The following is a 72,089-nucleotide window of genomic DNA, read 5'->3' on the forward strand; positions in this document are numbered from 1 at the left end:
CAGGGATGAACCAGAAGAGAGAAGGAGAATGAGCGCAAAGGAAAGGAGCATGAGAAATTGAGCTTTGGGAACTTCAGCAAGGGCGCGTGCGCGTACTTGGCGCGCCCGCGTGGATTGTGCAGCTAGAAGTCAAAGCCAAAAGCCAAGCCACGAGCCAGCATGTGTAGCGGCTAGGCCATAATCCCCATGGGCGCGCACGCGTACGTTGCGCCTCCGCTCGCATTGCAAGATGCCCTAGTGGCGCGCACGTGTGCTTTGCGCGTGCGCGCCGATGCTCGAATATGATTTTTTAAAAAGAGTCACGTGACTTGGGCGTGGAGACAGTTGGAGATCTCATCTTGGGGAAGTGCCTTGGTGGGAAGAGCTTAAGAAGACCAGGGGTTGAAGGGTTAAGGGACTTTTTTGCTCATTTGAGATTGTTCTAGATTTTTTGCTATTGGTAGTTACACTCTTGGAGAGAGAGAGAGGGAGATTCCAAGCTCTCATTAGGGTTCATCTTCTTTGCTAATGAATTCTCAATCACTCTTTGGTGAGATCCATTGCAATTCTCAATTTAGTTTGTTCATGTTATAGATCTTCTTCTCCAATCTCAATTAGTGCTTGTAATTGCTCAATTCTCATAGATCCTAGATTCAACTTTGTAGTTTTGGATTCTATCAATTTCTTGAGAAGTTTATTTCTATTGTTGTTCTTTGTTAATTGTTGTTAGTTTCTTGTGTTGAAGCACTTTCAATTCTACTTTCTTCTCATTTTTACGATGCCTTTCATCCTTGCTCATCAAGTGTTTGATAAAATGCCAACACTAGTTATGGAGTAAAAGTTTCTTACTTGGCATAGGGTTTGGACCATTAGAAAGAGTTGAACAATTTATGTTAATTGTTGATTTAGAATTAGAAACTGCTAATTGACTTGGAGTGCACTAAAGCTAGATTTCCCTAAGGTAAAACTAGGGCTTGTGACTCAAGTTAGTTACTCTCATTTGACGTTTCTCTATACCTAGGGTTTAACTAAATGAAGCAAGGCCTAATTGTTGTCATCATTGAAGGAACTATAAGGATAGAATTTCTAATGCCAACCCTAGGCCAAGCCTTCTAAAGATTGATTGTTTGTCATCTATTTTGCTAAACCTTCAAAGAATCATAATAAGGCTTCCTAATCAATAAGATGCATTCTCTAGCAATTCCAAGGGAGGACGACTCGGGAGACTAGTACTCTCGGTTATAGATTGTAGGATTGTTTGATGCGAAGTTTGAATGTCGATTAGACTATACTCACGATTATATCCATTATTGAATTCTATATCGGCATGATAAATTTCGGTTATCACATACCAACAATCTCCGTGGGATCGACCCTTACTCACGTAAGGTTTATTACTTAGACGACCCAGTGCACTTGCTGGTTAGTTGTGCGAGGTTGTGAAGAAAGTGCTGAGTTAGTAAATGCGCACACCAAGTTGAATGCCATTATAAGAGATCACAATTTCGTGCACCAGCGCCCTAGGAAGAAAGCAGCTACAACCTTACAGTCACTGATTGTGCTTCCACTGTCACAATCTGCTCCAGGTTCAGAGGTAAGAACCCTATAGTGGAATGTTGTATTATAGGGGCTATTTCGTATTAGTGATATTATGGTTAGGGATTATTCTGTCTTAGTTTGGAAATCATTAAGGACTACCATATCTGATTACTGATATGCCTAGGGACTATTCTGTATTAGTGGTACTATGCTTAGTGACTAATCTGTCTTCATAATACTATTATGTTCACATCTTACATGCATATTTCCAGGATGCATCCAGCAGCCAACCAGGCAGCTCTCCAAACCCCACTGTTGTGGAATCACCTACCACAACCAATCCAACTATGCCACCAGCTCCAACAAGGGTCACAAGATCTACACTTATCATTTCACCTCTAGGGCCAACAGCCACTCAAACCAGGCCACCTGCCCCAACTATAGGCCGTCCATTTCAACCTCCAAGGAAAGCCAATGACACATCTCGCCCACAACAGTCCAGGTTCAGACCAAAGCAGAAGATCTTCAGGCCGCCGACTCCAATCGCTGCATCCATAATCAACATTAATACACAACAGCCAACCCTATCTACCATCCCATCTGCAGCTCCAAATCAAGAAGCTCCACCCCAAAATTTGCCAACTTCTCCAAAAACAAAGGACTCGAAAGAATGAAGACCACTGTCATTAACTGCTTTTTGTGTTAACTTTTTGTCTATGTAATGATTGTTGAAAAGTACTACAAACAATTTAGCTTTTTTTTCCCATACTTTTTGAACACCCTTTGTGGTTCAGATGAACATGGATGTTAACTAAACTACTTTTTCTTATCACTAATGCAATGGTATGTTATGTATTAGGGAACCAACTTTAATTTCCTCCACATCTTACACAACACATACAGGGCAATACAATCATTCATATAAATGACACTGAATTCACCTATAATTGCTGCAACAATGCAACACACTTTTTCATTCCTTTATCAACTCTTACAACTTAGAACAGCAAAAACCAACACAATGACAATGACACAGATACACCATCTTATTGGCTTTCTTTTCATCTCTAGAGCTAATATCCTCTTCTCCAAGCAACTGATCCTCATTTCCATGTCCTGCTGCCTCTAATAATCTTCTACATCTATAAATTCCTTCTCTCCCATATACTTTGTTGCTGTCAATCCAAGTCTAGCAACGTGCTCATCAAGCCACACAAAAAATTTGCAATACGGTTGTCTTACCTGCAGCAAATCAACCCACATAATTCAAACCCTAAAAATTAGTAACCTTAACACATCTTCACCCAAACGTGCATCACATTTCGTTTCCATATCTTGTAAAAGGGACAGCCTAGAAACAATCTGTCCGGATTGCTTCGCGTCTTCGACATGAAAAGGACTGCGTTTTCTCCACAGAAGCACTTTGGAGAGATGCCATCTTTGTTGTCCTTCTCCTTAGGACGCGAGCTCGAGCCCACCTGACCTCCACCTCTTCTCCAGCTGGAAGATACCCCTTCAGATGCCATGGAAGGAAGAATTTTCTTTCTGCCACAACTCCCCACAACACCCACTGCGCCGTCACTGTCCAGACGAGGGATTAGGGAAGACGACTTTCAAAGATTGAGGGAGGAGACGAAACGGCGTCGTTCTCATCTCCAGGGGATTATTTGTCCTCTAACTTTTTGTCCCATGCCACATGGTCTCCGTTACGTGCCACCTCAGCGCCACCTGTGCCACCTCAACGTTTTCCGTCCAGTGCAAACGGCTGAAATCAACGGAGGGACATAAATGTCCACATTTTTCAACGGTCAGGGGCTTTAATGTATTTTCCATTGCTTCAAGACGAAAATGTCCATAAAAAAAAGGTCAAAGATGAAAATGTCCTTTACTCTAAAATTTATTATTTTCATTTAGATTGTGTTTTAAATAGAAAAAGATTGAAAATTCTGATTCATTCTCTTAATTATTCTTCTAACTTTTAAATAAAAAATTATAATTTTTTATTTTTTGATATTTTTACAACGTTACATATATATTTGATTTTTACTCTTTGAAATATATTAATTTTTAGAGAGACTAATTTTATATTTTAAATATAAAAAAGAGAAAATATGAGATATTAAATGTGATCTACTGATGTATTTTTTACATTTATTTAATTTGGTCTTAGTATCTAATAACTAAATGAAGACTGAATTTTATTGGTCATCTAGTCGTATTGGCCGTATTACTACTTAAGAAAAAATTATTTTATATTTATATATCTCCTTCAAACTTTTATGTTTTATTTAATAATAAACGAGATATTAATATTCTTTCAATATGGCATATGAGGCTTATTATTCTTTGAAACCTTTGAAAAATTATACTTTGAAATTTAACAATTAAAGTAGAAGAGTTTAAAATTTTATAAAACTTTTACTTTAAGATGATCTTTTTAATATGGCATATGAGACTACTATTCTCTTTATTAATATATAGCATTATTACATTTCCACTTGATCAACATAATGTTTTAGTAGAGCACACACAAAAAATCTCACTTGGACTATTTGTGTTATTTCAGTTAATACTTGAATATCTTAAAATCATTTAGCAATAATGTACTATTTAACATCGGAATTTTCAAATGTTTGCATGTTAGGTTTATATAGAGGGCGGTGGACCATGATGCATACTTGAATAGATGATATTTGTACATTTTTTTTATTTATGTTCCTTCGATAACGAAATATAACTTATAATTCCATATATTAATCTTGCACAACAAATATATATATATATATATATATATATATATATATATATATATATATATATATATATATATATATATATATAGCAATAAGCCTCCATTATTATGCATAAATTCTTATTCTATGGCAACCATATGAACTTAATTAATTAATAAGAAAGTTAATTACATGTCAAGATCATAGCATGGTACATACTTATCTTTAGTAAGTATTAATTTATTGAGTTGACATAAAGTATATATTATTTATAGAAGAAGAGGAAAGGAACATGCAGGGGAGAGTGGCCACTACTCTTGCCTTGTCCACTTCCAATGGAGGATAGTCTGGAACTCAAAAATGTCTTGTACGGATAAAATTGATGAAGAAAATTGTCCTTAGTTAAATACGCAGAACCTAGGCACTTGGATGAAGGGCAAATTGACGAAGCACCGAAAGATTAAATTAACAAAAAAAGAACGTCCAAAAGTGTGTGTTGCTTGTGGTCGGTCAACTGATAATAGTAGTATAATCAACTTACTTAACCTTAATTAAGTTATGCATCATCCCAAACTGGTTTTTCATAAAAGTAATACTAATCAGCTTATTATCCTTTGGATCACAAAACTACAATCTATTTTCAATTTTGACGAAAATACTTTCTTTTCCCCTTTTATATATAGATAATTGTTCGGCTACTCTTTAAAAATAAATTATTTTTTATTATATATAATTACATGTAAATTAAATTTTACACTTATTTAATGTATAAAATAAATCTCTTGTTTTTTTTTAATTTTATTTCGAGTTAAAAATTTTCCGTGTATATCTATTTGGTAGACGTCTATCATTACCATTGATAATGATATTGGATTTTTTTTTTCTTTAAATACTCGTATAAATAGTTTAATGTGTCAAATATTATGAATGGAATGATATTAAAATTAAAATGAATGGCTCTAATTTTAATTTTAAAATCTAAAATAATACGAAGAATGTTTCGTACCCTTTAAACTATTTAGAAATTGGAGGATGCTACGGTAAAGTTGTCAATTTTATCTTTTTGTAAAGACGTTTCTCATTTTGTGATTGTTATTGACTTAAAAGCGTGTTATTAAAAGTGTTGCTTAAAGAGAAAGTATTACCCTTAATCGTTAACTTGGCTCTGATACCAATTTTTTCAATTTTGACTTTTCTTTTAATTCTTCTTTCGACATTTCTACTGACTCTTCATATTTTGATTTGAATAAGTTTATAATTTCTTAAATCCTTAAAAACTTCTTTTATTTCTACACTTTCTCTTATTTCTAACAGTTTGTAATATGGTTTTCCGGGCATTTATAGATTTCCTAGATTTAATTCTAACTTGTTTATAGTTATTCTCATTTCTATCCTTTTTATTATAAGATCATCAATTTCGATCTGAAGATTGTTTAATTCTCTTTTATACTCCTCTATTTTATTTTTTAATTTTTTCGCTCTTTTCCTTTTTATTTTATTTTTTGATTTTTCAATCTTTTTATACCTCATTAGGTAATTATAATTCTTAAAATAGTTTTGTTTATCATTATTTATTTTAGAATTTCTGCAAACTCTGTCAATGATTCATCACTATTTTTCAGAGATTCTATTAATTTTTCTAGCTCTTCAACTTCTCCTTTTAACTTGTTATATATTATTTTTAGAGCTTTAAATGCTCTTTGATTTATTTCAGAAAACTGCAAATAATTCAAACGATTTTCTCTTTCAAAGAGCTCTTGTTTCTTATCTTGATAAGTTACATATATTTCTTCCTTATTTATTGTCATAATTTAGTATTTAGGGTTTCATTTAACTTTTCGACCTTTTTGTTAATTCTTTTATTTCAGAGTTTTCTTCTTTAATTTTTAATTTAGATAAACTTAAAGGATTATTGATTTTAGATTCTCTTATTTGAAAATTTGATGAAACCGATCTTTTTGATGGTTCTTTTAATAATAGAACTGAATTTTCAATAGCTTTATATTTTGGTATTTCTGTTTTTACAATTTTCTGAAATAATTCATCAACATAAATTCTTTCTCTATTTTTAAATATTATACTATGATGGCTATTTGTTAACGCATAATTTATTGCATATGTAATTAAAAATGGTTCATCATCTTGTTCCATTAAACTTTTTCTATGAAATTTATAAGCTAAACTTATAGAGCTACCAAGATTTTCAGTTGATAAAGGTATGACATATCCAAGATGGGCATTAAATTTAACATTTACATTTGCCAAGTTTCCATGAACAATTCCAATTATTTGATCTATTGGGTCATCAGTAATTCTTTTGTCACAGATTGCTAAACTTATTGGTGAATTAATTCCTTTCATATATGTAGATTTGATTAAAACTTGTATGGTACTAATATGAATCCATCCAATTTTAGATATTTTCTGTTGATCCTTAATTTTTTCAATCTGTTTACTTAATTCTTCATCATTTATCAAAGCTATTTCAAGTTCTCCATTAGCAGATTTTATTTTTACAGGGGCTTCAAGTTGAATTTTTTCATAGTATATTATATTTTTTCTATTAAAAACTTCTTTTAAAAGACTTTGTTTATTAAAATTTTCATTTGATTTGAGATTTAGTTCTGTTTTTAGAACAGCCTATTTTTCATTATCTAATAAAGCAGTTAATCGATAATAATCAGATTCTTCCGTTAATTCTAAGCTTTCTAAATAATTCATAACTAAGAGATTAGGACAAAAACATACCTTTCTGGAGAAAAACTTCCTTTATTTAGTATATTTTACATAAGGTGTTTTTATCTCCAGAGGGGAGATTGTAGATATTAACTCCAGAGGGGAGTTTAAAACTATTTTTTTTCCTAAGGGAATTCTTTTGTCAGACTACAGAATCGCCTCGGTAGCTTCTTCCTTGCTCTCCTAGCATATGAGTACTCTTAGCCTTCTGCTTTCTGTTTTCTAATGCCTTCTACAATTGCCTAAGCAATCTATTTATAATGGTTGGGTCTGATAGACAATTTCCATCCTTACCCTTCTTATGACGTCATTGCTTACGTCATTGTTTATTATCTTGCACCAGTTACATTGTTAGTGCTCTATGACCTAAGCGCTTACGTCATTATGCAATAATGTTGAGGGATGCTTCAGATGCACTGTCCTCTTCTTTTATCATGTGGGTGGATGCACTGTCCTCTTCTTTTATCATGTGGGTAGATTCCATTTCATTATTGCTTCCTTCAGATATTTTCGAGACACATAGCTGGCACTTGTGGTCTTCTCTGTCTTTTATCAAATAGCAGAGATTCCTTTTTATCCCTTCAGGGAGCTTTTCTAAGAGTCCGGATAGATTATAGAATGTAGATTCAAATTCCACCAAAAGTCTCATCTCTCTTTCTTCAATTTCATTTTTTTACTGGACACAAGCAGAGTATTTCTGCTTTTATAATTAATTCTTGTGTGAGATTTTCTTGTTATTTTTTGAGTTTTTTCAAAAATCCTTGCTAATGTGCTGGCTAGTCTTCCTTCATGACTGTAGATTGTTAAATCTTGAATTTGATCAATTAGTTGAAAGTTTCCTGGGAAGACGGACATAAATATTACTTGGTGTGCTGGAACTAAGCATTCTTCTTCTTCATTAAAAATATGTTGACTATTTGTAAATTTTAGGGATATATCCCTTGGATTTACATTGTCAATCATATTTTTAAATCTCTTTACTGCATCAACGAATCCTGCAAGAAACTCACTAATAATTTTTAGATCATTAAAAATTAAAATTGTATCAATTAATCCATACTGGAAAAATTAATAAGTGTCAGATGGGGAAGCCTCTGGAAAAATAACCAGCTTTGTTAGCTGTTCTTTGGCAATAGGATAGTATCCCAAACTTGTCCTTTTTTTTCAGTCCAATTCAGGACTATATTAAGGGTTTCTCTGAGATTTGATCTACAGACCCTTTTCTTTTCCTTGATTTCAGCCCTTATAGGAATGTTTCTCATTATTCCTGTTCTCTGGGCTTGAATCGGAGCTTTATCTGCTCTTTTTAGGGTTTGTTCTGGATGAAGAGTTTCATATTCCCTGAAGAATTTCTTTGCCTCTTCTAGTGTTGAAAATCCTCCTTTATGAACTATCTTTGATTGATGTGTGAATAGTGCTGCTTTTTCCCAGGCATCATATACTCCTTTCATTGGGCCATTATAAATCATATAATATTTTTTGTCTTGTGTGGATTTTTTAATAATTTCAGCAATTGTTTATTTTCTAAAATTTTTTCTTCACCTGGTTTGTCCACCATGCTTAGCTGGCTGAACTCTGATGATTTTGCTTGTTGTGTTGATTTCATTGTTTCAATGGCCTTCTTGAGGGATTGGATCTGTGTCCTTATTTGCTGACAATGCTTGCATTCTTCGAGTTCTTGCTGATATTTTTGAATTTCTTGATTTAATGCGTTGTACACGAACTCCATTCTCTTGTTAATGTATCTGCAATAATATTTTTGTCACCCTTAATATATTCAATTTTTATTGGATATTGTAACAAAAATAATTGCCATCTTACCAATCGCCCATGATTATAATCAACTTTTAAGTTGTATCGAATGAAACCTGTTACGTAACTTGAATCTGTCCTTAATGTAAATTCTTTGGGTAGTAAATCAATTTTCCATTTTTTAAAAGATTTAATTGCTGCTAGAATTTCCTTTTCATGAGTATATCTCTGTTCTATTGGAGTAAAAGTCCCTGAAATATACCTGCAAAGTAATTCCTTTGGGGAATATTTAGAATCTAGTGATTCTTTTTTCTTGTTCCAAACTTTTTATAGTTTTCTTAGCTTTTAGACATCCTGACCAGGTTATGTCTGAAGCATCTGTTTCTACTATTAAGTAGTCGTTTTCTACTGAAATATAAAGTTCCGGAAGCTTTTCGCATAATACTTTGATTCTTTGAATTTGCATACTATCTTTTTCTTCCCATTTCCATTCTTTTTTAGTACTTATTTTTGGAAATAAGTTTTTAGTGTATTCTATTATATTCTTTAAAAATCTTTGATCAGAAATATAATTTATACACCCTAAAAATCTTTATAATTGTTTTCTATCTTGTATTTTATTAGGGAATAAACTTACCTTTTCTAAAATATTTGGTTAAAGTTTTAGTTTTTCTTGAGTGGATAAAATTAACCCAAGAAACTCTATTTCTTGTTTTGCAATTTTTGCTTTCTTTTTGCTAAAAACTAATCTTTTTTCTTTACATCTTTCTAAAACTATTAATAATTTTTGAAGATGATCTTCTTTATCCTGTTTTGTAAAAATTAATATATCATCAATGTAAACTAAAATAAATTCATTTAACTCTTTTAGATTTTCTTCAATAAATCTTTGATAGATACCTGGGGCTTGTTTTAATCCGAATGGTAAAACATTCCATTCATAGAGTAACACACTTGTTGATTTTTTAGTTGGGCAAGTAAAAGCAGTTAATTTCTTTGTTTTTTCGTCTAAACGAAGTTGCTAATATCCTGATTTTGCATCAAGAGATGAAAACCAAGTTGCTCCTTTGATTTTTTCTAAAATAGAATCTTTTCTTGGAAGTTTATGAGCATCACCAACAGTTGCTTCATTCATTTTCTTGGAAGTTTTTCAGCGCAAGTTTCATCCAAAAGTTCTTCTATTTTTATTTCAAGATTATTTTTTGGGATATTTATCTGAAAATATAAATTTAAATAACATGTTTCTAATATAGAAAATATTTTAAATTTTAAAATCTTATCTATGGTAATAGTTGGTATCTTTATACGTTTTAATTTTTGATTTATTGAAGAATCGTGTGGAGTTTTTAAAACTATATATGTTAATTCTTGAATGAATGGATGATATAACTTTAAGAAGTTATTTCCTATGATAAAATCCATCCCAAAATCTATCATATATATGGATGGAACAATAAACCTATAATTTTGAATAAATATTTCAACCATTTCTGCTTTTTGGTCAATTTTATGTATTGATTTGTCAGCTAGTCTAACTCTTAATGGTTTCTTTAATTTTTTTCCAATCAAGTTTTATATTTGTACTAGCAAAGCATTGTGTTGCTCCAGTATTTATAAAAGCATTTATAAACTTTTCTGTTATTTTTATAGTAATAAATGTGGCATTATTGCTCAATCTCTGAGTCTGTTTTGAGACATATTCAAAAATATAGTCTAAGTTATCATCTGATTCTTCTAATGGTTCCATGAAACAAGACTTAGCAATTTCTAATTGTTTGGTAAGGTCTTTTTTATCCTTCTTTTTTGGACATTCATTTGCATAGTGTCCTTCTTCTTGGCGATACCAACACTTACAATTTTCTTTTTTATTTGGACAATAGTCATTTTTTTGTTTTTTGTTTTTATTGTTATTTCTTTTTCTAAAATACCTCTTTTTTCTTCCGTTTGGATAGTATTTTATTTTTCTAAATTGATATTTTCTTTTTCTTTGAAAATTTTTATTAAGAACATATTTTTGAGGTATTTTTTCATTATCCTGACAGCAAATTCTAATTATATTTTCAAATCTTTTTTGAGTTGCTTCTTGCATACAACGTTCTTTTATTTCCTCTCTTATTGCAGAGGTTGCTCCGCCAAAATTATTTTCAATTATTCCTCTATTTATTTCTCTTATAAATCTTCCCATTATAAATTCATTAGCAGGGTATGGAAGTTTTGTTATATACATACTAAGATAATGATTTTTATCTTCCTCTTTTAATTTATAATAATGTATTCTATATTCACATATATAAGATTCCACATTACATAAATCATATATTTGAATATTAGCTAAATAGTTTTTTGCTTCTTGATATTCTTTATTATAGACTTCTTGTCTATGATCTATAATATTTTTTCCAAAAAATTATTTATACAGAATCATCGTTATATGTAATATCTTATCGTAAACTGTTGTTTTTATTGCTAATTCTTCTATTATTTGGTTTTCTATTGATGTCATATAATCTCTTACAGTTCCTTTAGTATGAAACCCTATATAATTTCAGATATCTCCTCCAGACAATTCACTAAGTTTTGAATTAGTAAAGGCTTCTAATAAGAAGGAATTTAACCAGTTTTTGAAGATTTCTTTTTCATTCTTTTTACAGTCTAAATCGAGCATTCTTTCTCCTTCTGTTTCCTGGATTTTAGGAACGTACTTTGATGGTATTTTTGTATACTTTGAATTTTTATTTATAAATTCCTTTTTAAAAGCATAATTTTCAAAATCCGTTCCCATTTGATTATCCTTAGATATTCCAGGTTCATTTTTTACTTGTATTGGAATTGCTGATTCTTCATCACTTGAATAATCTAGAATGTGTTCTTCATTTTCTATATTTTCAGAATTTACTGATTCTTCTTCTATTTGAAATTCTTGTTCTATAATATTATTTTCTTGAGCCATTTTTAATTGTTTAAAAAGCATTGTAACTTCTTCTAATTTTTCTTCAATATTCATAATTTCAATGGTAGTTTTACTTTTAGTTTTGTTATATTGGTTATATTTTGAATTTTTTCTTCTTTGGATTCTCTTTCTGAAAATATCTATTTAATATCTGTTTAATTTCGTTTATATTAGGTTCCTCTTTTTCTTTATTTCTTTGAATTTTATGGATATCAATATTTCTTTAAGCATATCTACTATAGAATTTAATTGTGGATTAAAAGTATAATAAAGATGTGGGGAATCATTTCTATAGTAGTATTTTTTAAAAATTTCATGTGAAATATAAGTTTTTTCAAATTTTAAGCATATCTACTATAATTTAAAAATTTCTTCAAATATATCTATTATGATTTTAAGTGTTATGTAGTTAAAAATGTAATTTTTTAAAATGTATAATTTAAATTTTACCACATAAATATCTTTAAAAAAATTATTTTTGAAATCTTTATTTGAGTGGTGCCTTTAGAAATTATATCTCTGTGAAACATGTAGTAAATGGAATATGCACCTAGAACCATAATTAAGAAAATACAACTAGAATCATGTTTAATCATAAATTCATAATCGTAGGTCTACCGGTTTACTGTGCGTGGATAAACACAAAAAATATACAAATAACATGATTTTATATTTATATACGTACACATACAAAAAATATTAGGTCGGTCACATTTCTTTTGTGAAAAGAAATCCTTTATTTATGCCTAAAGTGCGGTTCTCAAAATCAACCGTTAGACAATCTAAGAGTACTTCGAATTCTACAATTTTCAAATGGCACCGATTTGAAAGTCAAACTTAAAACAACAGTAATTCCTCTGCAAAACAGGATCCCCTTATCGGCCCCACTCTCGTTTTTTTCCTAGTTGCTGATAATAGAGGTAATAAATCTTCTAATTGTTTATGAATGATTAATTAAGTATATATACCTCAAAAAACTGAGTAAAATTTTGAGTTTGTATTAAGAATTCTTTTTTACTCCATGTAACAAAATATATCACAACATGTGCGTGTGTGCGTATATATAGGTATATTATTTTCATTTTGTGTAGGTAATAATCTGTTAACCAAAAACGAATTTTAAATAAAAATTAAATTGATAATAAATTAATTTTTAATCTATTAAATTAAAAATATTATAAAAATAAAAAACATAAATAATTATATATTCTAAAAATTTAACACAATGATAAAGACAGATATAGAAATATTATTATAAAAGGGGCTAATGACATATATAATATTAAAAAATTATGCAAAAATTATATAATATAAGATGTATTATAAAAATATACTGATAGAGAATATATTTTAAAATTCAAAAAATATGTGTATACTTTTTACTAATGAAATAGTCAATTCTTGGCATTATAAAATTTATCGATAATAAAATTTGTGTCAAAATTTTTAGCAATTTTTTTCAATATAATTAAAAGACAATTAACAAGAAATTCATCTTTCATTTTATTTCTGAGTCATTCTTCACAATATTCATAGCTAAAAAAGATTTTTCAATTGTAGTAGTTAAAATAGAGAGAATTAATACCAAATAAATAAAAAAAGACGATCACAAGAAAAAAATATACTTTGTGGGATTTAAAAAATTTTATTTAATTAAAAAATATTAGTAATAATATCTTTTTAATATTTGTTAATATTGTTACTTATTTTTTAGATATTAAAAATTATTAATATTTAGGTTGGACTAGACTATTATTTATAGAATAAAGTATACTTTTTGTTCTTGAAGTTTGACAAAAGTTTCAAAAATACTCCTAAATTTTATTTTGTTTCAATTTTGTTCCAAAATTTTTTAATTTGTTTAAGATCAATCTAACAATAATGTATGAAAATTATGTTTGATTTACTTGTGTTGAAGAGTTGTTCTTATGAATTGTTGCTGAATCGTCTTAATTTTTTTGAAAAATTAACCGTCAGAAATATTTTTTTTGCAAATCGAAAATTTTTTAGACAAAATTAAAACAAAATAAAATTTAAAAATATTTTTAAAATTTTTATTAAATTTCAGAAAAAAAAATATATTTTATCTTTATTTATACTAAATTAAATATTAAATAAATTTTTTAAATAATTAAATCATATTTAATAACTTATTACTATTAATTTTTTTTAAAAAAAGTTGGGATCGAGTCCTCCACTCAACCCCTATGTCCGTCCCTGCACAATGATTAAGGAAAGAGGCATGTGCTATGGTATGCATGCATGTTACAGGTGACATATGCTTTCATTCGTCATGATTGCAGATAATATAAATATATTCTTGTAAATAACTTAAAGTACGTGGACATTTGCCTTTGCGATGAGTTGCTACGTTGCAGTTCCACCGCTTGGGATGGTGAAATATGTCGACAATGCATGCAAATGATGTTCGTGGCATGCAAATAGGCATCCACGTGAATCCATTCTCGCCGAACACCACATGCAATAGTAATGGATATCAAACAAGCTATAAATTATGGTGAGTTATAGCCTACACCGGTCAAGATAAGGAGAATGATGCTCCTAGTACTTCTGACACAGGTAATTCATTCATTGTCTAGTTTTTTATTATTTTAAAAAGAGTATTTGATTAGTCTCAAATTATTTAATGTGCTGTAATAAGAGTAATATTTTCATCATTGCCCCGTTTTGGACAGATGGGCTTTACTAGCCAATAATCTAATCTATTTGCTTCCAACAACAAAAATTAAAAATAAAAAATATTTAACACAAGATAAAAACTAAAAATTAAAATTACAAAAATTAGAAAAATTAAAAGCTAAAAGCTTTAAAATCAATCCACGATCAACATAGGTCAGATTCCAAACTTGCGACTACAATGTATCGAAGACAAGATGTAGAAATAAAAAATATTTAATGAAAACAATTTTTAAAACAATGAAAAAAATTAATAATTTAAAAAAATTATTTTATTTTACATAAATGGCTTTAGATAATTTACATATGGAGTATTTTTTTATTAGTCTCTTTAATTTATGGTTTATTATTTATTTATAAAAATAAAAAAATAATCAATTACAATTATACATGTACAAAATGTTAGTCCTTTTATATATTTTGAGGTTGTTATTTTATTTTATCTTATTGACTAAGATAAAAAAAATATTTGAATTAAAGAAGTGTTATAACTTTTAGTTTAAAATTTCTCACTAATACTTTTAAATTTAAAAAAAATATATATCAATTTCAGATACTGATTAAAAGATATAAATTTTCATTGTATTGCAGTAATTAATAATAATAATAATAATAATAATAATAATAATAATAATAATAATAATAATATCTTGATTTAATAACAATAATATTTTATTTTACACTACCCTCGTCATTATATCCGAATTTAACAATAATAATATCTTTATTTTGCATAACTCCCATTATTATGTTCGATGCAAAGTTAACCCACGAATAACTACTCTATTATTTTGATTATTGTGTTTTTTTTAAGAGTTAATTTATATAAGGAAAAAATCAATAAATCCCTTGAATTTTTTTTACAGTATTTTTTGGTCAAACAGATCAATAATTAATTTGTCGTAAATTTAAACTCTATTTAAAAATTTAAAATATTTTTGCTCAAAATTATTTGTTTCTTAGAATCATATAAGTTAAGTTAATGGATTAAATAGTCTCAAAAACTTATAATAATTTATATGAAATAAATTTTTTTTAATAGTTAAAATAACTTAATTACATTAAGACATAATTATTATGTAATACATCACTTAGTCATTATTAAAATATATTAAAAAATAACATATTTAACTATTCAACCAAAATCTTAATTATCACAAAAATCAAATATAAATCACCTTTATCATATTAAAGCATAAAGCATGGGTTCAAAAACCACAAGCTCTGAAGATTAGTACAACAAAAGATCCAATACAATGCACAGGAAAAAAAAGTATTTTATGTTTTGGCATAACAATATTGCATATTTACAAGATAAACCCAACTAGTATAAAAGTGAAATTTCTATATAAAACCTACACATCCTTGGAATGGTAATAAAGCAACTTTAATTTTGCCAACTCATTAAGACCATTAACACGTGTCAACTATATGAAGGAGACAACAAGACAGAAAATACGAAGTGTATTATTGTCCTTATCTTGACAGGTGTAGACTATAACTCACCATAAATTATATGTCATTTACAACGATGAATGCCTCATCATTTTCCTTTTGGACAAAAATGAGTGTATCATCCATCATATATATGACGGTGCTACGTTCTAGGAATCAGAAAAAAATTAATGGGATAAATCGGTTCAAAAACTGTATTTATGATCTTATATTTTTTTTCCCTAATATTTAGGGTATAGTAGACATTAACTTTAGACTGAATGTATTTAAGTGTAATAAATTTATTATATATTATTAATTTTATAATTAAAATATATTAAAAATTTAAGTGCAGTTAATTTTATATAAAGTTGATAATTGAAAGTCATTAGATAAAAATTTAGTTAAATCAATCAAATCATCTAATGATTCTCAGTTATTAATTTTATGTAAAGTCGACTGCACCTGAGTTTTCACTTTAAAGTATGTTATACATTATTCTTTTATTATTATTAAAATTAAATTTTTAAATTAAATAGTTTTTTTTTATCTCTTTCTCTTTATTTTCCTCATTTATTTATCTATTTTATCTCTTTTATATATCATTATTAATAACTAATTATAAATTTAAATATTAAAATATATAATATATTATTCTCTAATTATAATTAAAATTAAAATTAAAAATTTTTAAATTAAAATATTACTATATTATATTACTTTTAACAACTAAAATATATCATGGAATAACTAATAACACTCTCATTAAAATTAAGAAGAGATTTTTTTTAATTAATAAACTCTCTTTCTACATCCTTTTATTTATCTCTCTCATTCTCTATTTTTCTCTATCAGTCCCACTCAAAGCTTTACTCTTAAACCATAAAACAGAGATAGTGTGGTATTACGACCTCTAATTACAAAATATATACAAAATAATATTGGAAAGAGTATAATATACGAGGAGCCTTAAAAAAAACGAATAAAACAAAATCGCAAAATAAAAAGCGCAACACTCATAAATGAGAGTACTTGCGTACGAAAAAAACTAAGCTTACTCAGCTTACGAAGTCAAAGTTGGCCGGAGAATATTTACTTATATCCCACAAACCCAAAAATACATAGATGAAACCCTAACTCTCCTTAAACCTCTAAGAGGAACAAAATAAACAAATTTTTCGGAGAGAAAACTAAATACATATATACATAACTGTACATCAAAAGAAAACCAGAAATCACTCCGCTTTAGAAGTCCGGATGCCTAGTGAGGTGCCTTTCGACCTGCATCTAAAAAACAACAACATAGTATGGGGTGAGAACCGAAGGTTCTCAGCATGGTAAAAGTATCACGCACATAATATATAAGGTCATGGGAATATCATAGACAATCCTAAAACGTCGACACTCAGATTAAAAAGCTTAAATTACTAAATAGAAACCATAAATGAGGGTAGATATCTAAGGAATTCTAAACTTAACTTAAACTTAATCTTATCACTCAACTTGTCCATCTTTCCTCCGTTCTCCAACTCCAGAGAGTTTGAAAAGACAAACAAACAAATAATTGCAAGCACAGATAAAAGACAAGTAGTGCAAGTAGCAGTTATCACAATTAACACAATATATTCAGTGAGGCATTTTCAAATAAGCAAAGCAAACAAACAAGCAAAATGCATATGATGTATGCCTGTCCTATGACTGATGAGGCTCATTTGTCGGTTATCAAGTCAACCCAACAAATTCAGTTTGCTAAACTCTTGGACTGTCCCCTGACGCGCATCCCCAAGAGTCTATGCATAGCTTTTCTCAAATAGTTATAATTGCTCAATGGGGATCAACATTCTCGAAAATTTATAAGTTCCCAATCACACTTACGTCACAGGATCAACAGAATATCGAGTCTCAAACCTAATACACGTGGTGGCAAACCATGGTATTTTATCCAAAAAATGCGTATCTCATATCATTTGAGTGTATAAGTCAAATAATGTTCATAATCTTTGTAATCCTTGCTCAATCATATCATATAAGCCATGATTCCATATACACTTCAAATATACTCATTTTCATATTTAATTAATCACTTTTTTCACGTTACTGCACTTACAAGTTACCTTAATTTCCTAACCCCGTCTTATTACTAGAACTACTACCAAGATTTATGACGGTAAAACGAAAATAGAGGTTTAAAAGTTTAAAATTTAGTTTAGAACTCAAAAATCATATTTTTGCCAAATAGGGGCCACGCGTACGCGCACTAATTTGACAAACCAAAATGTATCACAAGATATTAATTTATTATAATTAAAATAAAATATTTTCCTCTAAAATTAACAAATTCTCTCCCTTCTTTTTTTTATTATCTTTCTCTCTTTTTTCTCTCATTTTCTATCTCTCTTTATCTTTTATTCTATAAAAAAAATTAGTAAAATAATAAAATTTAAATAAATTTATAAAATTATAAAAATATATTGAATTTATAATTAAATACAATAAAAAATAATTCTATAATATTATTGACATAAATTTTTTTATTATTATATGTATATCTTTTATTTTTTATTTAATTTTAAATTTTTACTGCTTATATTTTCACTTTCCTTTTTTCAAATATTCATTATATATAATTTAAAGCAAATATTAATATTGTGATTAATAATTAGAATTAAGATTCATTTGTTTAAAAAAATTAATTTTTATAACTATTAATATAATTTTTTTATATTAATATCTACCTATATTTTTTGTATACATAGAGAAAACATATTATTTTTAAATAATAAATATAAAAATTAATTATTTTTATTTATACGACAGACTTAATACCTAATACCTAATTAAATGTAAAAGTATATACATTAAATTCTTTTTAAGTTTTAGATAATGAATATTAAAATTAATCATTAATAAAAATTAAATTCTTTCGCATCAAAATAATAACTAAAAAATTTATTATTTAACTTTTTTTATTTATGAAAATCTTAGTCGTCTTAGCTAACATACATTTTGTAAAAATAATTTAATTCTATAAATTTTTTGTACGATCATCTATAATATCAAAATAAAATTGACATAATTTTAAAAAATTTAGATTCTAATAATATTATTACGGACAATAATATTAATACCGACTAAACTTTGCAATCTTTTTCAATACGATTGTTTATTAAAACTATTGTTAGATTGCCAAAAAATTATTAGCCAATATATACTCACTACACATGGAATACTTTTAAGCATTAATACTATAAGAAAAATAAGCTTTAATAGCAATTTTGAGCAATAATATTATTATGATCACTGCTTTTCACGTAATGACAAATATTTGTATTGGGTCGTTAAAAATCTAAATTTGTGCTAATGGGTTTGTGAGTATTGTAGACTCAAAATTAATTAGATGGTTAATTAGTTTTAGTCCATTACATATAATGGTTAGCAATATATCAATTTGATGAAGTTAAAAAAAAAAGAATTTAACAGATCATAATTAATAGAAGAAGAAAAAGCAAATGAAACAGTTGACAACGTTAGAAAAGAAATAAGAAACAGGAAGAAATACAAAGATATCACAGGATTAAAATGCAAAAGGTCATTAATAAAGTTGAATAGAGCAAAACAACAATATAGAGTAATGAATAGCAGTTATAATATTGCAAAATAAAAAGAAAATGCATGCTAAAAAGACAGCAGCTCCAAGAATAGTAGAAGATCAAAAACAAAATACAAGAATAGCAGAAGTAATGGAACACTCTAAAAATAACAGATGTAGTGAAGCAAAATATAAAAGGAATACATGCCAAAGAAGACAAGGATAATAGACAAAATCAACTTGAAAAATAAAGAGGTAGTGATGAAATTTACATAGCAAGCTTTGTACTATAAAGCTGAACTCTCAACAGCATTTAATTTGAAGATAAGGAAAATATAGTATCACTAGAACATCATCTTAAATACTTAAGCTGAATTTTTTTTTAATTTTTTGTTTGATTTGAAATTTCAGTGTTATAGTTATCTAATGTTATTTTTCTGTAATTGAGAAAAAAATATACCATGGTGAGGTGAAGAAAAATAAAAAAGTTATAAGAGAAAAGAGGCAAGAGAGATACATTAAAAAAGTCAAAAGAATTTTTTTTGTATTTGGTTTGAGATAAATTAGGATTAGTTCTCCTTACTAAATTGGAATAGCACTTGGTGGTCATTAAATCAGCTTGGATTCTCCTTGCTAAGTTGAAATGGTACTTAGTGGTTGTTGAACCGGTTCGAGTTTTCTTTTATCAAGATGGGACAACACTTGGTGGTGGCTAGACTTGGATAGAGGTTTAGTGGTAGGAGTGACAAAGTGGACCAGCCTGCCCCACTTAAGCTCATGCCATAAAACGGGACGGATTGGCCTGCCTCACCAACTAAGGTGAGTTCAAAATATTAGTCCAACCCATTTTATGGCGGATTGCTAGGTCGAGGACTAGCTCGCTTGATTCTTTTTCTTTTTTAAATAAAATTTATTAAACTTAAAAAAAATAATAATTAAAAAATTAAATACAAATAAAAAAATTAAATTACAATATAATTTTTTATTATCTTTTTTTCTATTTTTAATTTCAATAAAACTGTTTAAAATAATATTTGTCAATAAAATTATCTTTATTTTTTAAAAAAATCACATAATTTGAGTATATATACAAAATTATAAAATAAAATAAATAAAGTTAATAACTAAAAGAAACATAAAAACAAAAAATAAAAAAATATTTAAAAATTATATAATTATTAATTTTGTAACACTAATAACTCTTTTATTTAATGAAGAAAAAACATAAAATCTATGGCCCGGTAGGCTAGTCCATCCCATCCTGTCAAAATCCGCAAATTTGACAGTATGGGTTTGGCGAAAATTTTTTATTTAATAGGTTTTAAATCCTAACCCGACTCGTCTTTTTTAGCAAGTTTGACAGGTTGCCTCAACGGTTTCGACCCGTTTTGTCACCCCTACTTAGTGGTTGATATTAGATGAATTAAGTTGTAATTCTTTGTATTGGTGTATGTAATTAATTTGATTATAGTAAAAATTTTATCATAGTTACTGTGGAGACTGGATGTGGGTTTCATGGCAAAAAAAAAAAAACCAAACCAGAATACATGCTTATCTGATTCTTTTCTTCCCTTCTCTGTTCAGTTATGATTTTAGAGACAAAACAAAAAAATCTCCTGCATAATCTGCTTTCGCAAAAATCTGAAATAAGAACTTTTCTAAATTGAACTTGATTTAACCCTCTTCTCAAGTTCTAGCATTACCATCAATTGGTATTAAGAGCCAAATCTCAAGGAGTCAAGTTTCACAGCTTGGAGTAAAGATTTACGACCAACAACATAGATACTAATATCATGGTATTCACACTCATACACCACCAAATTGCAATCACACACCTCACCAAATGGGTGCCTCATCATTTTACTTTTGGATAAAAATGGGTGCATCATGCATGATATATATAACTATGCTACGTCCTAGAGATTAGAAGAAAAAATATGGGATTGATTGATTTAAAAACTGTGTTTATGATCCTATATTTTTTTTCTAATATTTAGGGCGTCATAGACATTATCTTTAGATCGATGAAATATATTTAAGTGTAATAAATTTATTATATATTATTAATTTTACAATTAAAAAATGTCATATGTTATTCTTTCATTATAATTAAACTTATTTTTTTAAATGAAAGAGTTTTTTTCTCATCTCTTTTTCTTTATTTCTCTCATTTTTTCATCTATTCTATCTCTTTTATGTATCACTATCAATGACTAATAAATTTGAATACTAAAATACACGATATGATATTTTCTAATTGCAATTAAAATTAAAATTAAAAACTTTAAAATTAAAATATAATTATATCATATTACTAATTTAACAACTAAAATGTGTTACATAATAACACTCTCACATTAAAATTGAGAAGAGTTATTTTTCTCCAAAATTAATAAACTCTCTTTCTACATCCTCTTATTTATCTCTCTCTTTTTTCTATTGTTGGGCCACCGTGGAGAGCTCTCGACCACTAGAGAGACTTCGAGAAAGAATCAAGTGAGAAAATATAAGATGAGAAGACACCGAATCCAACTCAAAAACCTTAAGGTAGTAAGTTAGTGGGTTTCTCATCTTATAAACTCCTCACTCTTCCTTGCTTTCTTCATGTTCCTCCACCACATGAGTATTTGTCCATCACACTGCCACAAAACACCGCGGGCATGCAGTCCGGACCATTTTTACCGGGAAGACTTTCGATGCTTCACCTTAAATACCCCTTAAAACCACCAGACCGATTAACTATTGGTTCTGATATCACTTGTTGGGCCATCATAAAAAAAATCTCCGGCATAATCTACTTTCATGAAAATCTGAAAAAAGAATTTATTTTTTAAATTGAACTTGATTCAACCCCCTTCTCAGGTTCTAGTATTACCATCAATTGGTATCAAGAGTCAAGCCTCAAAAAGTCAAATTTCATAGTTTGAAGAAAAGATCTACGGCCAACAATATAGATACTAACATCATGGCGTTCACACTCGATCGATTTAAAAACTGTGTTTATGATCCTATAATTTTTTTCTAATATTTAGGGCATCGTAGACATTATCTTTAGATCGATGAAATATATTTAAGTGTAATAAATTTATTATATATTATTAATTTTACAATTAAAATATGTCATAAGTTATTCTTTCATTACAATTAATTTTTTTTAAAAATTAAAGAGTTTTTTTTTCATCTCTTTTTTTTATTTCTCTCATTTTTTCATCTATTCTATTTTTTTATGTATCACTATCAATAACTAATTATAAATTTGAATACTAAAATACACAATATGATATTTTCCAATTGCAATTAAAATTAAAATTAAAAATTTTAAAATTAAAATATAATTATATCATATTACTAATTTAACTAAAATGTGTTACATAATAACACTCTCATTAAAATTGAAAAGAGATATTTTTTTTCAAAATCAATAAATTCTCTTTCTACATCCTCTTATTTATCTCTCTTCCCTTCTCTATTGTTGGGTCACCGTGGAGAGTTTTCGACAAAATAGAGAGACTTCGGAGAGAAATCAAGTGAGGGAACATAAGCTGAGAAGACACCAGATCCAACTCAAAAACCTTAAGGTAGTAAGTTAATAGATCTCACATCTTATAAACTCATCACTCTTCCTTGCTTTCTTCAAGCTCTTCCGCCACATATGAGTATTCGTCCATCACATTGCCACAAAACACCGCGGGACATGCCGTCCGGGCAACCTTTGCCGGAAAGACTTTCGATACTTCACCTTGAATACCCCTTAAAACCACCAGACCAATTAACCATTGGCTCTGATACCACTTGTTGGGCCATCATAAAAAAAAACTCCTACATAATCTGCTTTCAAGAAAATCTGGAAAAAGAACTTCTTTTCTAAATTGAACTTGATTCAACCCCCTTCTCAAGTTCTAGCATTACCATCAATTGATATCAAGAGCCAAGTTTCAAAAAGTCAAGTTTCACAACTTGAAGCAAAGATCTACGGCCAACAATATAGATACTAACATCATGACATTCACACTCACACACCTCACCAAATTGCACTCACACACCTTACTAAATGGGTGCCTCATCATTTTTCTTTTTGATAAAAATGGGTGCATCATGCATGATATATATAACTGTGCTACGCCTTAGAGATCAGAAGAAAAAATATGGGATCGATCGATTTAAAAACTGTGTTTATGATCCTATTTTTTTTCTAATATTTAGGGCATCGTAGACATTATCTTTAGATCGATGAAATATATTTAAGTGTAATAAATTTATTACATATTATTACTTTTATAATTAAAATATGTCATATGTTATTCTTTCATTACAATAAAAATTATTTTTTTAAATTAAAGAGTTTTCTTCTCATCTCTTTTTCTCATTTTTTCATCTATTCTATCTCTTTTATGTATTATTATCAATGACTAATTATAAATTTGAATACTAAAATACACAATATGATATTTTTTAATTAAAATTAAAATTAAAATTAAAATTAAAATATAAATATAATTATATTATATTACTAATTTAACAACTAAAATGTGTTACATAATAACACTCTCTCATTAAAATTGAGAATAGATATTTTGCTCTGGGTTAGATGCATTGGGTTAGATGCACTGAGTTAGATGGAACGTTCTATGCACGCCAAAAATTCAAGGAGGACTGAACTTTAAAGACCTCAAAGCTTTTAATCTGGCAATATTAGGTAAGCAAGGTTGGAGACTACAAACAAAGCCTAACTCACTAATTTACAAAGTCTATAAGAGCAAGTATTTCAAGTTTTTTGACTTTCTCAAGGCAAAAACAGGAATCAACACCTTTTGGGCTGGCAAAGTTCGTTAGAAGGATAGAAGATTCTTGTAAAAGGAGTGCGATGGAAGGTGAAAAATGGTTATTCTGTGAGAATCTGGGAGGATACTTGGATCAAATATCATTCGTTCCTATCTATCCAAATGGTGACTCCGAATTAACATAGGTTAATCAACTCATAACGAATACCAAACAATGGAATCAATAACTCATAACAGAATAGTTTAATGCAAAGATTACTCAAGTCATTCTACAGACAGATATAGAAGAAGGAAGTGATAGACTCACCTTGAACCATGAAAGAAGTGAAAATTACTCAGTGACTTCAGGATATGACTTAGCTCACCAGTTCTATCACCCTCCTCTTGATTTGATGCCTACACAATGCTAGTAGAAGAGACTTTGGAGATCAGTTTGGGACCTGAAAGTACAACCAAAATCAGAATTTTTTTGTGGAAAGTAATGCATAAAGAATTACTCGTGGGTCAAAGAATCCATGAATGAATACCTACTGTTTTTCCAATTTGCCGAAGATGTAACCAAGTTGATGAATCTATCCAACACTGCTTGATTAGTTCATGTAGTCCCAAGGTGTATGGCAGAGCTCTGGATTTGAAGCCCCTGAGTTTCGAACCGAGCAAGAAACATGAGAATGGTGGTTCGAATTAACCGAAAAATTAAAGAACAAAAAAAATGGTAAAATGCAAATAAGAGCAATTACGTACTTGAGTTGAGAAATTTGAAAAGTCCGAAATAAGTTCATCTTCAAGGGTGATAGTTTTGATGGCCAACGCGTTGTTGAATTAACAAGGAAGAATGCTTCAAAATTTCGAAATTACTGGACAATTTGAAGAACGGAGTGATGACATTGATACTAAAAAGAAGACATCCAAACATTGCTCTTTTTTTTCTATGGATTGTTTTATGTCTTTTTGTTTGTGAAAATCTCGTTTTGTCATTATTTGAGGTCTAGCATGGACCCAAAAATTATTTCATTAAATGAAAATCTATCTTTGATAAAAAAAGAAAAAAAACAATAAAACAATAAAACAAATGCATGCTAAGGGTCTATGTAAGCATGTATCGTTCTCGCCAATGAGCCTTAACTCACATAGCATGTCTCCCCCTCCCCACCTCAAAGGTTTAAGGTTCGAACCCTAAAGAATGCAATTGGAAAAAAATGTGATAAAATGTGTGAAGAATGTGTGGATGTGTTGTGTACCTAAGATTGGAGGTTGTCTAATCCATTGGAGTACCTAGGATTGTGAATTGTCCAATCCACTGATCCAAAAAAAAGCATGTGTCGTCCTCTTGTCCATCTTTCTCCTTTTGTTGCCTCAACGGCATCGATGTTCATGATGAATCCTGCTGACGGGGCAGCCACCTGTACAATCAATGATGGTACACAACGATATTCTCTGTCGTCTTCGAATCCCTTCTTTGTCCCTCAAAATTTCGGCACGAGCCATGCAATAGCCTGTATTTCCTCCTTGACCATCGATTCATGCTCATCTAAGCGAGCAATGCAAGTATGAAGCATATCCGCTACTCAATTTCGGGCAATGCAAGCTTTGCGTATGGTTGTGGATTCAATCATTAAATATAAACAAGTGACCAAAAAATTATTTCACTAAACATTAACATAGCAAAAAATATAAGAAAAAATAACAGAAAAATACATAAATAATACGAAAAAATATAAATAACGATTAAACAAACAAATTAAAAGTAAGAAACCCCTAGTTTTTCTTGAAACAAAAGAATTATTGTAGTATGTCCTACTACAAAAAAAAATTTATAACAAAAAATAAAATTGTTACAATACAAAATTAAATTTTGTAATAAAATTTTTAATATAAAAATTAAAATTTGTTACAAAAATGATAACAAATTTGACAAGTAAAATCTTTTTTGTAATAATTTAGATTTTTGTATCACAATATTTTGTTATAAAATACTACTTACTTTGTAACATTTTTTATTCATTTAGTTACAAAAATAAAAAATTTATTTTGCAATATTTATTTAAATAACTAATATATCAATTAATTTTTTAAACACGCTAACTTAACATTTATATAATATATAATCATATAGATAATTAAAATATCTTACATATAATTAAGATTATTTTACAATAATAAAATAAGTTCTACAAATTCAACTAAACACAATTTTTTTCTAATATAAAATTTGTTATAATGTAGGATTTATAATCCTTGACTCTTCTAGCATATTTTAGTCAATATAAAGTCTAGTATATTGTCATCAATTTTATATCCCTGCAAATATAAACAATGAAAACCAAAATTAAAAACAACATATAACACTATCTTCATCAAAGTAAAAATTAAGATATATAAAGCCCTATAAGTTAAAATTAACTAATTCTTTGAGAATCTATTCTCGAAGTTTAAAACCAACCAATCAAGGATGCAAATTATCAACAATTGACAATTCAATATATAAACTAGGGCTAATTAATCACCGTTCAATCACCAAATTACTCTCCTTCAATGCTGCTCCCCAAATACTCCACGACATTTTGCATCCGAAAAAAAAAGACGGTGTACAGTTCTTATGACCTCTCCACACAACACAATTTGAGAACTCATCCAAAATAATGCCAAGTATAGCCAACTTCTCCCGCGTATTGAGTTTTTCATGCAAAACAAAATATATATACTAGACCTTATTCAAGGTTAAATCATTTCTATTAGGACATAATTTAATTAGGTGCTTTGTTCATCAAACATATTTGAGAATCATTTTCAACTTCCAGCACCATCCAATATAAATAGTCATCATAAATATATAATACCAATAACTCATCATAATCAAGATATATCAACAGCATTTCTATAACCTAATTTAACCACAAGTAATTTCCAGTTTCATACTAGAACAACATTTCAAACACCATACTTGGAGGTAGGAAAAAGGTTTCCCAATCAAGGATGATGGCAGCAGCAGCATCAGTTCCTCCAATCAGTACCAATAAAAACACATTAACAGTAATAGTTCTAACAAGCAAAACAGAATGCAACAGAGATAGCAACCAGTTTAAAGTTAAAATTTCACAATTTCTAACACAAAATCAAATATAATTGTCAGAGAGCATGAACCTCATTTTTAACCACAAATTCAACTATAACAATTTTTCAGCAGCAAAAGATTTAATTCAAAAGATGATTTACATATTTACATCAAACAAAAAATTTAGCTAAATGATTATTTCAACAAAACAACAATAGATTCAATCTTCAGTGATCATAATCAGTAACAAATATTTTCAGCAATTAAAAAAATTTTAACTAAGTGATTATTCAGCAAAACAGCAACAAATTCAAAGTTCAATTTGTAACAAATTCAAATCATCAATGATTTTCAGAAACAAACTAATTTAAGCTAGGTGATTATTTCAGCAAGACAGTAACAAATTCAAGGTTTAGCGATGATAATCAGCATCAAATTCAACTCAACCCAATTATGTTATCCAATAACAACAAAAAAAATTTGCTCAGGTTCAGCAATAATTCTAAAACACCAAATACAACAACAACAAACACAAGTCCACCACCATAAAATTCTAATTTCACTATGAAATCCTAAGATACACCGAAATTGACACTGAAAGTCTAAAAGAACAGGGTCAAGGGAGCTCACCTGGGAATCTGACTAACTGAACTAACGACCGAAACAAGACGACTACCACCACGCCATCATCCGAGGGAGCAGATGCTGGTTCTGTATGTTTCTGCTGCCGACGAAGCGAACGCAGGGAAGGCGGCTACTGAGTGCGAGACTGCGACGACGAGCTTGAGTCTCAGATGTGTGCGAGACCGAGAGAGAAGTAACGAGGTGAGGGAATACCGGAGACAAGAGGTGAGACCGTGAGAGTGACCACTGACGACTGACGAGGTAAGGCCGTGAGTGACTGACGAGAGAGAAGAGAGACGAGGGCTGAGGGGGTTCACTCATCAGATTAGGGTTTCTTTGGAAAGGGGGGTTGGGGAACCTGAAACACGCCGTTTCACTCGTCAAAATAATTTAAGAATATATAAATATTTATTTTTTAATTTATTAATTAATTTTAAAAAATTACTCAAAAATTAAAAATTAAAAATAATCTCATTAATTTTTTTCATAAAATTAAATACTAAATCTTAATTATTCAAATTAATTTACTTAATTTTATTTTTTTTAATTATTGAAATTTTATATTTTAAACATTAAAAAATTTAATATTATAAAAATTATATAAAAAATTTGATTAATTTAAACTCAAATATTAAAATTTTAATTTAATTATTTTTAATAAAAAAATTCTAAAGTAAAGACGAGGCAGAAGAAAAATATCACTCCCAACTTTGACAATTTACCTACAAAATAAAAAATGTCAGTTTGATCCAATAAATTAACATAATTAAAATGCATTGTTGTTCACGTAGTATTTCATAACTTCACCCGAAAAAAAAACAAACAGAGTAACTCAAATGGTGCAAAATTAGATATAATTAAGAAAACCGAGTTTGTCGTAGGCATTACAGAAGAACAAAAGGATTGCTAAACAAACAAACCAAATAAAACATTCATACAAGGCCTCGACGGAAAACATGACATAAAGGTATGAAACATACAAGCTGTAGGTCAAATACCCCCGACATCGTCTTCATTTTGTCCGGCGGGCTCCTGATCGTTAGAGTCATGTGTCGTTAGTGGAGCTTGACGATAACAATGACAAAGTAATAACCCTAGTTTGATCTCCACAACCTCGAGCCTGCATTCTACTTCACGCCACAGTGCCACCTCTTGCTGTTCCTGTCGACAAATATTGGCCATTTCTGCTGTCAATTCGTTTGCTTTGTCATCCAGTTGGCGAACGGTCATTTCATTCTGTTCCAGCTCCATGCGCAACTTCTTTTGCAACCGGCGAACTTCCTCCAGTTCATACTCCTTTGCCTTCAACTTGACCTTGGCGGTAACATTCTCCAGCCTCGCTTGCCTGAGTTTTTCTTCTGTCATTTCAAGTCTATCCCTCAAAAAGACCTCCTTCCAACGGATGGTGTCGATCAGATCGGCAGTCGGAAGTTCTGCGAGGTCGTCGGGACTAACGGCGTGGTCGGTGAGGGATTCCTGTGACATTTTCTCATATTAAGATGACGAGGTCTGTCCGACGACGAAGACCCTTAAAGCAACGATTTTTCTTCAGGCAGAGAGGTTAGAGAAAAAGGTACGGCTTATAAAAACTGACGAATGGTTATGACGGATATGGTATGTCAATAGCATGTATATATTTTATCTCAGGGGTCTTTTTTACATTTCCTATGCATTGACTATTTGACTGTGCATTGCCCATGTAAAGTATAAAGTTGTTTCGTATTTCTTTATTTTGATTAGTTTGTTTTAAATTTTTAATCAACATTTAAGTGTTAAAAAAAATAAATTGATACCTTTTAATATGTTTAAATAATGTACCTCTTTTATTTTTGGAATAATTAAGAGAATAATGCCCCTGGTTTTATCAGTAAATGAAGAAAATATCTAGAAAAACGTGTGCGGAATTGAGTACCATGGATTGCGCAGACGTAGCAATAAATGCATATCTTGGCTAGAGCATAGGCCAAATCATCTTTCTCCCGAGGTGGGATTTGATCTGAACTTATCTACTACCGAAGTGACGTTTGAATAAACAGGAAGGATTGTGTACTATTTAATAACGTGATAGACTAATGGTGAATTTAAACAAAAATAGTTACTTGTAGAGGCAATGGAGAGTCACTGAAAAGGAGGTCATTAACGGGAACAATTTTTTTTATAAATAAAATTTTTCATAAGAAATGACAAAACATATAAATAGCATGCACAAAATTATCTATTAATTGGCATAAAATGATAGCAATATGATATATATATATATATATATATATATATATATATATATATATATATATATATATAATAACATATATATAATAACATAATTACATAATAGCAAATACCAAAATCCTTACATAATACATATATTAGATAACTAAAAAAATAAGGTGAACTCACTCCTATCCTATGAGTTAAAGAGGTGGACAAACAGGATCAACTCATAGTCTGCCCGACAATGCACACACGGAATATGAGCAGCACCTCCATCACCGTCGTTTACGTGCCACCCTCTTCCAAAGCGTTGATGATGGTAAATAGCACCCATGTTTCCACGGCTTGGACATGCATACGAAACACAGACTAGATTCTCTCCGTTTAGCACCGGCACATGACGCAGATGTGTCCACGACCCTTGGATAACATCTTGGAACACCAATTTGCAGATTGTTAGGGAACCGGCCGCCTCAAGCCTACGAAATGTTTCCAAGCCCTTGTTCTTTGCCTCGACATCATCACCTAGCATCAACATCATTGACACTGTGTAATGGGCGGCCGAATGGCCGTGGGCTGCAACAGCGTGCATCGTTTCCATCCCTGTAAAAGAACACCCGCCGAGAAAAAGGTCAAACACAGCATCCCGAAATAGAATTTCCAAGTGCCCGCTCTGCCTGCATCGTGCTAAGAAGTTCCTTCCCTGCTGGTGCATGGGACTCACACTCCACCACCATTGGTTCGAAATTGGAATCGAGGCGCATCGGTATACAAAATCCTCATCCCCTGCATTGCGTGCAGCAGTGCACGACATCCTGAGACTGCACAAGTCCCTGACAGATTGTGCTGCGGTCTTCGCGGCAATTAAAGTCCAAACATCATGGGGAAGGTTGGCGGTGCTTGTCGGACGCTCCATCTCCTCTCCTTATAATGAATCCCTGATACAATAGATGAATGAGCAATTATGTATAAGGAGTGGAAAACAGAAGGGACCAAGTAGTACTGGCAATGGTTGTTGTTTAAGGTGTTTTTATAGGCACCCGGTGCCGTTTGCGATGGTGTCAGATCGGTTGTGTACCGTGCCTCTACACCAACTTAGCCACACTCACATCGATTTAGGAACATGCCGATTTATTTCCCCTCGCTTCACACACGGCTTCCTTAGCAATCACGTCCTTTATATTCAAATTTATTTTTTTATTTTTTTTATTTTCTGGTCATGTAACTCATAATTAATAATATAGTAAACTCGAGAAAAATCATGTAAAATTTGATGTCCACGTAATAAAATAGATTTACAAAAGTCTAACTTTCTTTATCACTTTCTCTTCCATTTTTTCCATTTCGTCGTTTTATCTAAACCCCGCTGAAATCGGTAAATAATTAGTTAATAAATTGAATTTTAAATAGAAAAATTAAAAATACAAAACTAATATCAAAATATGATAGAGCTCGTCAAAACGAGAATTTTGATATAAATTTCGAAAAATTTGACCCAAATTTGGGCCGGCTGGGCCGAACCGGTTGAATCGGGGCCCAAACCGGGCCTGTGGGTCCAACCGGACCCATAATTAAAAGAAGCAAGCAGCTTCTTCTTCCCCATTTCATGCAGCAATGCCAAACAGATTGGGGGAGGGAAGAAGAGCTCTCAAACCCTCTTCAACCTTTGATCCACCATAACTCTTCCATCCGAGTTTCGATCGCCGCACCGTTTGCGGCCACGCGTCTAGCGAGTTGAGCTCTACAATTTTTGTTGGATCGATTTCACCGGTAAGCTCCCTCTTTGTTCTAGAATCTCTATTCCCTTATATTCTTGGATTTGAAACCCTATGGTGAGATTCTTCCCAATTTGGTGTTCTAGGTTCGATCTAGCTTACGGGAGTTGTTGGGTTTGAGTTGCTATGCGTATGGGTGAGGTAAGATTGCCCTAAACCTTAACTCAATTTTAATTTCATTAGGTAAAATCTGAATTTGGAGTATATATGTGTATTAGGTGTGAATTAAGTTCATATATATGCATTGGAATTAAATTGTGAGCATTTGGACGCTTGTTGGTGATTGAAGTTAAGACTGGTTGGTTTCTCAAGCTTGTGAGGGGCTGTGATTGTGTTCTTGTGGCTGCCTTGGTCCAAGCGCGGTGATCGGCCAAGGTATGGTTTAGGTTTCACGCGTTTAACATTTAAGGTGTTGTGAAAACTTAGGCTAGAAAACCATAGGTTAAGTTGAATTGTTAGATGCATTTAATGATTAGTCTTGTGAAGTTGTTGGATGGATTTATGGTTGAACTTATGTTGGAATTTATGAGTTGTTGATGTTATTGAATATGTGTTTCTTGTAATTGAGCTAGTATTGGAATTATGATCATGTCTAATTGTAATTTATTAATGATGGGTTGATGATGATGATGATATGAGTTAAATGAACTTGCTGGTTATGGCTTGTTTAATTAATGAAGGTGAATTATGATTTGGTTTTAATGAGTGAAGGTAATGGATTGATGAATTTTAATATGAAAGCTATGGATGGAAAGGGAGGACTCTTTGAATAAAGTGTGGGTTTGATGATTTGGTGTGGATATTAATGTGTTAGTGGGTAGGATTAATAACATGAAACTTGATATATGATGGAGGTACAGGTTTTGATGGTAAGGAACATGAATTGGTGAGAATTGAGTTTAGTTATAATTTGGTAAAAAGTAAATTTTGGTGAACTTTGGAAGTCCATAACTTACTCCCCAAATTTTGAATGGAAGTGTGGTTTATTTTAAATGAAAGATGGTTTTACAAGCTTTTAAACGATATCAATTTTGTGAAAAACAGAATTTTGTAGAGCAAGTTGTGGACGATGGAAAATTGGTGTATAAAACTGTGAAGCAGGAAGTTAAAAACTGGTTGCAGCAAGCTTTCAAGGAATTCTGCTATTTTTTTAAAAATGCCCATACACGCGTGCGCATGACCCACGCATACGCGTGGCATGGTATTTTGACAACGCATGCACGAGAAGCATGCGTACACATGTGTGCATCTTCATGCGTATGCATGACTCATGCATACGCGTGCCTGGCTGTACGCTCTACGCGTGCGCGTGGCCCATGCGTACGCGTGGCTGCTGCCTGCTGCAAAAACCGATTTTGACTATTTTGAACCAATTTGCCACTTCTAAACCTCCATTTTCTCCCTTTTAGACTTAAGATATGGTACTAAAACCAGAAGCTAGTTGAAGCTAGGAAAATGAGATAACTTGGGAATGAAGAAAAAGGGGGTGAACAAGATGAATTGTGAGGGAAGTGGTATGAAGCTGAATGAATGTAAGAACATGATGTGATAAATGATGAGATGTGAGATGAATTTATGTGGCCGAGATGGTCAGAATGGCAAGGTCTGGGTATAATCCCGCTTGCGTAATTAATTTGAACATGTGTTCGGATGACAAGTTGAGGGTGGAAGTTTCCTCTCTTGTCGTGATGTGGATGTGGGAAAGGTGGAAAGACACTCTCCTTCGTATCGTATCCCCCACATTCTTCTCTGGTTGCAAGGTGGAAAGGCACACTCCTTCGATGTGGAAAGGCACTCTCCTTCGTATATCCTCCAGGAGAAGGTGGAAAGGCACACTCCTTCGATGTGGAAAGGCACTTTCCTTCGTTCATGATCCTCCTGGAGATGCGCAACCTAGAGACCAATGTCTGGGTTAGCTACCAGATGTGTTTGGTTCTAGCAAAGTAACTGACACGTGAGCTCACGGCCAATAGGATAGACATTCATCATATATGTATGTGTGCTTTGTTTGCTATGCCTTAATTGAGAATGCCTAGTTGATTATATTCTGCTAAATGTTGTAAATGTTACTTGAACTACTTGTTTTCCTACCTGTGCTTGTCTTGTCTGTTTATTTTGTCTATGCGAATCATTGGAGATGGAGGTACGAGGTAAGGTAGACAGGTTTAGAGTTAAGGTTAAAGTTTAAGCTAGGTTTAGAGTTCTCTAGAAGACCACCCTCTTTATGATTTCTGTTTAATAATTAAGTTGGATAATTGAATGACGGAGTTCTAGGATTGCCTATGACTTTTCCAGGACCTTATTTATTATACACGTGGCACCTTTACCATGCTAAGAATCTCCGGTTCTTACCCCATACTGTGTTGTTGTTTTCAGATGCAGGTCGAGAGGCTCCTCGCTAGGCGTCTGAAATCTTGAAGCGGAGTTGTTCTGGGTCATTTTTGGTTTACTGTTTGTATGTATATACTTATGTACTTAGCTTGCTCTCCAAGAAACTTGTTATTTTGTTCCTCATGGAGGTTACATGAGAGCTACGGTCCTTTTTCTGTATTATGGTTTTTGGGATGTTTGTATATGTATGTATATATGTTCTCCGGCCAGCCTTGGCTTCGCAGATTGAGTCAGGAGCTAGTTATGCTGAATTCTTGGCCCTCTTTTCTCTCTCTTGCTTATTTATATCTTGACCTTTTAGGTTTCTTAGCACACAAGTAATTATTTCCCGAGCGATGCGCTTTTTATTTTACGAATTTCATTTTACCCATTTTTCAAGGTTCCTAGTTTATTATATTCATTCTATTATTATATATATGTATTTTATTTTTAGAGGTCGTAGTGCCTCACCACCTCTGTTTTACATCCTAGGTGTAAAGTTCTGTGTGGTAGGGTGTTACATTTTAGGTTTTCTAGTTTTTTTTTCTTTTGCTTTTTTTGTGTTGTAGTATCCGATCAATATAAGTATCGGTTTAACCAAGACATGGTTTGTCTGTTATTTATTGGGATTTGGTTGGTTTCGGATTTATAAAGGAGTAATCGGCTAAATAATATAAATCACTGTCAAATATTTACGTCATTGATATATAAAAAATATAGCATTCATTATACGATAAACAATATATTATTTAATTATATGGCAATCCTAAACTTAGTGTGATCCGTCAACTATAATATGGCAACCCTAAACCCTAGGTATGTCTACGTATCGTTCCACCTCGTAGTCGGCGCGGCAGTAGATGCATGGAATATGGTCCGCACCTCCGACACTGTAGACGGAGCCTCGCTTTGCCGCCCTTCGGCTGAAGTCATACAAAAGACCCATGTGGCCTCGAGTCAAGCATTTGGTCGACTCACAGACCGCAAGCAACTCGAGTAACACGCAGGGAGTAAATCACCCGCTTCAAGCGCGTGAAATAGTTTCAAACCATTTTTTGCCTCGTTGTCGTCCTTTCAACTGAGCAACTCCATTGAAACTGCGTACTTAGCAACGTCGAAGCCATTGCTTGCTGCATTCTGTAGCATTTTCCATCTGACGGCTTTTTTACGTTGTGTGTAGAGCTCCCGCAGCGCCTTCTGAAACAGAAGCTCCAGGTGACCAACCTCCAAGCACCTCTCGAAAAATCTTTGTCCTATTGGGTCGCGTCTCCACCACCACTTCATGTGATGCGGGGGTGGTATAAAAACCATCCTGAGCACAATATCCTCTTCACCTGCATCGGAGTGCAACACATCATACGGAACTTGCATAGGTCCTCAATCGAGTTTGACGCGACTTTAATGGCTATGGCTAACCAAACATCGCGGGTAGGTCGACGGCAGCAAACATTGCAACTTTCCGTTGGACGAGGGCCTGGAATGGGTTATGCTTATGACGGTGTTATCCAGTAGTGTAGTAAATACGTGTGCCGACATATTTTATGATTCCACTGCCCCTTTCGAATTTAGTTCTCTCGGCCTAAACCGTCGCATCTTATCCTTATGGATATCCATTTTCGTTTTTTTTAAAAAATGCATTTATGCACCGCAAAGATAACTAACCTTATTAATTGAGAGCATTTAGATTTGTATTTACTCACTGGTGTGTATTTAGTTGATGGCTAGAGAGGTGAAAATTAAAAAATATTTTAACTAATCATATATAATATATGTATATATAAATAAATAATCTGTCCTAGAAAGTGCAACACACGTCCATACATGAAAGATGAAACATAAAGGCAAAGGCCGTAAACACACAAAGTCTTAATAAGCGAGTAAGGCAAACTTCAATTGCCACGTATGCTCGCAATGTAACTAAATAAGAAAAAAAAAGGAAGCATCCTAATAATAACTTGGGGCTAGTAGCGTCAGAGCTCGTTGAACCATGCATCCTATGCAGTACCAACCGATTGACTTAGGTGTTCTTCTTTGATTTCATCCTCCATGACTCTGCCTTACTCAACACACACTCTTCGAGTTTGTTGAAAGGTGTGCTGGTCAGATTCACCGTAGTTACTGCCCTGATCTCGTTCTTCTGTAATTGTAAAACGGTCGACACTTGGGTTAAACGTGCCCGTATAATATAATAGCCGTAATCTAATTTTTTTTATTTAAGCGTACTTAAAATCCCATCCATGATCGGGTTGAAGTTGTCTCCCATGTTGAGCCACCCAATGACCCAGATCCCAAAGTTCATGTTGAATGTTGATCGGACGAATAGACAGTAACCGTCAGTATGTATTTTTGATAACCCGTGAAACATTTAGATGACATGCATGCATGTTTTACAGGATAACAACGTACCTCTGCCGACAATTTAGTATCTCAACGGGACTCCTTATCGAAAAATCTCCGAAATTATTTGGTGAATTTATTAAGTGTTTCTCGTATACTACCTGTATCATGTGGTATAAGACTTTTGCCTACACAAATCGCAAAATAATACAATAATTTTTTATCATTGACATTTAATAACATAAAACTTTTTATATAAATAAAAATATTTTAAGTGTAGGGACAAACATATTATTACAATCGGAACAATATATACATGTATATACAATTATTTTTTTCTAAAATTCAACAGAGACAAATGCTTCTACGGTAGATAGTTATCTGATTAAAGTGGTAATTAAATTGATTATACTATTAGGTCACTAAATTATTGTTTCAATAAATAAATTATTAAACTGGTCGATCACAATTAAAAAAATATATAAAATTATAATAAAAATTATATTTAAAAGATAAAAAATAAAAAATACAAATACAAATAATAACTTATAGTTTCAAATTATCTACCATCATAATAAATAAATTTAAAACAAATAGAACGAACAAAACAATGAATACATATATAATATGTTAAGAAACTAGAAACTTTTAATAAGGATATATTTAGTTTGATTTGGTAAAATTTTTTGAAGAGGTACTTGTGCTTTTTAAAAGTTCAAACTCCTCATTTTATGTTTGGTAAATCAAAAAAATTATGTGCTTATGTTTGCAGCTTTTAAAAGACTGGCGTACTTTTGAAAGCACCTAGGATATAGCTTTTTAAAGTTGACTTGTACTTTTCAAAATTTAAAAGTCTAATATAACCTCATATGTTAATTAATTTTTAAATTTAATACTTACATTTATGTCTATTATAGTATTTTTAAATTTTAAAAACTATTTTACCGAATAAAATTGATGTTGCTTATATTTGTTAAAAGCTATTTTTGATTTAATTTACCAAACATAAATGCTATAACTTTTAAAAAGCCTCTTTGAAAATTAACTTTTATAAACTATTTTTAAAAAGTAAAATTTTTTTAAAACTAAGTCTTAATTTTATTAAATAATAAAAAATATATTATACTTAAATAAGAAAATAAATAAAAATTTAAGTATTTTATAGTATGATAAAATTAAATTAAATAAATATACAAATTATAAATTAAATAAATGTAAATTAAATTATTTGAAACGTTTATTAAATATATATATAATTTTTAACGTAGCAATATACAATAATCCACTTGGCTTAGCAGTGGTGAGTAGATGAGAGTTAAAAACTCAATGCCTCTAAAAGCAGTAGTAACTTTAGATATATGAGACTTAATTAATAAAGTATGAGTTAAAATTGCAACTAATTTGTGAAGAAAAGTACCCATTTTATAAGTATATGAATGATAGCAGTATGATAGAAACCAATTTGTCAACACACTTCTGTGTTTGTTCATGAAACTATGACTTCTTCTATCTGAGTATTTAATTTATTTATTTTTTAAATAAATATTGAGAGTTTGAATTTTATCTTATACGTATGATAATTTATCATTGACCAATATTAAATTTTTAATAAAATTTAAATTTGTTGTAAATTAATTATTGAAATGTCAAACTAAAAGATAATAAAAAAAATAAAAAATAGTTTATTTTAGAATTGATATTGCTAATATATAAAAGATTTATAATATAAAATTTTCACAAATATTTGTTAAGATTTACTAATATGAAAAGCTTTTTCTTAAAAGAATAGTTAAATTAATTTAAATTTTATTAATATATATTTGTTTTATTTAATTTTTTAAATAAAAATTTTCTAACAAATGTTGCATTGTACTTGTCAAAGTACTAAATATACATTTTTTAAATTAAATACTTAAACAAGGTTTTAATTTTATAGTATATTTATTAAAACTTTTTGAATATCTATTTTAAATAACAGTGACGAGTGTGTTTAAAAAACATAACGTCAGTAAGATTCAGCCATAAACGATGTTTTTTAGCAATTTCATTAAAAAAAGTTCACTAGTAAAAAATTACAGAGATAATCAAAATAGTTTTTTTAATAATTTTAAAAAGTTCCTCAATTTAAAATAAAAAATTAAAATATATAATTTTTCAGTCGATCACATATTAATAATTAATACCATTAACACAGAAATCTTACTCGAATGTTAACAAATAGAGATAACATTTAAAATAATTCATTTAACTTTTTAAATTAATTAAGATAGTATTTTTATCATCTCTGAAAATAAAGTTCATAAATTATAAATAAGCAACCATTTATATAACTAAATCCAATGTTTCATTAATAATTTTTCTAAGATAAAAAGATTGTATATTCAACCGAAGAGTTTTTGTTTTTTTTGAAAGTAAAAAGCTCAACACACTAAAGTGGAGCAGCGTTCTTCGAAAAAACAAACAAAAAGGCAATACCAAAAAATACCAATCACCAGAACTAGAAACCCGCATGTCATCTCGGCATAGCCATCAACAACATTAGGGAGGGACACCTCTCCACTCGTCGCAGCTAAACATGGTCATGTGGAAGATTTCTTCAACGCCTTTGCTTTTATTTTGGAAAATCCTCCTATTCCTTTCCATCCAAATGTGCCAGATAATCGCACAGAAACACCTCAAACGTTGCTTTCGGTCCTCTTTTCTACACGGCTCATCTGTCCAGCTTAAGAAATGGTCCTTCATCAAGCCCGGAACAGACCAAAGCCGGCCAAACACAGATAACCACGCACTCCACACCTGCCAAGCAAATTCACATCCAAGAAACAAGTGATGGACCTGTTCAACCTCGTTAGTACAAAACACACAACTCTTATCATCTTGGCTAATAATCCCGAATCGACTTAGTCGGTCTTTGGTATTCACCCTGCCTACCAGGACAAACCAAGCAAATAGCTCCACTCTTGGTGGAACCAAACCTTTCCAGACGCTCTTGGTGAAGCTGTAGCTGGATACCTCCTCTGAAAGCATTCCTTCTTGTAGCACCTGCACAAAGGAGTTAGTCGAAAAGATACCAAGTCTATCAAATTTCCACACAACTCTATCCTCTCTAGTGGTCACTAGCCTGACAGGTCTCAAAGCCTCATGTAACTGACTCAGAAGGTATAACTCCCACTGAAAGAGCTCTCTCCTCCATTGGAAGTTCCAAACCCACTCTAGCCCATCCCAAAAACCGCAATCCCTAATGACCGAACCACATTGATTTGAAACAGAGAAGAGCCCGGGGAACCTTTCTTTCAAGGACCCACAATGTAACCAGATATCCTCCCAAAACCGAGTCCGACGCCCATCACCAATCTCCATAGCCAGGCCAGTAATAACCTTCTCCCTTAGATGTTGCTTCTTAATTTGTAGATGGCAGATATCCTTCCATGGGCCCCCTTTAGTAGGCAGCACTTGCATGGACAGTAATTCATTCGGCCTCAGATTATTACAGGAGCAGACCACCCTCTTCCATAACGGGCACTCTTCTTTAGAAAAACGCCACCACCACTTAAACAACAGTGTAGTGTTACAAATCATAGCATCTCCAACACCCAGACCGCCTAACTTCTTAGGAGCCTGCACCATCTCCCATCTCACCAACGCCATACCGTTCCTCCCATCCTCCTTACTCCATAGAAAGCGTCTCTGTAGGGCAATCAACTTTTCCGCAACTGCCTTAGGCATCTTATACAGGCTCAAATAATACACTGGTAAGTTATTCAAGACTGACTTGATAAGCACCAATTTACCCGCTTTGCTTAGCAGCTTAGCTTTCCAAAGGCTCAGCTTCTCTTCCACTTTATCGATGATTGGCTTCCAGGTCTTAACAAGTCTTAGATTAGCTCCTAAGGGGACTCCGAGATATTTAACAGGGAGGGTACCTTCCTGACAACCCCACAGCCTACACATACTCTGTACCCACTGCTGTTCACAATTGATAGGGATCAAGCTGGACTTTTCGAAATTGAGACTGAGCCCTGACATCAACTCAAACCAACGCAGCAGCCGCTTGTAATTCTTCATAGTCCCATCTTCTGGTGGACAAAACAGAATAGTATCATCAGCAAACTGGAGGTGAGATAGCTCCACACTGTCCCGACCAACCACCAACGGAGAAATACGTCCATTCCTAACTGCCTCACCAAGCATTCTATGTAAAACATCCACAACCAGTACAAACAAGAAGGGAGAAAGCGGGTCACCTTGTCTCAATCCCCTCTCCATCTTAAACGGTTTAGATGGCGAGCCATTAATCAATACCGACATAGAAGCTGAGGTCACACACTCCATGATCCACGTCCTCCACCTGCACCCAAACCCCATCTTATCCAGCACAATATCAACAAAACTCCACTTGACTCTGTCATAAGCTTTTTGAAAATCTAACTTGAGTATGGCTGCCTTCTTATTTCTCCTTTTTAGCCAGTGTACTGTTTCACACGCTATGAGAGCCCCATCATGAATTTTTCTACCCTTCACAAAAGCACTTTGTGTCTCCCCTACCAACCCTGGCATCACTTCCCTCATCCTTCTAACTAAAACCTTTGAGATAACCTTGTACACACAGCCAACCATACTGATGGGTCTGAGATCTTTAATCTCCTTCGCACCAATAAACTTAGGGGCCAACGCCACCCACGTAATATTGGAGTCTGTTGGTAACCTGGAAGTCTGAAAGAACCCGATCACTGCCGCTGTAAATTCAGCCCCTATCTCATCCCAGCACCTCTTAATAAAATTCATGTTGTACCCATCGCTGCCTGGCGCTTTGGAAGACTCACAATCCCACACTGCCTCTCTAATTTCCTCCGTCGACGGCATCGCCTCCAAGGCCAGAGATTCTTCCTCAGCTAACCTTGCCACCAAACCATCTCTAAACCCCATCAAAGGAGAGCGCTCCTGATGATACAGATCCTTATAAAACTCTCTAATAGCTATCTTTATTCTAGCTGGATTCCTTACCAGTCTCCCATTAACTATGAGAGCATCAATCCGATTATTCCTTCTCCTTGCCGACGCTATATTGTGGAAGTACCTTGTGTTCCTGTCCATTTCCTTTGCTGTAAGAGTTTTTGTTGTAAGAGAAGAACTATGCAAATTACAAAATAAAATTATCTACGAAATAAAATAAATATTTAAAAGAACAATAATTTAGTTCTTTCTTTCTTGATGATTTAAAGTTTGGAGTTGAAATAATTTTTATATAGACCTCTCACCTGAAATAACATTTGAGAATGCAAGGAGAGAAGATCCTGATTGAATTGAAATATCAAACGTCTTTGATTTGTTAATACTATTTTTTTAAATGCACATGTAGGAAAAAACGTACCTTTCTAAAGCTTGTTCAAACTTTATGATCTTTCCGTCGAACATAAACATTTCTAGTAGGTGCATTATCATTAGAATTAACAGGTGATGATCTTAATTCTTCTGATGCATACTTTCTATAGATCACATTAATATCTTCTCAACTTCTCCTGATAAGAGTGATAAAAAAACATTAACGATAACAACAATAATAAAAAATTTAACATTAAGTACTCTAAGAATTACGACAACAATAATAGTTTAACATCTAGTACTCCAATTAAAACCATACTAATAATAATAATAATTTAACTCAAATAATTAAATTTAAGTATAACTATAAACTATTATTTCACTAAAAATTTATGTTAAGATGACAGTGGTAAAATCATTCTTGTCATGTGAATATATACTATTTCTGAGTGTTAAGGTAGAGGAGAAGAGAAATGGATTTAATTTAAAATTTAACATCGCCTAACCATTTTGATTATTGAATTAAAGGGATAATTATTCTTTTGGTTCTTAAGGTTTGGGACTAAATTAAAAAAACAGAGAAGATGAAGATTGGAGAGAGAGGGAGAAAAACCCATTAACTGCTAACAATAAAAAAGGCTTCTATAAATAATAAACAATAAAACAGAATAGATGAAATAATGATCGAAGAAGATTAAGTAGATGAAGGAAAAAAATAGCACATCACCAACAACTACATTTTAACTGGAATTCACCGTGTCCTCTTTCTTTCCCGATTCTCCTCCCAGCAACTTCTCCGGCGAGGAAAGACAAAGACAGAGAGCTTGACTGTTAGGAAAACAACACCATTTTCTCTCTACTCTCCTCTCTGTCAATCTGTCTTTCTACCTAAACTTTCCTTCTTTTTTTTCTCCTTCAACTTTTTCTTCTTCTCCCAACGAGTTCTCTTCTCTGTCTCTCCCTTTTTTATTTGATCTGCTTTTCTCTCTACTAGTGTTAAACCCGTGCGATGCACGGGCTTATATTTAAATTTGATGTTAAATTAAAAATAATATTTTATAACTATATATTTTTTTAAATTTAGTATAACACTATCATCGTAGTTATATAATAAACGTGTTAAATATGTTGTTTTATCTTTATTCAAAGTAAAATATAAATAGAAAAGTTTGAAGTTTATAATATTCTTAAACCATAAGGAGGGAGACATGAAAAAAATAAGAACATATATAACTGTAATAATAGCATGTTAATTTTACACTAAATTTTGTATAAAAAGCTAATAAAAATTTATCGATCGATAACCTAGTATCTTACTAACTTCATTAGAAAAGCAATTGGCATAGGATGTTGTGCTCCTTGTTACACATTTCATTTCAAATCTGAAAAAAGAGTTATAGATAAATTAGTAATATCTATAGTAAATATTTGTACAAAAGTATAAATCATAACATGCTATTAAAATAAAAATAATATTATTCTTACCTAAATATTATTAAAAACCTCTTTGAACACGACATTTGTTGTTGATGACTTTGGATTGCCGTCTTCATCTAGAATTAAAACCCTGAGGCCACTGCGACTCTTAACTCTTGACAAAGCAACATAAAGTTGTCCATGGGTAAACACTGATTTTGACAAATAAAGCCCTACATGTGATAATGATTGACCCTGACTCTTGTTAATGGTCATTGCAAAGCATACTGTCAATGGAAATTGTCTCCGTTGGAACTTAAATGGCAATCCTGAATCTGAAGGGATCAAGTTCATTCTTGGAATGTACACTTTATCTCCAATATTTCTACCGGTCACTACTGTCGCTCCAATTACATTGCTGCCAAGTTCGTTAACTATTAATCTTGTCCCGTTGCATAAACCTGAAGTCTGGTCTATGTTTCGCAGTAGCATTACAGCGACTCCTGGCTTCAAAGTCAACTTGTGATTGGGTAGTCTCGAACATTTGATGTCATTTAGGAACTCTGGTGTGAACCACTCTTGTTGTACATCTTCATTCTCATCAGCTTGACATGTTGTGTCAGAGCTCAAATACTCCTTTTCCATCCCTGGAAAGATTGTCAAGACAAAATCGTTTACCTTCTCGACACTCTCAAGCGTGGGTGCAAGAATTGCCCTACTCTGAAAATACCTGTAATCTGACATGTTTTGCAACAAATTTGGATATGCAAAGTCTACCAAATGAGAGAGAGGGTCATCAGTAGTTGTAATCAATAGATCATTTGGAATTTCAACTTCTGATTCATCACCAACAACAGAGCCAATATTTCCATTTCCAACATCAAGTATCCAATTAGCAAATCTCTTCATTTCACCTTCATCTTGATCCGAAGAAGACATTAGAAGCCTCATATTCGTATGCAGTTTCAGAACCTTACAAAATGACCACAGATGGGATGAGTTAATAGCGGATGCCAATATATCGTGTCTACTTCCTTTCGGAATCACCGGAAGTATCTGTCTGTAATCACCTCCTAGAACAACAACCTTACCACCAAATGGTTGATGTATCTTATGTTGATCGGTAACTGACATAAGATCCCTGAGCGTCCGATCAAGTGCTTCAAAGCACATTTTATTGAGCATTGGAGCTTCATCCCAAATTATTAAGCTACTTTGGATGAGCAGCTCAGCCTTCAAACTGCCATGCTTGATGTTGCAAGTAGATTCATCAGTAATTGTAATGGGTATTGAAAATCTAGAATGAGCCGTTCTGCCACCAGGTAGGAGTAAAGAAGCAATTCCACTGGATGCGACATTTAAAACAATTTTTCCTCTAGACCGAATAGCAGAAGAAAGTCCATTCCAAATAAATGTCTTACCACACCCACCATGCCCATAAACGAAGTAAAAACCACCAGAGTCTGTAACAACAGCATTGAGTATCTCATCAAATACTAACCTTTGCTCATTAGTCATCTTTTGTTCTGTATATAAGTTTGTATGAGTCAACTCATTTGTGTCATATGCTAACTCATCCTCTATTAGCTTATTCTGAAAAAGGCGAACATGAGACATCTCAGGGTATGGCATTGATTGATAGTCTCTTAAAGATCTCGCATTGCTGTTGAGTATCTTCTCAATCTCAATAAGGCAGAGGTTTTTCAATTCGTCATCAGTCATGCTTAGTCCTAGAAAAAGCACATAGTGGTTTTATGAAATATTTAATAAATAATTCTAAAATAAAATTATTAATATTCTTAATAAAAATAAAGATAATAAGAGAATACAATCTTGATATATAAAAAAAGACATAGTAAAATACCTTGGTTTTTCAAAGCTTTTCTCCTCTCATATCTTTATAGTAATATAAATGGGGAGCTCATTTGCTGACGTGGCGCTCATACATTAAGTCTGGGAGTTTATTTACTTACGTGTCGTCACTAAAAGTACCAATACAATAAACTCCCAGACTTAATGTATGAGCGCCACGTCAGCAAATGAGCTCCCCATTTGTATTACTATAAAGATATGAGAGGAGAAAAGCTTTGAAAAACCAAGGTATTTTACTATGTCTTTTTTTATATATCAAGATTGTATTCTCTTATTATCTTTATTTTTATTAAGAATATTAATAATTTTATTTTAGAATTATTTATTAAATATTTCATAAAACCACTATGTGCTTTTTCTAGGACTAAGCATGACTGATGACGAATTGAAAAACCTCTGCCTTATTGAGATTGAGAAGATACTCAACAGCAATGCGAGATCTTTAAGAGACTATCAATCAATGCCATACCCTGAGATGTCTCATGTTCGCCTTTTTCAGAATAAGCTAATAGAGGATGAGTTAGTATATGACACAAATGAGTTGACTCATACAAACTTATATACAGAACAAAAGATGACTCATGAGCAAAGGTTAGTATTTGATGAGATACTCAATGCTGTTGTTACAGACTCTGGTGGTTTTTACTTCGTTTATGGGCATGGTGGGTGTGGTAAGACATTTATTTGGAATGGACTTTCTTCTGCTATTCGGTCTAGAGGAAAAATTGTTTTAAATGTCGCATCCAGTGGAATTGCTTCTTTACTCCTACCTGGTGGCAGAACGGCTCATTCTAGATTTTCAATACCCATTACAATTACTGATGAATCTACTTGCAACATCAAGCATGGCAGTTTGAAGGCTGAGCTGCTCATCCAAAGTAGCTTAATAATTTGGGATGAAGCTCCAATGCTCAATAAAATGTGCTTTGAAGCACTTGATCGGACGCTCAGGGATCTTATGTCAGTTACCGATCAACATAAGATACATCAACCATTTGGTGGTAAGGTTGTTGTTCTAGGAGGTGATTACAGACAGATACTTCCGGTGATTCCGAAAGGAAGTAGACACGATATATTGGCATCCGCTATTAACTCATCCCATCTGTGGTCATTTTGTAAGGTTCTGAAACTGCATACGAATATGAGGCTTCTAATGTCTTCTTCGGATCAAGATGAAGGTGAAATGAAGAGATTTGCTAATTGGATACTTGATGTTGGAAATGGAAATATTGGCTCTGTTGTTGGTGATGAATCAGAAGTTGAAATTCCAAATGATCTATTGATTACAACTACTGATGACCCTCTCTCTCATTTGGTAGACTTTGCATATCCAAATTTGTTGCAAAACATGTCAGATTACAGGTATTTTCAGAGTAGGGCAATTCTTGCACCCACGCTTGAGAGTGTCGAGAAGGTAAACGATTTTGTCTTGACAATCTTTCCAGGGATGGAAAAGGAGTATTTGAGCTCTGACACAACATGTCAAGCTGATGAGAATGAAGATATACAACAAGAGTGGTTCACACCAGAGTTCCTAAATGACATCAAATGTTCGGGACTACCCAATCACAAGTTGACTTTGAAGCCAGGAGTCGCTGTAATGCTACTGCGAAACATAGACCAGACTTCAGGTTTATGCAACGGGACAAGATTAATAGTTAACGAACTTGGCAGCAATGTAATTGGAGCGACAGTAGTGACCGGTAGAAATATTGGAGATAAAGTGTACATTCCAAGAATGAACTTGATCCCTTCAGATTCAGGATTGCCATTTAAGTTCCAACGGAGACAATTTCCATTGACAGTATGCTTTGCAATGACCATTAACAAGAGTCAGGGTCAATCATTATCACATGTAGGGCTTTATTTGTCAAAATCAGTGTTTACCCATGGACAACTTTATGTTGCTTTGTCAAGAGTTAAGAGTCGCAGTGGCCTCAGGGTTTTAATTCTAGATGAAGACGGCAATCCAAAGTCATCAACAACAAATGTCGTGTTCAAAGAGGTTTTTAATAATATTTAGGTAAGAATAATATTATTTTTATTTTAATAGCATGTTATGATTTATACTTTTGTACAAATATTTACTATAGATATTACTAATTTATCTATAACTCTTTTTTCAGATTTGAAATGAAATGTGTAACAAGGAGCACAACATCCTATGCCAATTGCTTTTCTAATGAAGTTAGTAAGATACTAGGTTATCGATCGATAAATTTTTATTAGCTTTTTATACAAAATTTAGTGTAAAATTAACATGCTATTATTACAGTTATATATGTTCTTATTTTTTTCATGTCTCCCTCCTTATGGTTTAAGAATATTATAAACTTCAAACTTTTCTATTTATATTTTACTTTGAATAAAGATAAAACAACATATTTAACACGTTTATTATATAACTACGATGATAGTGTTATACTAAATTTAAAAAAATATATAGTTATAAAATATTATTTTTAATTTAACTTATCAAATTTAAATATAAGCCCGTGCATCGCGTCGATTTTGATCATCATTAAAATTTTGGTCGGTAATTTAAAAATAAAAATGTTTGGTAACCAAAGAAAATCAACAAAAAAACTATAAATTGTCTTATTTAGCATTTATTAATTGTTGCGATAATTAATTAATGCTAAATTAATTAACGACTAATTTTCAATTAATGTTATTAAATCAATACTAAACAATATTGGTCGTTAATAAAATCAATCGCAAAATAGTGACCACTTTTTTTATGGTTAAATCCATCACCAAAAAAATCAGTCATTGCTGTCTAATTTAAAATAATATCTAAGTACTTTATTTAGTTTTTATAAAAGTGTATCTAAAGATATATTTAAATAAAATATTTTTATTTTAATTAAAAAAAAGAAATTTTAACATTTAACTTTCAATTAAAATAATTTTTATATTTAGTAATTGTTAAAGAAAAGAATGAGGACGTAATTTTGACGGTGCAATTGTCTGATAAAATAATTTATAGATATCTTGGCAACAAATTATCGTAAAAATAAAATTTATTGATAATTGTTTTTATTGGTAAATAAAAAATAAAATTTACATAAATAAAATGATATCAACTATATTTAGGAGTTTTAGTTTTTAATAAAATGTACAAACTCATTAGTTTCAACTATATTACTTTTCTCTCCTCTTTTTTGGTTTTGTATGGTATATGCAGTTTAATAGATATTGTTAGTTAATAAATTATTACATACATAATAGTAGTCATTATTTATGTGAGTTTTAATTGTCTGCAAGAGAATATTATGTGAGTTTTACTGTTTACTGGTTGTTCTATTCTCATATTTGTGTTGAGGATTAATTTATTTTTATTAGTGATTTTTGTTGACTATTAGTTATTTGGTGTGCAAATTTGTAATTTGGGTTCTGTAAACGTATAATTTTGTATGTGTAATATTATAATTGGTTATTTTATATACAGTATTTTTGTTTGTTTGTATAGTATGTCAAACTTGTTAATTGTTCATTCATTGTGCATAAATTACACTTAGTTATAACAGGTAAAATAGTTTTTCAAAAGCTAATTAGATTGATTTGCAACATATTCAAAATAATATTCTATCTTTTAAATTAATTTCTGCACGCATTTAAAACTCATTCATTTGAACCAATGAACCTAGCCTTTACCACTGCTAAGTAATATAACATAATTAAGAAATGTAAAAGAAGCAGTTTTATACAAAAGAATGAGATAGATGAAAACTATGTTACAGAGAAGGAACGTAAAAGAATCTGAGAAATTTTAGTTTTTAAAATTTAGATTAATTTTAATTATCAATGTGTATCTAAAAAATAGAAATATATTTTAATTAAAAAATAATTAAATAATATTAAAGGACTAAATTTTGTTATACAAAAAGCATTTTTCATTAAATAATTATTAACAGACTAATAAATTATGACTCAAATGACATAATTTTTCTATTTTCCACCAGCCATTGTCGTCGAAGAGAGCCGTTTAGATGCAGTAGAATGTCGTTGTTTCTCATCACCCCATTTAAATGCAGTAAAATGGTTAAAAAGTGGATAAAAAAGTGTAAAAGGTGAAAGTAGAATTTTTGAAGAGTAATTTGTGATGGACTATATTTTTTTCTGTGAGCTGAAAACGTAGTACATTGTATTAGAATATCATAATTAGAGAACAAAATTAGAAAAATATTAAAGAGGATTAAAAAAAAATTAATATAATTTATTAAGATATTATTCCATAAAGAACATAATCTTGCGTATTCTTAGTCTATATATTAGTAAGAACTTTATAATCACAGATAAAAAAAAAGAATATGATATTTTTCTAAATTATTCTTTTTTTCTTTCTTAAATCTTTCGTATCAATTTAACACATTGTTCAAATTTTTCATTGTCTTTCTTACAAAGTTGCTAATTAAATAAAGATCGATGAGAGAAAAAAATAAAAAAATAAAACACTTCCATAAACAATAACCCATCATCAGCAATCGAGTCCTCTCTCAATTCTCCCAAAAAAAACAAAGGCAGACAACTCGGCTATTTAAACAACATCCGTTTTCTCTCTACTCTCCTTCTTTCTATTAATCCTTCCTTCTCCTTAATTTGCAACAACAGTGACAGTAATTTCGTACACCTTTGGCCTCTTCTTTTTTATTTTTTATTTTTTTTTCTATTCCAACGAGTTCTTTTTTTTTTTATCTTTTTCTTTTTTTTTCATCTACTTCTCTTTCATTGATACTTCTTTTTCCTTCTCTTTTTTTTATTTTTTATAAGTTAAGTGTTAAAAAATAAAATTTTATAACAAGATAAAATAGTCAAAAAATAATATATTTTAATAAAAATCATTTTAAAAATAATTTTAATTTTATGGATGATTTAAAAAAATAAATTAAAAATAATTTTGATTTCCATCTCAAATTTTATAAAAATAATATTACTTATTCATAATGTTTTGAATTAAATTAAAAATGATTATTTTAATTATTATTACAAAAATTATATTGATAAGTGAGAGCCACAAATTTTATCTTTTTTCTACTATGATTTCTATTTTTTTAAGTGTCCAACTTATTATTATATTTACCTAAATTTGATTGGACCACGTTTTTAATGCTGCAATTTAATACTTTCATGTAATTTCGACAACACCACATACAATAAAATTTTGAGTCATGTAACAGCTCAAAAAATAAGAAAGATGGCAATGAATTTGATGATTGATAAATTAAATAGAATAATAAACTGCATTACTAGATACCACAAATTCACAATTTATATTTATAATGTCTTATGTAACATGATTTCCAAAGTTTCAAAGCAGTTCATACACATGACAGGCAATCAAACATGCATAGAGTTCACGTGAATATTACGAAATCAGATAAGTCCCATAAAAAGAGAAAATTTGAATACGGTGCAAAGTGATGGGGCTAAGTGATAGAGACGAGTGTTCTAAGAACGGCTGTCCATACCATTCGTTAGACTTTGTTTTCTTTCAAACGTTCTCTCTCTATCTACTGTCATATGCATACTTATACTGCATGTTTTTTCATTCATCTATTAATCGCTGCATAGTTTGATAATATAGAACAATATTACATAATTAGTAATTTATTAATTTTTAATTAATTTTTAATTAATTTTAAAATTTAAAATTTAATTATATTAATTTTTATATATTTATTTTTCAATTTTTTTAAAAAAATAACTTTTAATTCGAATTAAATTTGATTTTATTAGTTTCTAAAATTTCTCTTACGCACCAAATCTCTTGAAATTAATAATGAATTTAAAATTTAATATTTAAAATTTATATTTTAAATTTTGTTATTTTTATTTTTTAATAAAATTTATTATTTTATTTAGACCGTGTTTTAAATAAAAAAATTGAAAATTCTGATTCATTCTCTTAATTATTTTTTTAATTTTTAAATAAAAAATTATAATTTTTTAGTTTTTGATATTTTTACAACGTAACATATATATTTGATTTTTACTCTTTGAAATATATTAATTTTTAGAGAGACTAATTTTATATTTTAAATATAAAAAAAATATGAGATATTAAATATGATCTACTGATGTATTTTTTACATTTATTTAATTTAGTCTTAGTATCTAATAATTAAATAAAGACTGAGTTTATTAGTCATCTAGTCGTATTGGCCGTATTATTTAAGAAAAAAATATTTTATATTTATATATCTCCTTCAAACTTTTATGTTTTATTTAATAATAAACGAGATATTAATATTCTTTCAATATGACATATGATGCTTATTATTCTTTGAAACCTTTGAAAATTAACAATTAAAGTGGAAGAGTTTAAAATTTTATAAAATTTTTACTTTAAGATGATCTTTTCAATATGGCATATGAGACTTTATTATTAATATATAGCATTATTACATCTCCACTTGATCAACATAATGTTTTAGTGGAGCGCACACAGAAAATCTCACTTGGACTACTTGTGTTATTTCAGTTAATATCTTAAAACAAGTTTAATCATCTGTGTCATACACGTTATAAGATTGAAATTATAATTTTAAATTGTTATGTTAAATTTCATTTTAATTATAATAATTTAATTAATAAAAAAATAACTTGTATGCGTTGTTTTTCTTTTCTTAATATAGTATTAATTGTATTAACTATAAAATAATTTTTTAATCTATTTTTTTCAATAAATCAGGCATATATACCCAATATGACCATAAATAATTTAGTAATACTTAAATCTACCAACAAAGTTTTATATGTTAGTTTACTGTGAAGTAAGAAAATATCAAAATCAGTTCAAAATGAAGAACAAACTAATAAAAAATCCTATTGCAGAAAATTTTGTAATAAACAATAAATAATTTAAACCTACTGAATAACAATTCAATACTATCCTTTGATACCTGTAAAATATATACATAAAACAACACTGTATCAATATTTGTATATAAAATTATATAATTAATGTAATTATAAAATTATTTGTCAAGAGAATAAAATTATACGAATTTTAATAATAATTTTAATATTCTCAAACTATTAATGTACAATAAAAATTCATCTATTAGTTCCTAGAATTTCTAAATTTTTTTAAGTGATAGTAATAAATTTTAATAAATAAATAGATTTAGTAAGACATTTTGTTATTACCTTTTTATTATAGGCTCTCAAAAACTTCTCTATATACCACATTTATCGTGCAGTTATCTTCCAAGTGTCTATGATCTTGCAACAGCACTTGCAGACCATCTTTACTCGTTACCATTGATAACGCAACATACAATTGACTATGGATAAAAACTGGCATTGGAAGGTAAATTCCAACTTTCGATAGAGTTTGTCTCTAAGACTTATTTATTGTCATTGCAAATGACATGATAATTGAGAATTGTCTTCTTTGAAACCTGACCGGCAATGTTTCATTATTTGAAATTAGATTCAGTCTTGGGATAAGAACAATACTTCCAGTTTTGTTACCAGTTAAAGTCTTGCATTCTATCACATGATTTTTCATTCTTCTAACTTGCATCATCGTTCCATTGCACAAACCATTAGTTTGGTCTATATTCCGCAGCAACATAACAGGAGCGCCAACCTTCAGAACCAACTTGTGTGGTGGTAGACCTGAACAATTTGTTCCATTTAGAATCTCCGGCGAGAAAGCATCTAACTCAAATTTCATATTTTCCTCTTCAGCACACACAGAGTCTGAACTTAAGTAGACTCTTTCTTGTCCAGGTAACCCTGCAGTCATCTTGTTGTTGACATCAGTGACACAATCCAAAGTTGGTGCAAGAATTGCGCTATCTTTGAAATAATTTTCAACGGATAAATTGGATAACATATATGGATACACGAAATCAATGAGGTCATCCAAAGCTGTCTCAGAGTTCTTAATCAAAATGTCAGATAGTATATGAACGATCGATTCACCATCTGTTGTATCACCAGCCAAACCATCACCAATTTTGAGTAGTCATTCTGCAAAATTTTTGAGTTCTTGTATGTTGTTTTCACCTAGTGACAATCTCATGTTTTTTGTAAGCTCCTTACAGTTATGCCACAAATATGAAGAATTAATAGAAGACTGAATTATATCTTGCCTTGAGCCTCTGAAAATCACAGGTAAAATTTGTCTAAAATCTCATCCAAAAACAACAACTTTACCTCCAAATGACAAATGAGCATTATACGAATTTGAGCACTTTAAGATGTCTCTGAGGCATTTGTCTAAAGCTTCGTAACAATACTTACTTATCATTGGAGCTTCATCCCATGTGATTAATTTGGCCTTGGATATTAACCTTGCAAGAGGACTTTCCTGTTTAATATTACACAAAGAATCCTCATTTATGACCAAAAAATTTTAAACCTTGAATGTGCAGTTCTTCCATTAGGCAACAAAAGTGCAGCAATCTCACTCGAAGCAACATTTAAAACTATACATCATTTAGAACTAATTGAGCATGATATAGTTGATCATAAGAATGTTTTTCCACAATCACCTTGACCGTATAATAAGAAAAGTCTACCCATATTACCGCTAACAGCACCAATTATTTGATCGTATGCAAATTTCTGCTCATTAGTTAGCCTTTCTAAATACCCACTTAGTTCATTCGCAAGAGCATTAACGTCAAAATAATTGAAACAATTGACTATTACAACTTATATATAAACACACTAATTACAAACTATATGAATTTTTAATGGAAATACTTGATACTAATAAAAAATTATATAAATAGAAATTATTTAATTTCAATTTCAATTTCATATAACAAAACAGTGGTTTTCAAAAATTATGAAATCTTTTTTTGATATATATATTATGCCATACGTATAAATTATACAGGTTATTATATAAATTCATATATATGCATAACAAAACAGTTTAATATTATATATTTTCTACATTAATTACATGTCAATATTTAAAAGAAAGAGATAAAACTATAAAAGAAGAGATATATAAATATGTATAATATTATTGCTATATATGAAGCAATTTTATATTGTTTTAATTATAGAGACTTACTATAATTATATAAAATTTAATTTGAGAAAATAATTTCCCTTGCCATAAATAATATACTAAAACTGTTAGTATATTATCTTCTTTATGGTTAATTGAATTTATCAATGATTTTTTCGTATAAATCGTTATTACCAGTTTTTAATAATTACTTAATATACAAAATTTGAAATTGGAAATTGTTATTACTAATTCAATTAACTGGTTAATTGAGTAATAATTGTCAAATTATTAATGTACAAAATCATTGATTTACTCAATTGATTTCCATATATTATTTATATTTCAAGTAATAATTTGAAATTATATTATTTACCCAGTTAATAATACTATTATTAAAAATTATTTTTTGCATTAGTTTTTAAATCAATTATTAAATAATTATTTTTTTAAGATAATTGTTTATAAATTATTTTAAATTATATTTTGTTAAGATATAATTATTTAGATTATTACTCATGACACGGGTATAATTTCATTTTATACCAATTAATCAATTATAATTATATGACACGGGTGTAATTTTAATTTTATCTACGGATTATTTTCCGTAATAATATACAACATATTATTTACTGTGATAATTTGATTTGATTGATTTCTAATTATTTACGTACATAAATGATTAAAATATATAACATAAATATCGTAATTATTATAATTCTATGATATAATTATAATTAACATATTTTATCATAATTAAATATTGATTTGATATAATTATAATCAAAACACTTTTCCAAAATAATATAATCTACTATTATTCATCCACTAATTATTTGGCAATAAACTTTAATATGATTTTTTACATCTCTACTATGAGAAATAACTACTTAGATATACCAAATAATATATAACATATTACTACTTGTATAAGTTAAGGCACAAAGACAGAATTTAATTAAGGTGATTAAAACTTTTACCAAACAGAATATGACCTCAATCGAATAAAAATTGGTACTCGATTTTGCATTAATTAACTAGTCAAAGAAATAACATACTCATTCATTATTCATGTTTCATTATATTTTTTAAATAATATATAGAAAACATATATCTTGTGTATAAAAATGTGACTATTAGTAATTTTATTAATAAACCTTTTTTTAAATTATTACTAATTTCAATTTTAATAGAAAATCTGAGAAAAAAATTTCGCTTGCCATAAATAATATACTAAAACTGTTAGTATATTATCTTCTGTATGGTTAATTAAATTTATCAATGATTTTTCCGTGTAAATCGTTATTACCCAGTTTTTAATAACTACTTAATATACAAAATTTGAAATTGGAAATTGTTATACTAATTCAATTAACTGGTTAATTGAGTAATAATTGTCAAATTATTAAGGTGCAAAATCATTGATTTACTCAATAGATTTTGATATATTATTTATATTTTAAGTAATAATTTAAAATTATATTATTTACCCAGTTAATAATACTATTATTAATAATTATTTTTGCATTAATTTTTAAATTAATTATTAAATAATTATTTTTGTTAAGATAATTGTTTATAAATTATTTTAAATTATATTTTGTTAAGATATAATTATTTAGATTATTACTCATGGCACGGGTATAATTTCATTTTATACCAATTAATCAATTATAATTATATGACACGGGTGTAATTTTAATTTTATCCACCGATTATTGGCAAATAAATTTTATTCCAATTATAAATAAAATCTGTTTTTATTGGCAAATAAATTGTCTTTAGGTCAACGATTTAATATATGTGTAGGTTCATTTTTTGTCAAATATAATGAAAATACAAATAAAGAAATAAAGGATAAAAATAAACTTAATAATATCTGACACTACTTCATTTTATTAAATTATTTAAAAATAGCACATCCACAAAAAAAATCATAATATATAAATTGAGACAATAATTTAAAATTCTATAATTATAATTTAATCAAATACTAATAGTAAAACCAAATTACCTAAACAATATTGAACCTATTCTAGTCCTTAGTCACGTATAGTATAGAATCATTCTTGTAACGACAACCAACTAAAATAACATCATAAGTTTCAATATTTAGAATTAGTGCAAAATCAGACCATCCTCTTGTTAGATAAGCTTCATCATCCGCTATCCATGCAATAAGGCAAGGTATAGAATTGCCACGCCGAGAAACCAAACTAACTCTTATTCCCCTCAATGGCATTGCATGCATGCAAAAGAAAGCTGGTAATTTCTGAAAAAAATCAAAATATATTAAAAAATTATTCTAATAATGAACAGCTTAAGCTAAGAAAATTTAAATATATTACCAATCATTGAAATTGCATATCTGAATTTGTCATGAATTTAGCAAAACTGAACGCTTACATCCTTTGGTAAAGTAGAGACTATTGCCTCTTCTTTGAACGCTTACATCTATGTAGTTGAAATCCGAACCAGTGAAGACAACTCGATGAGGTATTTTATGGATGTGATGCATTGTAAATGATTGTGGCAAAAGACAATCGAACTGGAACATTAGACGATAAGAATAACTTAGAGTAACAACAAATAAAAAATTATTAAAAGAATAATATAATAGAATGAGTATATGAAAAATATTATAAAAAATTATAAATTATGCCTTAAAAGGATCAACTTCAATAAAAAACGAAGAATACATTCTTATTCTATGAAGTAGTAAAAAAGAAAAAACACTAAATATAAAATTATGAATTGACTCTCAAATTTAGATTCATGTACCACAGGAAAACACTATATATAGACTTTAGTAAAACAAAAATAAATATGTAAATTACCTATTATTAAGGTAATTTTTTAATAATGCATTAAATTTTGATTTGATACAATTATAATGAATATATGTTTCTAAATTAGTATAATTATATATTATTCATTAAATATTAATTACAATATAATTATATTAAAGATATTTTTTATAAAATAATTTAAAAAAATTATTTGATATACGTGAATCGGATAACAAAAATTTATTATTATTATTATTACTATTATTGATATTATTATTATCATTAAAATTATTAAAAAGTATTTTTAATTGATAATTAATAAGTAGTTTAATAGTGCATTAAATATTGATTTGATATAATTATAATAAAGATATGTTGCCAAATTAGTATTATTATATATTATTCATTTAGTATTAATTAAAATATAATTACAATAAAATAATTTAGAATATAAAAAAAATTTATTCGTTTTGGAGGAAAAACGGAGACATGAGAAATCAACACGTCACCTTTAGTAGCTGGAAAAAAATTCAGTTTTAGTATATTAAGTAGATCATTTAGCAATAATGTACTTTTTAACATAGGAATTTTCAAATGTTTACACTTATTTAATGTATAAAATAAATCTCTTTTTCTTTTTTTATTTTCTTTCGAGTTAAAAAATCTCCGTGTATATATATCTTTGGTAGACGTCTATCATTAGCATTGATGATGATATTAGATTTTTTTTTCTTTAAATACTCATAAATAGTTAAATGTGTCAAATATTATGAATGAAATGATATTAAAATTAAAATTAAAATGAATGGCTCTAATTCAATTTTAAAATCTAAATAATACGAAGGATGTTTTGTACCCTTTAAACCATTTAGAAATTATATCTCTGTGGAACATGTAGTAAATGGAATGTGCACCTAGAACCATAATTAAGAAAATACACTAGAATCATGTTTAATCATAAATTCATAATCGTAGGTCTACATGTCTACTGTGCGTAGATAAACACACACAAAATATACAAATAACATGATTTTTTATTTATATATACAACTATAGGTACACATACAAAAAAGAGCAAAAAACCATAATAAGCCAAGCCAATAAGTGTGTAACGTAAATACGCCAAATCGAAAATCGTTTCAGCAATAAGCCAAACACTATCTTTATGTAATTCGAACCAAGTTGGTTCGAACTACAAACCTTAGTAAATCGAACCAGGCTGGTTCGAATTAGGAGAGGAAGTTTCAACGTAATTCGAACCAAGGTGGTTCGAACTCATAATGCACGTAATTCGAACTGATCTAGTTCGAATTATTCATTCGAAACCAAACCATCTAATTCGAACCAAGCTGGTTCGAATTACCCTTGGCGTGCTCCTTCATAATTCGAACCAAGGTGGTTCGAATTAGGGTTGATTCGGCTATATAAGGAGTTCGAATCACCCTCATTCGAACTATTATTCCTCCCCCCTACCCCACAAAATCTCAGAGAAAACGACCCAGATTCTCTCCAAGGAAGACCTGAACGGAATACTCTGCTCATGGGGGACGATCCGGCACGGTTATATCGCTTGGACGGAGTTGCTCATATAGTCAGGGTCATCAACGAAGAGGTTAGTACAGAACTATTTTTGATTCTAGCTCTATTTGTGCCTTAGTGGTTTTGCATGTGGGTCAGATGGTGGTTTATGTTAGTGGTTTATGTAGGTGGTTTATGTTAGTGGTTTAAGTTAGCGGTTTAAGTTAGTGGTTTATGCTAGTGGTTTAGGTTTGTGGTTTAAGGTAGTGGTTTATGTTAGTGGTTTAAGTTAGTGGTTTATGTTAGTGGTTTAAGTTAGTGGTTTATGTTGGTGGTTTATGTTGGTGGTTTATGTTGTGGTTTATGTTAGCGGTTTTTGCGAGTGGTTTATGCTAGCGGTTTATGTTAGTGGATTAGGGTATGCGGTTTTATTTAGCAGAATGGTTTGTTGATGATTTATCGTGCTGCTTACGGTTGTGGTTGGTTTTTATGCTGGTTCTAACTATGCAGTTCATTTTGTGCGCAGCCCCAGCGATGCATTAGGAGCATGCGGCGGCAGCAGGGCATGCGACTTGATGACAGATACGTTCCGTACTTGCAGATGGCAGGTCTATACCATCTTGCAAGGCTGAACGACCGATGGTTCCGGCTAGACGAGGCCCTTGTCAGTGCATTTGTGGAGCGATGGCGTCCCGAGACGCACACGTTCCATATGCCGTTCGGAGAGTGCACGATCACACTCCAGGACGTGGCATACCAGCTGGGTTTGCCAGTGGACGGCCGTTACGTGAGCGGGTGCTTGTCAGAGTTCCATATATACATCGAGGGTGGCCGTCCAGCCTGGGTCTGGTTCCAGGAGTTGCTCGGAGTTATACCTCCTCCCAGTTAGGTTCAGAAGTACGCAGTGAACTGCAGCTGGTTTCAGGAGACTTTTGGTGAGTGCCCTGAGGATGCAGATGATGACACTGTGCGCCGATATGCCCGTGCGTACATCATGATGTTGTTGGGCACGCAGTTGTTTGCGGACAAGTCAGGGAACCGAATTCACATCAGATGACTTCCGTACGTAGCGAGGCTGGAGGAGCTGGGTACCTACAGCTGGGGTTCTGCCGCACTGGCTTGGTTGTACCGGTGCATGTGCCGCGTCGCGAACAGACATGTCGTCAAGTTAGCGGGCCCGCTTCAGCTACTACAGTCTTGGATCTTTTGGCGCTTTCCTCGGTTTAGGCCTGCAGGATATGAGGAGTTGAGCTGGCCGTTGGCCTCGAGGTACTATACTAGGCCTTATCTATTTCAGTTTGACATACATAACTGCGTATTCATTAATATTCTATTGCATAGTCTGAACACATATTTCAGTAGATGTAACACATGTGTATGGTGCAGATGGTCAGGTTACAACCCTTCCGGGAGCGAGAAGGGTCCTAGAGTGCAGATGTGGAGGCTCAGGATAGACCGGTTACAGGACAGGGAGGTGAGTATGCTAGTTAACAAGTGTCCTTTTATAATCAAGCTTTTCTAGTTGTGTGCTACAGTTGCCCTGACAAGGGTGAGTTCCTTTTGCAGTTTATATGGATGTCGTACAGTAGCCCCGACGTACTTCAGGTTGTGCATCCAGAGGTTTTGGAGCCTCGGCATATGGCGTTGTGGCGCTCCGTTACCGCGTTGATCTACTTTGCTGTCATAGAGTGGCATCAGATAGATCGTGTTCTTCCGCAGTTTGGAGGGGTACAGCCCCCTCCGCATCCCGCCCTGAACATTGACTTTCTGATGTCCAAGGACGGGAGAGGCGGCGATCGATGATTTCCGTCTACTTTGCAGAAGTGGCATCTCCTTTGGGACTCTCGTCAGGACTCTGTGCTGAGGTTCGACGTTGTGGCCGACCCTGGACCGTCGCATGCGTTCCTAGATTGGTGGAGTCAGCATGGGAAGAGGTTCTTGTCTCCGAAGACGCAGTTGGGGGATCCTAGAGCAATTTCGATTCCAGTGGAGGCCTCACAGCGGGGTCCGGGGCGAGTTCCTGACATGGATCGTCCTGAGGACATGCCGGACAGGCGTAGGGTTGAGAGGAGGATGGGTGTGGGGACACGGCGGAGCCAGCGTGAGTGGAGGTGGCCTGATCATGCTGTGCACGATGATTACGACGCCGGTCCCGCTAGAGGTGGACGACGAGGCCAGGGAGGTAGGGCAAGGGGGCGTGCTGACCATGGGGACGAGGACGATGATCAGCATGGGCACGTTGCTGGGGGTGGTTCAGGGGCTGTTGCAGCTGCTGGTACTAGCACACACGATGAGGGTCATGCAGGTGAGTGGTATGGTACAGGGATGGGTGACGCTGTACTTGGATCAGGCCCTCTTGGAGATTACTTCGTTGGTGTGCCAGCCGATGAGCAGGCTGAGCAGGGGGGTACACTTTGGCGCATCTCAGGATCACAGTGGTCAGATTTTGTTGGTTCAGACACGCTTGTTGGGGACTTCGGGAGTCCACGCTTCCTAGAGGAGATCACCGCCATCATGCAGGGGGACGTGACCCCCCGCAGTGGTGGTCAGACATCAGGCACACAGCCCCCGTTAGATGTTGATCTGAATGAGCCTCCATCCTCATCCGCTGGTCACCAGTTCTGTCTTGGAGGTACTCCTCCATCCGCCTTCACCGCTGCATCAGAGTCTGTCGCAGGGCTTTCGGCGGCACCCCTGCATGTTGCGCCACCAGCACAGCCTGCCCCACAGGATGATGGGGATGACATCGAGGATGAGGAGCCGTTTATCCGCCGAGGTCAGAGGGCACGGGTAGCCCGTTTATCCACCACCTTGTACTGTACCCCCCGCCGGATGCTGTAAGTCTTCACACTTAAAAGGGCCTCATCTTTATCCTGGAATTGCTGACCAACCTGGAACTCTGTCAGACCAGCAGTCCCTTCCGCATCTCTAGCTCCGAAACCAACAGCGTCCCCTAAAACCCCCTCATGTCTCATGGCGTCCAGGTCCAACGAGGAAAAATGTGGTGGATACTGCTGTGTGCCAGAGCTAGAACCACCACCCGCCAATGCAGGCCCAGTCGCTCCAACCTCGTCGCCGCTGTCATCCTCAATCTTATCCGGCTCGACGTCGTCCTCCTCTACATCACCCAAGACTCCGTCTCCGACGCCAACCGGTGGAACGCCCTGTAAGGCGTTCGGCATAATATCAACGGATCCTACCTCGTCGCCTACACCGTCGTTCAGATCAACAGCAAAAGACGGGGAGGCGACAAGTTGGACCGCTGGCTCGTACACTGGGACGGAGGAAGAAGCCACGGCAGCCCAGGAACTGGAACCAGCTGCTGTGGCTACATTGGTGGTATTCTGGTTCGAACCCCCTGAGCTGGATACCACATCAACCAGCTTTGCGAGCAATTCTGGTGTCCTCACCTCCGGAAACTGTCTCCGACAAAGAAACATGACTTGCAGGTCCTCATCACTACCAATCGTCAGACAATCATACTTCACCGTATCGTGCAGGATCGAGACTGGGATGCGATAGAGAAACTTCTTAACCCGCTTCGCACCTTCCAGGCCAAGCTTCATCAGGACAGCTCTAACAAGTTCATCATACGTTATCGTTTGATTCACGACAATACAGAGAGGATCCTTATCTGTGAACTTCACTCCGGAACGAGTTTTCCTCTTAATAGATCCTCTGTGGTGAACCAGAACAACAAAACTCTCCTCACTAGCCATCTTACTCCATCTAATGAGACCAACTCACGGTTTGAACGGTTATATAGAGGTCTCTCTCCCACTAATTCGAACCGGCCCGGTTCGAACTAAATTTTCTGTAATTCGAACCAGCCCGGTTCGAATTACTAAGGTCTGACTCTCTCTCTATATAATTCGAACCACATTGGTTCGAATTATGTGAACTAGAAGTTCGAACCAAGCTGGTTCGATTTATGAAGAAAATTCAGGTTGTAATTCGAACTGCCTCGGTTCGAATTACTTTCATTTGCAGTTCGAATCATACTGATTCGAATTATATAAATACAAGATCTGCGCTTTATTGAAACGATTTTCACTTTGTCTTATATACGTCAATTTCAGATGACATTGGCTTATACTAATTTTTTGCCCTACAAAAAATATTAGGTGGGTCACATTTCTTTTGTGAAAAGAAATCCTTTATTTATGCCTAAAGTGCGGTTCTCAAAATCAACAGTTAGACAATCTAAGAGTACTTCGAATTCTACAATTTTCAGATGGCAGTATGGCACCGATTTGAAAGTCAAACCCAAAATTTCCTCCGCAAGACAGGATCCCCTTATCGGCCCCACTCTCGTTTTTTCCTGGTTGCTGATAATAGAGGAAATAAATCTTCTAATTGTTTATGAATAATTAATTAAGTATATAAACCTCAAAAAACTGAGTAAAATTTTGAGTTTGTATTAAGTTTTTTTTTTTTTACTCCATGTAACAAAATATATCACAACATGTGCGTGTGTGCGTATATATAGGTATATTATTTTCAACTTGTGTGGGTAATAATCTGTTAACCAAAAACGAATTTTAAATAAAAATTAAATTGATAATAAATTAATTTTTAATTCATTAAATTAAAAATATTATAAAAAAACGTAAATAATTATATATTCTAAAAATTTAACACAAAGATTAAGGAAAGACGCATGTACCTGGTATGCATACTTTCATTCGTCATGATTGCGGATAATATATTGTAAAATAAGTTAAAGTACGTGGACATTTGCCCTTGCGATGAGTTGCTACGTTGCAGTTCCACCGCTTGGGATGGTGAAACATGTCGACTATGCATGTAAATGATGTTCGTGGCATGCAAATAAGCATCCACGTGAATCCATTCTCGCCGAACACCACACGCAATAGTAATGGATATCAAACAAGCTAATAAACTATGTCATTTACAACGATGAATGGATGCCTCATCATTTTCCTTTTGGACAAAAATGAGTGTATCATCCATCATATATATAACGGTGCTACGTTCTAGGAATCAGAAAAAAAAATATGGGATAAATCGGTTCAAAAATTGTATTTATGATCTTATATTTTTTTCCCCTAATATTTAGGGTATAGTAGACATTATCTTTATTAGACCGATCGGATGTATTTAAGTGTAATAAATTTATTATATATTCTTAATTTTATAATTAAAATATATTATATATTATTTTTTATTATCATTAAAATTAAAATTTTTTAATTAAAGAGTTTTTTTTATCTTTTTATCTTTATTTTTTTATTTTTTATTTATTTTATCTTTTTTATATATTATTATAATGATTAATTATAAATTTAAATATTAAAATATATAATATAATATTTTTTAGTTACAATTAAAAATTTTAAAATTAAAATATCATTATATTATATTACTTTTAACAACTAAAATATATCATGTAATAACACTCTTATTATAATTAAGAAGAAATTTTTTTTAAATTAATTTTTTTAACATCCTCTTATTTATCTTTCTCCCTTTTTTTGTTTCTCTTTATCATTCTGATACAATTAGTATTGGACTAGCTCAATTAGAGAATCTACTTAATATACTAAAATTGGGTTTTCCTCCGACTGCTAAAGGTGACGTGTCGATCTCTCATGCCTCCGTTTTCCCTCCAAAACGAAATTTTTTTTTCTATTCTAAATTATTTTATTATAATTATATTATAATTAATACTAAATGAATAGTATATAATCATACTAATTTAGTAACATATCTTTATTATAATTATATCAAATCAATATTTAATGCACTTTTAAACTACTTATCAATTATCAATTATAAATACTTTTAATAATTTTAATGATAATAATAATATCAATAATCTACTTAATATACTAAAACTGGGTTTTCCCTCAGCTACTAAAGGTGACGTGTCGATCTCTCATGCCTCCGTTTTCTCTCCAAAACGAATAAAATTTTTTTTCTATTCTAAATTATTTTATTGTAATTATATTATAATTAATACTAAATGAATAATATATAATTATACTAATTTAGCAACATATCTTCATTATAATTATATCAAATCAATATTCAATGCACTATTAAACTATTTATCAATTATCAATTAAAAATACTTTTAATAATTTTAATGATAATAATAATATCAATAATAGTAATAATAATAAAAAAAATCTTTGTTACTCGATTCACGTATATCAAATAATTTTTCTAAATTATTTTATAAAAAATATCTTTAATATAATTATATTGTAATTAATATTTAATGAATAATATATAATTATACTAATTTAGAAACATATATTCATTATAATTGTATCAAATCAAAATTTAATGCATTATTAAAAAATTACCTTAATAATAGGTAATTTACATATTTATTTTTGTTTTACTAAAGTCTATATATAGTGTTTTCCTGTGGTACATGAATCTAAATTTGAGAGTCAATGCATAATTTTATATTTAGTGTTTTTTCTTTTTTACTACTTCATAGAATAAGAATGTATTCTTCGTTTTTTATTGAAGTTGATCCTTTTAAGGCACAATTTATAATTTTTTATAATATTTTTCATATACTCATTCTATTATATTATTCTTTTAATAATTTTTTATTTGTTGTTACTCTAAGTTATTCTTATCGTCTAATGTTCCAGTTCGATTGTCTTTTGCCACAATCATTTACAATGCATCACATCCATGAAATACCTCATCGAGTTGTCTTCACTGAAACTGGGTTTTTTCCCGACTAATGAAAGTGAGGTGTCACTTTCTCGTGAACCCATTTTCCCTCCAAAATGAATGCATTTAATGAATAATGCATAATTATACTAATTTAGGAAAATATCTTTATTTTAATTATATAAAATCAATATTTAATTTATTATTAAACTACTTATCAATTATTAATTAGAAATATTTTTTATTATTTTAATGAATAATACATAATTATACTAATTTAAGAAAATATCTTTATTATAATTATATAAAATCAATATTTAATGCATCATTAAACTAATTATCAATCAAAAATATTTTTAAATATTTTAATTATATTCATTTTAATTATATTCATATCCTTCTAATTCTTATTCATTATCCAATGATTTTATTAGTGGCAAGTTGTTAACCCATTTATATTGATAATAATAATAATTTTATTAGGATAAATATCAAATTCTATTCCTAATATAAAAATATAAAATTTGATTCCTTCCATTTTTATTTTACCACTATAAAAGACCATGTATGCTAGAAGAAAATATCATTCATTTACCAATTACTCTTTCATTTAATACCTTTTACAACAATTCTTTTTCTTCCTATGAGGCATCGTTGCAAGAAGACAACTATCGTGGATACAAACTACCACACTCTCCAACTTTCGTGCTTATCATTCGGAGCTCTATAAGATATGTTATCTATGAAGTATTTATAGACCATGGTGTTATCATGTATGTATAAATAAAAACTGTTTTGTATTTAAATTTAAGTCATTTACCTGTTTATGATATATTGTAGTGTGAAATTACTTTTAATATGTGTTATGTAATGATATTATGTTCTAATTTAAGCTTTTACTTTAGAACTGTATTATGATTTTATCTCATCATTTTTTTTAGATATCAAGTTGACCTATTTTTATTTATCATTATTATTATTGAAACGAATGCGATATGAAATGTACCAAAAAAACTCTCACAATTAATTTATTTTATTGTAGTCTTCTATCTATTTTATTTATTTTTATTTTCTTCTTATTCATTTTATTTTGTTTTCAAATGTGATGTAATCTATCATAATTTATACCAATCTACTTCTATTTAATATACTAAAATTGTGTTTTTTTCCAACTAATGAAAGTGAGACCTCACTTTCTCGTGAACCCATTTTTCTTCCAAAATGATTGCACTGTTTCTCTTTTTTAAATTTATTTTTAAAAATTATCTTTAGTTGATATAATTATATTATAATTAGTATGTAATAAATGATACATACTTATACTAATTTAAGATAATCTCTTTATTATAATTATACTAATCTCTTTTAAATTTATTTCAGAAAATTATCTTAATTATAATTATATAACAATATTATACTTAGCATTTAATGAATAATTCATAATTATATTAATTTAGAAAAATATCTCTATTATAATTATATAAAATCAATAATTAATGCATTATTAACCTAATTATCAATCAAAAATATTTTTAACTATTTTAATTATATTGATTTTAATTATATTAATATAATTCTATTTTTTATTCATTATCCTAAAATTTTATTAGTGACAAGTTATTATTTTAATGGTGACCTATATAATAATAATAATAATAATAATAATAATAATAATAATAATAATAAAATAGAAAATTATATTTTAGAGAAATATAAATTGATTATTAATAATTGGTTATTAATAATAATGATAATTATGTGATTAATTTTTAGTAATCATTAAATATATTTAATATAAATAACCAAGTTATATATTTAATATAAATAACCAAGTTTAATTAATTAACAAATGAAAGAAAATATTATTGCACGATTGTAGAAGCAACAAAATATATATATATATATATATATATATATATATATATATATATATATATATATATATATTAATAACCAATTTAATATTAATAACGATAATTATCGTTATTATTCAATAATAATAATAATAATAATAATAATAATAATAATAATAATAATAATAATCTTTTCTTTTATTAAAACACTCATCTAATTGAATTAATATAAATATTTAATGAAAATAAAGGATGGATTTTTTGGTAAATTTATTAGTTGCTCAACCGATTTATCTTATTTATTGTGATTGAGATTGATATATAATCATAAAGAATTTTTTTCTCCATTAATTTTAGTAAAAAAATCCATGACGTAAAATAAAATAAAATAAAGTCAGTATCTACTTTTTTTCTCAATATTTTTTATATTTACGGTAAATATTAAATGTAAAAAAATAATATTAATTATTATCACTTTTATTTATTTACATTCATAATTAAATTTAATATAATTATAGTAAGTCTCTATAATTATAACAATTTATATCTGTTACATATATAGCAATTATATTATATATAATTATATATCTTCTCTTTTATATATACTTAGGAAGTATTTCTATTTATATAATCTGCTTAATATATTAAAATTGGATTTTTTTCAACTAATGAGTGAGGTGTAAATTCCTCATGAATTCATTTTCCCTCCAAAATGAATGCATTTAATGAATAATGCATAATTATATAAAATTCATATTTAATATATTATTAAACTACTTATCAATTATCAATCGAAAATATTTTTAATGATAATAATAATAACAATAATAATAATAATAATAATAATAATAATAATATACTTCTACTTAATATACTAAAATTGTATTTTTCTCTAACTAATTGAAGTGAGGTGTCAATTTTTCATAAATTCATTTTTCTTCTAAAATGAAAGCACTATTCTCTCTTTTAAATTTATTTTACAAAAATATCTTTATTATATTTATATTACAATTAACATTTAATGAATAATGTATGATTATACTAATTTAGGAAAATATATTTATTATAATTATATAAAATTAATATTTAATGCATTATCAACTAATGAAAGCGAGGTGTCATTTTTTTATGAATTTATTTTGTCTCCAAAATGAAAGTACTATTCTCTTTTCTAAATTTATTTTAGAAAAATTAAAATTCCATGCTGAATATAGGTGGCAAGTAAAAAAAAATAAGCAAGTTCATGGAATCAAATCATATTTCTATAACATATATAAGAATGTATATTTTTAATATATAAAAATTGAATTTCTGCACTTCATGATGGGCGTGACTTACTTCTTAGCGTGTTTCTTAATTTATTTTTTATAACTCATTGAATACAATTTATTATAGCAAATTAATTATATCAACTAATTGATTTGATTATGTATTTAAATATCACACGATTTATTATAATTTATATCAATCAAATAATTGTAATTTATTATATCAATTATTTTAATTCATTAATTTATAAGGTACATAATAACATAGATGATTTATTACTTATAATGATTAAATACAATAAATACATATTAATTTAGTTAAAAAAACATTGTCTCCTATGTTTTCCTATTTATTTTTTCTAATTCATTAAATCCAATCAATTATAATAAATTAATTATATCAACTAATTAATTCAATCAATTATTTTTTAATTTATTTTTTGAATTCAATAAATCAAATAAAATTAATTATACTAATTATTTGTATTGACTAATTGATTTGATTAATTCTTAAAAATATTTTTGTTTAACTTATTTTATTTATTTAAATATAACTAATTAGTTATTTAATTTTATTAGGATAAATATCAAATTCTATTTCTAATATAAAAATACAAAATTTCATTCATTTTATTTTTATTTTACCACTATAAAAAATCATATATGTTAGAAGAAAACATCATTCATTTACCAATTACTCTTTCATTGGGTAGCTTTTACAACAATTCTTTTTCTTCCTACGAGGTGTCGTCACAAGAAGGTAACCATCATGGATACAAATCAGCACACACTCTTCAACTCCCGTGCTCATCATTCAGAGCAATATATGATATGTTATCCATTAAGCATTTATAGACCATGGTGTTATCATGTTTGCATAAATAAATAAAAAATTCGTAATTAAATTTAAGTCATTTATCTATTTGTGTGGTATATTGTAGTGTAAAATTACTTTTAATTTGTGTTGTACAATGATATTATGGTTTAATTTAAGCTTTTATTTTAGAATTTGTGTTATGATTTTATCTCATCATTTTTCTTAGATATTAAGTTAATGTATTTTTATTTATTATTATTGAAGCGGATGTAATATAAAATTTGTAAAAAGAAAAAAAATTATTCAATTTATTTTATTATAGTCTTCTATTCTTCTATTTCTTTTTATTTTTTTATTCATTTTATTTTCTTTTTAAATATCATATAATTTATTATAATTTATACCAATTAATTAATTATAATTCATTATATCAGTTAATTTAATTCATTAATTTATAATATACATGATAAAATATATCATTTGTTACTTATACGTTTATTTTTTTAAAATCTAAATCTGAATAATTATATTTTCATTTTTTGTTATGAACAAAATATTATTAATAATGAATAATAATTAACCACTCATACGTTTAATCAAAGTGTTTGGATGATTTTTATATTTATTAATATTAATTATTGATTATTTTTTCATAAATAAATTATATTATAATTTGATGTTATTTCATAATTGATTAATGTTCATGAAACTATGTTACTCTAAATTTTATATTTTATAAATATTTTATTTAAATATAATTTTTTACCATAAAAATATATTATTTTTAATAATATCATAATTTTATTTATTTAATTATTCTAATTGAATATTTTATCAAATACTAATTAAAGTCATTCTTCCATTTGCTTTTACTAATCTATTTTCTAACTATTATATAAAATTAAAATCGTATTAATGAGTTTAATATTAAAGTTAATTTGGCTTTTTATTATTTAGAGTATTTTTCAATCAATAATTTTATACTCTTTACTTTTTTTTTCAGTTTCATTTTGAATTTTAATTTAGTACTTAAAGGTAGTGAAATTCCATTAATACTGAAATAAAGTTACAAAAGGGTCCATAGAGTAGAATAAGTAAAATAATGTGATACCCACATTACAATATCCAAATGAAACAACTTAGGATTTAAAATTTTTATCTTTCTCATTCTCGCCGTTTATTATATTATCTATTCTATCTATTCTATTATATAAAAATCGAATTTTTACCTTTAATGATAGAATCAACGTAGCATGCTTCTGCTTTATTTTGTTTAACTCATTAAAGTCAATTCATTATGATGAATTAATTATATCAACTAATTAATTTGAATAGATATTTAAGTATCACACAATTTAAAATTATGTATATTAATTATTTGATTTAATTTTTATTATATATAAATTTAAGGAATAAATTAAAATAAGATAATTTATTACTTATTTAAATTGAATACAACAAACATAAATTAATTTAGTTAAAAATTTAATATTTTCTAATCTTCTATACATAAAAATGACAAAACAAAATTATAAAAATAATCTTTTTATCACTTTTGCTATTTTAATTTTATTTTCTTTGCTTTTTTTATGTATAATTTTATTTTATATTAACTTTGTTTATTTAATAATAAAATATACTCATATTAATTCTATCATATAATAGAAGTTTAACCCAAGTTCAAAATGCTAAAACAAAAAAAGAAAACAGTGGATATATGATTAGAGAAAAATGTATAATAATGACAAAATATACTAAAACTGGATTTTTTCTCCAACTAATAAAAGTGAGGTGTTAATTCCTCATGAATTCATTTTTTCTCTAAAATAAAATCACTATTTTCTTTTCTAAATTTATTTTAGAAAAATATAGTTATTATAATTATATTACAATTAACATTTAACGAATAATGCATGATTATACTAATTTAGAGAAATATTTTTATTATAATTATATAAAATCAATATTTGATACATTATCAACTAATAAAAGTAAAGTGTCAATTCCTCATGAATTCATTTTTCCTCCAAAATGAAAGTACTATTCTTTCTTCTAAATTTATTTTAGAAAAATATATTTATTATAATTATATTACAATATTACAATTAGCATTTAATGAATAATGCATAATTATAATAATTTAGAAAAGTAAAATAAAGTCCAGTAATTTATCTTCTGACTGCACACGTGTATAGAATAACTTTTAAGAATGAGTCATGTATAATAAATACGGTCGATAATTGTAAAAATGTATACTAACATTGATATAATATTATTTCACGTATATATTTTGCAGGCATCAAAGAAAAGTGTTGAGTTGTTTTTTAGTAAATTTAGATTATTTATTGTTTATTAGAGAATTTTATGCATTAGAATTCTCTAATAATTTCTTATTTATTTTGAGCTAATTTTGATATGTTCTTACTTGACAGTAAAACAACATATAAAACTTTGTTGGTGGGTCTAAATATTATTGTTATTTATGGTCACATTAAGTATATATGTTTGATTTATTAAAGAAAGTAGATTACTAAAACCAATTAATAACTATTTTAGAGTTAATATATTTAACACTAGCTTAAGAAAAAACAAATAATACATAACATGTATATTTTTATTAATCAAATTATTATAATTTAAATTAATTTTAACAAAATAATTTAAAATTATAATTTCAATTTTATCACGTGCATGGCACGGGTGATTAAACTTGTTATATTATAAATAGAAGTATAATATAATAATGTAGATAGACATAATATGGTTGAAACTCTATTTTTCTTTTTTGGCCCTAATTTTAGAGATTTCTCTTTTATTTTCTCTGATTATCTTTAATTCTCTCTAGTTCTCAATACAAGTTCGTATCACATTCCCATTTTATATATAATTTATATTTTATATTACTAATTTCACAAACCAAAGTGTATCACGAAATATTAATTTATTATAATTAAAATAAAATATTTTACTCTAAAATTAACAAACTTCCTTTTTTTATTATCTTTTTTTCTTTTTATCTCATTTTCTCTTTCTCTC

The 72,089-nt window shown here is 30.0% G+C and overlaps 4 protein-coding genes across 4 annotated transcripts; 1 reads left to right on the forward strand and 3 right to left on the reverse strand.

The window, feature by feature from the left end:
• Nucleotides 1-30,272: 30,272 nt before the first annotated feature.
• LOC140175208 (uncharacterized) lies at nt 30,273-30,995 on the reverse strand. Its single transcript, XM_072202153.1, has one exon. The coding sequence runs from the start codon at nt 30,993-30,995 to the stop codon at nt 30,273-30,275; it is 723 nt and encodes a 240-aa protein (XP_072058254.1).
• An 11,059-nt stretch (nt 30,996-42,054) lies between these two features.
• Nucleotides 42,055-45,021, reverse strand: LOC140175209 (uncharacterized). Its single transcript, XM_072202154.1, has 2 exons — nt 44,514-45,021; nt 42,055-42,080 (listed from the first exon to the last, which is right to left on the reverse strand). Exons 1-2 carry the CDS (start codon nt 45,019-45,021, stop codon nt 42,055-42,057), a joined length of 534 nt encoding a protein of 177 aa, XP_072058255.1.
• A 520-nt stretch (nt 45,022-45,541) lies between these two features.
• LOC140175210 (uncharacterized) lies at nt 45,542-52,470 on the forward strand. The gene is made up of 2 exons (XM_072202156.1): nt 45,542-46,049; nt 52,337-52,470. Exons 1-2 carry the CDS (start codon nt 45,542-45,544, stop codon nt 52,468-52,470), a joined length of 642 nt encoding a protein of 213 aa, XP_072058257.1.
• Nucleotides 52,471-52,516: 46 nt separating this feature from the next.
• LOC140175211 (uncharacterized) lies at nt 52,517-53,709 on the reverse strand. Its single transcript, XM_072202157.1, has 4 exons — nt 53,706-53,709; nt 53,546-53,612; nt 53,227-53,285; nt 52,517-53,109 (listed from the first exon to the last, which is right to left on the reverse strand). The coding sequence occupies exons 1-4, from the start codon at nt 53,707-53,709 to the stop codon at nt 52,517-52,519; spliced, it is 723 nt and encodes a 240-aa protein (XP_072058258.1).
• Between the last annotated feature and the right edge of the window lie 18,380 nt (nt 53,710-72,089).

This window comes from Arachis hypogaea, chromosome 9 (assembly GCF_003086295.3).
Source record: "Arachis hypogaea cultivar Tifrunner chromosome 9, arahy.Tifrunner.gnm2.J5K5, whole genome shotgun sequence".
In the NCBI taxonomy this organism is placed as follows: domain Eukaryota; kingdom Viridiplantae; phylum Streptophyta; class Magnoliopsida; order Fabales; family Fabaceae; genus Arachis; species Arachis hypogaea.

Excerpts from the sequence above, each read along its gene's own strand:
- LOC140175208 (XM_072202153.1), bottom strand. The coding sequence starts at position 30,995 with ATGGAGCGTCCGACAAGCACCGCCAACCTTCCCCATGATGTTTGGACT.
- LOC140175211 (XM_072202157.1), bottom strand. Across the intron at positions 53,286-53,545 it reads GGAAGAACTGCACATTCAAG|AGGCTCAAGGCAAGATATAA; the intron begins GTTTAAAATTTT and ends TGTGATTTTCAG. Across the intron at positions 53,110-53,226 it reads TTCATATTTGTGGCATAACT|ATGGTGAATCGATCGTTCAT; the intron begins GTAAGGAGCTTA and ends GTGATACAACAG.
- LOC140175209 (XM_072202154.1), bottom strand. The coding sequence starts at position 45,021 with ATGACTGATGACGAATTGAAAAACCTCTGCCTTATTGAGATTGAGAAG. Across the intron at positions 42,081-44,513 it reads GGCTGAGCTGCTCATCCAAA|GAGAAGTTGAGAAGATATTA; the intron begins GTAGCTTAATAA and ends CACTCTTATCAG.
- LOC140175210 (XM_072202156.1), top strand. The coding sequence starts at position 45,542 with ATGACTGATGACGAATTGAAAAACCTCTGCCTTATTGAGATTGAGAAG. Across the intron at positions 46,050-52,336 it reads GGCTGAGCTGCTCATCCAAA|GCTCTCAAAAACTTCTCTAT; the intron begins GTAGCTTAATAA and ends TTTTTATTATAG.